A 72,089-nucleotide genomic window follows, 5' to 3' on the forward strand; every position below is an offset into this window, starting at 1 on the left:
ATTTTTCTTGCCAATAGGAATACTTGCAAATAGAGCAAAACTTATTAATATACCTAACAACCATTTCGTACCCTGTGAAACCCTAAACACAATTGAAATCAACCACAATTTCGAGAAGGAAAAATGTTGAGTGAGAGTATTTATTTGTGAAGGGTATACAAAGCAAACCAGCTCGATGGTTTTTTTCAAGATCCATGATCAATGGGGTGAAATTAGGAACCTTAATGTCACAACCACATATGTGTGACTATAAAATTAATCATGGTTAAAGTTATATATGGCCAGTCCTAGTTCAACTAACAAATGCTGATATTGCTAGGTTCGACGTCTTGTTCTGAGTTCGAAAAAAATGACCAATAACATATAATGATATAATCGACACTATCAAAATACATATACATGTATAATTGATAGAAATATATCAATCAAAATACATATACATGTATAATTCATAGAAATGTATCAATTGAACGAGGGCGTGGATAATAACATACAATGATAAAACAATTGTTTGTTTCGAATAGCAATCGACTATAAAAGGCTTTCTAGACGACGACAAGTGCAAATTATATGAAGGATGAACTTATTGCATCTCGTTTGAATTTCAGCTGATACATCTCTCCTCGTTGGAAAATAATTACAAAAACTCAACTCCATAAATAATTATAATATAATTACACATGTCATATAATTAAAGAAATAATTGCCATTACAAAAAAAAACTCAACTCCATAAATCAAGCATTTAACCACTCTTTAATGGTGGTGTCTTAGGGGGACTATGAACCATATGGTCCAACATAGCGTGTCCCTATTCTTTAATAGTTAGTTTTTAAAATAAGGTGATTTCTTCTTCCCACCCTCAATATTCTTTGGATCAATGCAAATATAATTTTTTTGTCAAAATATTTATTTCAATTAGTCAATTCAAATGTGTTATTAAGGGCTTTTGAAAATATAGAGGGTGAGAGAGAAAAAATGATCTTAATACAAAATAATGAGAAGGTTTAGATCAAATACCATTAATCTATGAATAACATTTATGGTTCACTATTTTTCAAGTTGCGCATTGACAATCTAAGATGGTATTATAATTTATTTTACTTGATATAAATGTTTGTGTAAGCATATGGTATAATCTTCAATTTTGAGTACTCCAAACTATTAGTCCACGAGTGCATGGTCGACCTAAGACCCAAACTAGTAAAGCAAGAGTTTTAGGTCTGTTTTAATTTTTATATTTAGGACTCTAAAAATTAAAATGCTTTGTACATTAAGGACCTCACAATTATAAACAAATACACCGATTGACATAATTGCAGTATTTTGTATCTAAAAAAAGTAAAATTTAAATAAAATTAATAAACTATTATTATCAACATTAAAAAGCCTTTAATTTTTTTATTTATTAAAACATTGCTTTAAACATTAAAAAGTGTTGGTTGACCTTGCCTGAATGACATTCACAATTAGGGATGACAATGGATATTCGCGGGTACACATAATATTATTCTGTTGTCCAATCCGTTGGATAAAAATGATATTTGTACCCTATCCATATTCATGTGGAGATTCTCTTATCAAATATTTGATAGATTTTTAGTATTAGCGAATATTCATGGATATCATCTTTTAAATAAAAATATATATATTTATGTACAAAAAATAATTTTTTTGTTGTTGCATTATGTAGCTATTTTCTCCCTATTTTATCATAAAAAAAATAGTAACACATAAAAACGATGATACATAAACAACATCTATATACACAAAATTTCATTGTAAAAACTATTAACACATTAGTACATAAATAAAACTATTACAACATATAAATTTTACTAATTTATTATCACAAATACAAATACCATTACATCCACATCATAGTCAAAATATTGATTTATTTTATCATCAAATATTGATTAAGCTACCCATTTCATCCACATCACAATTCATTAGTTTTCAAGTGGTGCATTCTAATATACATTCGTATTGTTTAACTATCATATTTAATTAATTCAATCTCACAAAATCATCTTTAAGTTATATCTCTTCTATTTAGGCTATATATAATTAGAGAAGATATGACACTTTGGACCAACTTCGATACCGCTCAAATTTTATGTCCTCTATTTAGGCCATATCTCTAGGTGACGTCTCATGAGAAACTTTGCTCTTAACGTTTCTCCAATACTCTTTGCCACTTCAATATAAACACTTGGATGGCGACAAACAACCATAAGCCACTTGCATGACACAACTTCAAACTACTCAACCGTTTTTTTCTTCTTTTCAACACTCTTTAGACACTCCTCAGGGCATTGCTATAGTGAGAGTGGACATATCTTCGATTTTATTTTTGTGAAAAAAGTAAATAAATCAAACATCTATTTGGTAATATAATAGTTTTTTTTATCATGCATTTGAAAAGTTTTCACATCTTTTAACATAAATATAATTTTATCGGTTTTCATATTGTATCCTATTTCATCGAATATAGTCTTTTTTATTATGTCGTAGTGATCATTTGCACTTTAATTCTCAATTTTTCTTTATCTTAGTTTAAATATAGTTTTTTTTTTATTGTTATCAAATATTCGTTTTGATATGTTATATTTTTTAATTCACTTTTTTTATTTATCTTTTATAAATGATAAATGTTACTCAATTTTATCATACATCTCTCAAACATCTATATGATTATTGAAGTATAATCTTTGATTAGTCGTAAAATTAACTTTGCAACTTTATTAAAGACAAAATAGAAATCCAGATAACTTTGATAAATATTTTTCACAAATAATTTATATATGTTTCAAAACATGCACACATAAAAACATTTAAATGCAAATCTATTATTGAGTTAAATAATTTTTTTTTGAAAATATATTATAATAGATACTTATTGTCAATTGTTAGAAGAGATTTTAATAACTTAATATTATTATAGTTTTTGTTGTGATTCTAAAATGGATTAAAATACATCACTTATAAAAAATAAATGACGAAAATTAATCAAAAAATAAAGAATCAAAACGAGTTAATTCTTAGATGTTTTATAAATGATACTCATATTTAATTTTATTATATATAATTATTATACTCTTGTGAGGAGGTCGTATAACTTTTTTAATAAACCAAAACATTTCACATGCAACTCTAAATACTAATCTAAAATCCCTTGAGGTATTTCGTACATATATTTATTTTTCTATATGCAATGTGAAATACTCAGTCAAATGGTTAAAAAAACTCAAAATCAATCACTTACATCACACTACATAAACCACATTGGTTCATTTATTTTCCGCTGCCATTGTTTCTGTAAATTAGTTTAGTGAGAAGAGTGGTTATATTTCCAAACTAATTTTCCCCCTTCATTTTTGACAGTTGAAAATGTTGTTAATTTAGTCAATTGGATACATCTCCTTCCCGTGTATCAAATAATTCCTTGCTGGCATATATCACGGATAATGTACTTTCAAAGAGACTACCATTTGATTTGGTCATTGATGTTAGCCTCCAATATTTTACTCACATGATATTAAACACATAACTGAAAATCAGCTTTCGGTAATGTATTCCACTGAAAAATACGTTACTGGAAGCTAAGAAAATGCTGTTGTTTTTTTTGGAGGGATAATTAAGACAAGAGACTTCCATTGTTAGTTGGTTGAGTGATGGGCCATGACTCACAAGCCAATCCATGCTTGCGGGGAACTTGTCGTTTTCTTCTATTTTATTGATGTATTATTTGTGCTATATATATTTTTTGTTTAAATATATTTTTTATCTATGTAAATATAATTTATTTATTTATTTTGATCTTCGTAATTTTTTTTTTATTTTTGTTTACATCTCTGTAATGTAAAAAAAAATATTTTTGATCATTAACGCGTTACAAAAACGTTAATTGATAAAGGGAAACAAATTTTGGTCCTGTAAATATAACAGTTTTCAGTTTTAGTCCCTGGAAAATATTTTTTTTAATCTCATCTATGTAATATTCAATTTTTTGTCCTTAACGTCTTTGATGAAAATGCAATAATTTGTATAGTTATTTTTATAATATACTTATAAAAATTTATAGTTAATTATTTTTTCTGTTAATTTATCTTTATAATTTTAACTAAAATCTCATTTTACGCTTTAGATTTTGTTCAGGTGATAGATTTATTTTAATCATTATTTGATATTATTATAATTATAGTTAATATTATATTAATTTTATTTTAATTATAATATTATATTATATATTTAATTTTTATTAACTATATTGTTAAAGTTACTAGAATTAATATATATCCGTTGAGTATAATTGAAAATAAGTTATCTATAAAGCTTAAATCGACTGACAAATAATAATATTATTAGATTGAATACCATTTTTCGAGTTAAAATCCTGAAACTCGATGTTGTTTGCGAATCTTTTTACTATTTGATGTATAAATAAATAAATAATTAGTTATTTTTTTGAAATAGAAAATAAAAAATAATTTAATAATAATAAATAAATAAAACAGGAGATTAATAAATTTTGAATTATTGAAGTAAAAATATTTTAAACATTAATTACTTGGCATAAGTTTATTATTAATAAAGATTAATTTGTATGTTATTTTATATTTTTAAATTAGTTGATTAAGTGACTTTACTAAACACTTGTTCCACATAAATAATTCGATTAGTGAGTTAATAAATATTAAATAGTATTGAAAAAAAAAGTCAAATTTAATATCTATTTCTAATATTTCTCGATTTCTACTTACAAACTAACCGCGAAGGTAAATAAAACAAAATAAAAACTTTACCAAACATTTTGAACTAACATTTCCATAACAAGTTATTAGATAACTATACAAATTAAGGTAACTAAAAATAATTAACTATAAATTTTTTGAAGTATCTTATGAAAATAACTATACAAATTACTACATTTCATCAAATACGTTAAGGACAACAAATAATTTTGATTGAATATTGCAGGAATGAAATTCAAAAAATTTTTTTTTAGAAACTAAAGTTGAAAAATGTTATATTTACATAGACCAAAAACTATTTCCCTTTGTCAATTAATATTTTTATAACGCTTACTTACGTTAATGACAAAAAATAATTTTTTTTGATATTACGGAAATGTAAAAAAAAAAATACGAGTGCCAAAATCAAAAAATGTTATATTTACATGGACCAAAAATATATTTAATTTTTATTTATTTATTTATTTATAAAAACAACATATCATAGTAAAATCAATAATTTGTACAAAAATAATACTAGTAAGACATTCTTTAATATATACTTTCTAACACTTTTTTTTATTTGTTGAAATTCCCATTAATGAATGATATCAAATTTAAACAAGACATACATAATTTGATAATTTGAGAGAGTTGGTATGAATCTCAACATATATGAAAAATTGGATTAAGATGTGTGTTAAAAAGAACCTTCCAAGCATTGCTCACTAACTTAACATACCTACGTCAACATGAAATTATAATTTTTAATCGTTCATTTAAACTGATTTTTTATTCATGTTTTTTTCCTTCTTTTCGCCTTATTTTATTTTCTTTGTCAACCAAATAAAATGTAATGAAGATAGGAACTAAATTGTCTCAATTTAATTTTTTGATGGATTAAGTTGTCACTAAATTGGATTTTCTCATAATCGAAATGGGTATTTATTTTTTTAGAAATATATTTTATATAGTATCAAGTATCAACATAGATAATAGTAACTTTTTTGGAAGTAGTTAGATTAAAATTAATTAGTAGATATTGAATCTGTTTGTTTAAGTTTTTTATAAAAATGATTTTTAAGGTATTTTACTTTTTTGTTATAATATTTTTAAAAATAGATTTAAAATATAAAGATTTAAATGAAAAAATGGTTTAAATATTTTATTTTAAAATATTATTTTAAATATTTAATATATTTACTACACCTTTTTTTAGATAATAAATTTTTAAAAAATGTTTGAAATGAAAAGTTATTTTAAAAAATTCTTCATAAAAATTATTTTAAAAAAATATCTTTAAAATAAATATGATTTATCATGTTAAAATATTTAATAATGAACATATGAGTTATTGAATGTCAAAATTACTTTTTTTAATTAATAAAAAATAAGTCTAAAATAATTTATACTATTTTTAAATAAATTCTATAAAAATAACTTTTAAAAACATAAAATAAAAATCATTTTTAGAAAATCTTAAACAAATAAATCAATTATATTATTATTGCAAATCAAACATAATATTTAAGTATCTTTAATTCGAAAAGGAAAAGTTATATCACGATTGTTACTTAAAAAAGTACTTTATTTATGGACAAATATATATATAGTAGTTATTAATGTGTGTTAGGTAAAATATCTGATATTTTATAATTTAATGAAAGACTAAAAACTTACATGGTAAATTCGATTTCAAATCTGGTAAAATTATAATATGGGGGATGTATATACTTTAAAAAAATTAATGTTTTCTAGTAAATTAAAAAAGTAAATATTTTTAACTCACAACAATAATTAAATATTCTTATTTGACTCACCCCTATGTTTCTAAGCTAAAATTATTTAATTTTGCCATTAATATTTTAAGCTGTCACTACTGTCGAAATCAAAGTACCATAACCTCGGAATAAAATAATGGACAAAAGAAAAAAAATCCCACATATAACTTTTGACTTTCTCAACTTTTCAAGCTTAAAAAATGAGATTGACATTTCCCTATTTTAAAGTAGAAACACAAAAAACAAACAATTGCCCTTAAACTTAGTGACATTTGTCATCACCCCTACACTTTAGTTCTTGCACTTTGACCCTACATTATATAAACACCCCACACGTCACACAACACACAAAACACGATTGAATTTGATTCAATATGTATAACCTCTCTCTCACACTTTCAACTTTCAACGCCACACACACTCGTCACAACTCGTGATTCCACCGAACCACGACTCCATATTCTTAAAAAACCGTTTACTCCTTCAATTTTAACTTATTTTTATATTTTTATATTATTAATTAATTACTCACCGTTCTGCCACCGCGCTTATCCCAATCGTATAAACGTTCTTTTCTACTACCGCCATGACTAGAATGAGAATGAGAAATATTAGCACCGTCGTCGGTGCAGCTATCGTCACCGCATACGGCGGCGCTGTGATCATTAACAGTCCTTCAATTTCCGCCAACGATTACGGAGGCGGTTCACGTCTCGAGGCTCTCCGGAAGAAGCTTCACGCTCCGGACGCTGTTGTTCCGTCGAGAGAGACGCAGCAGTCGGCGCTTATGGCCGCTACCAAGGCGAATCCTCTCGACGTTCTTGTAATCGGCGGTGGTGCCACTGGTACCGGCGCCGCACTTGATGCCGTGACTCGCGGACTCAAGGTTGGGCTTGTGGAACGGGAGGATTTCGCTTCCGGAACTTCGTCGCGATCCACGAAGCTTCTTCATGGAGGTACGTAACGATCTGAAATAATGAATGAATCGTTCATTTTTTTGATTTCGTGTCACTAATAATGCTTTGACAGTGATAGATAATAAATTTTCATGGTTTTTTTATGTGATTAATAATTTTAAACTGTGATTGCTGTTAATGATGAGGCAGTCCGGAATTTAAAATACTCAATTATATATAATTTCGGCTTAAATGATAATTTATTTTCTGATTCTAAATGTGCCTGTGTAACATGTGTCAATATATAAATGTTTGTAAATTGTAACTGACTACTACAAACTCTAGTTTATTTTGTTGTGATTGACTCGTGCTTAACAATAATGCGTTTTGATTTTAATAAAAATAAATAATGTGTTTTGATGACTGATGTATTTGAAAACGAGTCTTTCAAAGAAAATGATAAACTACACAGTGGTATATTATAGATTTGGACATTGCTTGTTATTCAACTCTTTGATTTGAGTAAAACATGCATGAGGCTCCATCTAATACTAGCATAAGCTTTTTTTAAGAGACTTGATTTTTAACATGGTAATTTTTTTTTTGCTGAATGTTTTAAACATGGTATTAGAGCTTCTATGATCAAGTGGTCCCCTTTTTTCTAAGTAAAGTTGAATTTCAGAATATGGAGAAATGAGCTTATCTGCATTGCTGAGGCTTTAAGTTCAAAGAGGAAACGTGTTAGATATAAAATCATTCATGATCTCTCATCTAATAGTTTAAGCTTTTATGAAGGTTGATGACTAGAATTATGCTGTGTTCTCAAATAACAGGCTATAGTGTAGCTGAATTTGAATAAATCGATAAGTGTTGTCAAATAGAAGTTACAGCAGCGCCATAGCACTATAGTGTAGTGGAATTTGAACAAACTGCTGTTTTCCGCGATCAACGAGCAATTGACAACATTGAAATTATGATTATTTTCTCTTTAGCCTTCAACTGAACCTGGTCAAAATGAGTTTTTAGTGCTTGAGCCCTTGTTTCCCCTTTCTTGTTGGGATTAAAAAGAAAATGGGGTTGTGACATTTCAAAATTGGAATTGGGGAGGGAAAGTGCCAAAATGATTGGCATTCCTAAAATCGTAAGTTAAACACTTAGGTCACCCTTTCTTGAATTTTATTCCTGAACTATCCTTGGTAGCCGTACTGTGCATAGGCTTCAGTTGGTGTTCTTCCACATTCTCATCTGACCTCTTGATAATTTTTCTTTAAAATTATTTATAATTATATCTGTATTCATTTTACTATCCTTATGATTTTTATGATTTTCATCGTTATCATCATTTAGAATTTAGGCGTTTATTGAAATATTTGGTTGGATAAAAGGGTATGTTGGGGAAAATACAGTAAACCTTGTGGAAATCTTTAAGGCATGCAATATTTGTTTGCATGATGAATATTAATTTGGTTCTTTGAAAGAAAGTTCAGATAAGAATATGACTATGATTAGTTTTTGCAAGTGAAAGATAAGATAATTGAAATGCGGTAAGTGAGTTTAAAATAACCGAAGCACACTTTTAGAATCTTAAATTTACAATTTCAAGTACGGAAGTCAAAGATCAATGGTTCTCTTGTCATAGAAGCTTGAGAAGCATCCTTGTATACTAGTTTTAACATAAGATTTGCAAAGGTCTGTGTGCATGTTAATAATGTAGACTCTGTAGTCTGTACTGCCTGAGTTCATTTCTGTTGGGGCAGTAGTCTACGAAATTTATGTATGCATTGTTTTTATTTTCTTTTTTAGATTAAAATTAGCATTTTAATGTACTTGATATAATCTGATATCAGTGTTTTTGTACTGTCAGGTGTTCGTTACTTGGAGAAAGCCGTCTTTAACCTTGACTATGGACAATTCAAGTTAGTACTTCATGCACTAGAGGAGCGTAAACATGTTATTGACAATGCACCACACCTATGCCACGCTTTGCCATGCATGACACCATGTTTTAACTGGTTTGAAGTAGTGTACTTCTGGATGGGCTTGAAAATGTACGATTTGGTTGCAGGAAGACAACTGCTGCACTTATCAAGATATTATTCCACAAAAGAATCTGTTGAGCTCTTTCCCACTCTAGCAAGGGAGGGAAAGGATAGAAGTCTAAGGGGCACAGTTGTTTATTATGATGGGCAGATGAATGATTCGCGGCTTAATGTTGGATTGGCTTGCACTGCTGCTTTAGCTGGTGCGTCAGTGCTGAACCATGCAGAAGTGGTATCCTTACTGAAGGATGATGCTGGAAAACGGATAATTGGAGCACGAATTCGAGACAATTTAACTGGTAACTTTTCTTTTGATCTCTACTTGTTACGACAGAGTCACCGATGATCTACAATTCCTGTGAGTGTGGGGTGTGTGGTCAAATAAATGCAGCTTCTTCATGAATGTTATATACAGTTGGGGAGCATTTCATAGTGCATAGTCTGAGTTTTAAGAATAAAAATTAGAAATTTATTATTTTTACCTTGATAGCTAATTACCTTTATTTGTTATTTTATGTACTGTAATGCAGGTGAGGAGTTTGATACATATGCAAAAGTGATTGTGAATGCAAGTGGGCCATTTTGTGACGCTTTAAGGAAAATGGTCGACAAAAATGCAAAAGAAATGATTTCTCCTAGCAGCGGTGTACATATTATACTCCCTGATTACTATTCTCCTGAGGGAATGGGCTTAATTGTTCCTAAAACTAAGGATGGCCGTGTCGTTTTCATGCTTCCATGGCTGGGACGAACCATTGCTGGAACTACAGATTCTAGTACTAACATTACATATCTTCCAGAACCACACGAAGATGAAATACAATTTATATTGGACGCAATCTCTGATTACCTTAATGTTAAGGTATGTAATACCTGCCAGTATAGATGATTTTTCAACTCATTATGTTTTCTCTTATTTTCTGAAGAGTTGGTATGGATAAAACATAATGATGTTATTTAATTCATGTAGCTAACACCACCTAGTTGGAATGGCTGCAGTTTTTGTTATGTTTTTTTTACTCTTATTTCTGATGTTAGATTAAGAGTTACAAGTTCTATTAGATATTTGCGTTGTTTGGAAATACGTTGGATTGTCCTAGCAGAAATAAAATAAAATGGAACGACTCGATTTTGCATCATATATCCCTTGGTTCATTATTAATTAATTCAATTTGTGGGATCCCCCCCCTCCTCTTTCTTGTTTAACTGTCTCTGTCTTTCCTGATTATTGATTAAATGCAAGCCAACTGATGCCGGTGAGCTGCCAAACAATGTCATTTATAAGATCTATATTGCATTTTCCGTCTTACACTGTTTGCTAATGGGGAATAATTAATGGTGGACATTTTTTAGGTCCGCCGCGTTGACGTTCTTTCTGCTTGGAGTGGCATTCGCCCATTAGCAGTGGATCCAACAGCAAAAAGTACTGAGAGTATCTCAAGAGATCATGTTGTCTGTGAGGATTACCCTGGTTTGGTCACCATCACTGGTGGCAAGTGGACTACCTATCGTAGGTAATGATTTAATGGGCAGCTTGTTGAAGTTTGTTTAGACGTGGTTTCCTAACTAGGCGTGATATATTATTGTGTTGGTATTCTAGTTACTGTAATTTACAGCACACAAAATTTCTACGCACATGAATAATGTAATGATTTCTTTGTGTTTCAGCATGGCTGAAGATGCTGTTAACGCGGCTATAAAGTCTGGACAGCTGACCCCCTCCAATGGATGTGTGACCAACAATCTCTGCATTGTCGGTGGTCAAGGGTGGGAGCCTTCTTCTTTTACAGTTCTTGCCCAACAGTATAAGCGCATGAAAAGTACACATAGTGGTAAAGTGGTTCCCGGGGAAATGGACTCTGCGGCTGCAAAGCATTTGTCACATGCATATGGAACATTAGCTGAGCGTGTGGCTGCCATTGCTCAGGTTTGCTTGCATTGCTTTATATTTCATGTTGTTAATTTCACTTTGCAACAAAACATTTACTAATGCATCTCAACATAAAATGAGCTTGGTTATTTTGCACCATCTTTGATTTGAAGTTATGCTAACACTTTTTAGCTACTACTGGGATGATCATATTTGAAAAAGAATACAATGCTCTTCTTTGTGTTTTTTCTTTCCATTTGTTTATTTTTAATGTTGTACCTTTTATCAGTTATGTTTGTCTAATTTTTTATGAATTTCAAAAATCAAGCCAGAATTTGCCTAAATGACACCATTTGTACATTTTAGGGGTATGAGGTCATGGTCAAAATCGAAAACACTTTTATTTGCAATTTGCCATATTTGATTTGGGCATCAGTGAGGAGATCATTAGAGTTGATTATTTTTACAGGATAACCAACCCCACCCAAATAGAGGAAAAAAAACCTTTGTTGTTGTTGTAGTAGTGGTATGTATAATTTTGCCAAGTTAAACGGCTTCATATTACAATCTAGTTACTTGTTGATGTGATTTTTTAGATGTTGCTATTGATTGTAAATAAAAGATCATGCAAACCATATAAGGCCAATCGTTTCAATTTTCTTGTTTTTATGTTTTTTGGGAGTGGTGGTGTTGTTGATCTGTTGATATTGCAACATCCTCTTCTGGAGGGATCTTTGTGATATGGTAATATTTATCGAGCTTCATGGATGTTATACAAGTATTAGTCAGCTTCATTGTTTCATTAAATGGTGAGATAAAATTCACTCTTAATTTTGTATTTCAGAATGAAAGTTTGGGCAAGCGACTGGCCCACGGTTACCCATATCTGGAGGCAGAGGTAGCCTACTGTGCTCGTAATGAATATTGTGAATCCGCTATCGATTTCATTGCAAGGAGGACTCGTCTTGCTTTCCTTGAAACTGATGCAGCAAGAAGGGCATTGCCTCGTGTGATTGAAATCTTGGCAAATGAGCACAAATGGGACAATTCAAGGCAGAAAGAAGAGTTGCAGAAGGCTACCGAATTTTTGAAGACATTTAAATCCTCAAATAATGCCCAGTTTCATGATGGGAAGCACAGTTAGTAAGTGCAACAAACAATACATATGAATTATATTATATACTAAATGTTGCAGTTGCTATAGCAAATTGTTCATGGTTTTTGTTTTGTTTTGAAAAAAGGGATAAATGACCAAGAATGACACTTTCTTATACATTTTTCTTTTTCTACTAATTTAATTTTGAATAATTTGTTATTGACTTTAGGACTTTAGAATAGTTTCAAAACACAGTTTATTGTCTCTGAAATTTCCCCTAAAATATTTTATATCAATTTTCTATAATGTCCCACATTTAATTGTAGGAGTGCAAAACTATATATGAATAGCACCAGAATAACTATTTATCAATGATGCTGGCAATTACATACCAAATATTTTGATAGAGTATTATACTGATTTTTCTGTAATTTTTCTCAGATTGAAGACTTGAAGGAGAAGAAAGTTTTTACGTGACAAACATTTTGGTATTCATTTCCACTGATCAATTGGTGACTATGCTCGCCATAGAGAGTGGCTACAGACATATTTAAAATCAACTTTTACACAAATTTGTCTCACATTTGCCTGCAAAAATAACGTCAACTTTTATACAAATTTGTCTTACATTTGCCTGCAAAAATAACGTTGGCAAGTTGGATAGATTGTTTTGCACAGTTACCTGCCAAAATAATTTTGTTGAGATTGATTGGATTTTGCACCTCTGCCAAAGTTGTCCATGAGATAAGGACTTGAGGGTTGTGTTTTAGTTTGCCTCTCTGATTTTGGCATCTCGTTTTCCTTTTCTCTACAATATTTGATATTTATCTATTTATGTATTGACAATGAGTTATAAAAAATCTTCTTAAGTGAAGGAGTTCTTCATGGTACTTTTTATTATGGATTGCGATTTTCTGCTGGTTATACTGGTTGACTAATAAGCTACAACTACAGATTTGCAACTGTACTTTGTGTAGCTAGTAAACCACTTGCTGCAAAATATAGTTTCTTTTATTATGGTATTTAAGGAAACAATATTAAGTAAAAAACGATCACGCTTATTGAGAAAAGACATGTTAGCTACTTTAGTTTTTTTTAAAAACTTGAGCTAAGTTACTTTAATTGTATTTTATGATATATTTCTCTGATCAAACTGCACTAATAACTGACTAATAACTGCACTAATAAATGGTTATGATATATTTTAAATTTGCCACAGAACTTCATGATGTGTTTATTGTTGATGACTAGTTTATATCATTACTAATCAAAATCACAACATTGGTAATATCACCACAAATTTATGTATAACCCCTAGTAATGTGTGAGTAATTTTATATTAACTTTGTTCCTAATAAACTCAAACAGTGGTAGCAAAAGATAATAAAACGAACATGTTTAGTTTGGTTATCCGTAATAACATATGAGATACTACGAGGCTTTCCTTTCATTGTACATATATGAAGTTCGAGAGATTATCAATAAAATATAGCAATCGTAAAAGTTGAACTGAGTTTCTTTTCTCCCATCTCTTCTCAAATGCTTTCAATTTTAGTTTAATTCAGCCAATTTAGAAGTGTATTTTTACATGTCCCTATTATAATTATTATCGAATCTTTGCAATTTATAAAATTAACAAGAGCTATTTGAGTGTGGGTAGATATTTTAAAGGTGTAACTAAAAAAAAAACTAAGTATTTAAACATAGATAATTTTCATACAACTTTATTTTTATATATATTTTTTATTAAATATCTTAAGTCTATGACATTTCTATTAGTGTATAAATTTGGGTGTTAGAGGTCGACCAAATATTTTTAGACTACTAATGAACCTCTTCTAACAAAACTCAATCAAAATGTATCTATACATAAACCCAATCGCCAACAGCCAACGGATAAGATATAAACGAGCTCCTACAATATAATACAATTGAATTCCCGTTTCTATTTTGCTGCAATTTGGAAAAACCACCGCGTAAGTAGAGCGAGCGAGTAGAAGAAATGGGTTCGGCGGCAACAATGTCAATGGCGATGACGGCACTCTGTTTCACCAAATCAAACAAACTCACTTCTTCCTTTCGCACTCTCCCTCGCTTCACTTGTTCTTCTTCTCCCTTCAAATTCAACATCTCCTTCTCTCCCTCTAAACCCAAACCCAACCCTAAGCCCGAGCCCCAAACCGAAAGTCCGAACCAGTTCCCCGACGACAACGAAGGTCAACTCATTATCCCGTGGATCGTTCGTGGCGAAGATGGCAATTTCAAGCTTCTATCGGAACCACCTCCTAGCTTTCTCAAAGCCATGGCCAACGACAAAACGGGAACAAAAAAATCAGACAAAAACCAAACTACCAAAAACAAGAAGAAGAGTGAAAATGAAACAAAGGTTCGTGCCACGGCACCGCCGCAGTATTCGAAAGCGGCACGGAGGTTCTACAATGAAAATTTTAAGGATTCCGGTACGCGCCTCAGCAAGGTTCTCGCCGCCTCTGGAGGTAACATTCTGTTACCAATTACTTTCAATTTTTATTCCAATTTCATTGTCAACTGTAAACTCTTCAAAATCATTTGATAAAATATATTTTGATTACGATGACAATTTTACTAATGGTTTTATGTAAATTGAGAAATGACATTAGAATCAAATTTGTTCAAATTTTAAATAAAAGTAGAGGCATAGTTAAATTGACACGGAAAAAAAAAATGCATTTGATGATCCAAACTACTAAACTAAAAGCGTAATTAAGCTGGTTTGTTTTCAGTTGCGTCCAGGAGAAGCTGTGAAGACCTTATTTTTGAAGGCAAGGTTACCGTTAACGGTTCTGTCTGCAATACACCTCAGGTTTGGTCCCTGTCATTATTAAATTTCTCCGGATTTGGTTTGCTAACAGCATAGTGTGGTCACTATTTGACTCCTTTAAAGTGAGAAGTTAGTAAAGTGAATAAATCAAATGTCAATATTATAACTACCTTTGATAAATCGAAGTTTGATATTATTCACTTTAGTCTCTAAAGTGAGTTGCTCACTTTAGAGAAGTCAAATCCGTTTGTTATATACCATGCCTTCATTGATCACTTAATGGATTTGAGCTTTTAGGTCCATTTTGTTTAAGCTAAAAAATAGGTATATGCTTTTATTTTTAGATTTTTTGTTTTTTTGGCATATGAGAAAAGCACTTTTCTGGTGTGTAGACTAGAGTGGATCCTGCAAAGGATGTTATCTACGTTAATGGAAGCCGCCTTCCTAAGAGGCAGCCTCACAAAGTTTATCTTGCCTTAAACAAACCAAAAGGGTATGCAATATGTTGTTGTTGCAAATGAATTCATAATTTAGTTTCATCTTCTCATGTCTCCTTATAAGTATTGCAATTACATTTCCACAGGTACATATGCTCATCTGGGGAGAAGGAGTCTAAATCTGTATTAAGTCTATTTGATGATTTTTTGAGCAGTTGGGTATGTGCCACTTTGAACTTTATTAATATTTCATAAAATATAGTGTTCCTTTATTTCTTCATTTTTTACTTGGCGGAATTATGCAAAATTGCTAAGGTATTCTAGAGATGATATGTTATTTTCCCTCTTTTTAAGATGTAGTTCTATATCGCTCACCTAAAGGAAATTTTATTTCCAGGATAAAAAGCATCCAGGAGTACCCATGCCACGACTATTTACGGTAGGGCGTCTTGATGTTGCTACTACTGGGCTACTTATTGTAACCAATGATGGTATGTGGTTTCTTGTAAAACCAATTTTATTATCATTGAATTAATAGTGGTTCTATTAATAAATTATGTTTAAATGCGAAAAGTTCCATCTAATACTTTGTCCTATGGTTCTTGGTCACAGGAGATTTCGCTCAAAGACTTTCACATCCTTCATCTAATTTTTCAAAAGAGTGAGTCATGAGTTTTGATTTGTGTATTTTTGTCCTGGATTTTTTTTTTCATTAGTTTGGATTGATATTGCAACTTTGGGAACAGAAAGAATGCTTCTCACAAGACCTTGTTGGGCTTTTTATGAATGCATCCTAATTTGATATTTATTATGTGGCAAATTACAACATTTTATGTATTGCTTAATGCTTATATTATTTTCTTTTCTGGTCTTTTTATTATTTCTAAGATGAAGAAAGTTCTCCACTCTCTTGAATTCTCATTTTTTGAAACTTCACATTTGTTATATCAGATACATTGCAACAGTTAATGGTCTAGTTCATAAGAGGCACTTAACGGCCATAAGTGAGGGAACAACAATTGAGGGTGTCCATTGTGTACCTGATAGTGTGGAGTTACTCCCAAGTATGCCAGATGCGCAAAGAGCTCGACTTCGTATTGTGGTAAATATATCTGTTTTTGATCTGCTATATCAATTCTACCACCCAATACTGGATACCGGCTATGAATTTTTAGTCATCACATTCTCTGACGATGACATGGTATCTCCCTTAAACTATAGTTTCTCGATGCATAACGTTGATGAAGTTGTCTTTTTTAATCCATATTTTAGTGTTTTAGGAATAAGGTATACCATAAGTATGAAGTTATTGATTGTGTTTCATATGATACTACTTTGGATCAATTCTAGTAGATGCTTCCACTCATTACATAAATAGATATCTCCGCATTGAAATTATAATTTTCTTTGACTGCAGTCATAAGTTGAAATGTTATAATAGTTTTATAATTTTGAGTAATTTAATTCCACCCCCCCCCTTCATTTTTGCTTCTGAATGTTCTATTTTATTCTTGAACTCTTGTGTTCAACACTAAAGCTATCTACTTGTTAGAGAATATGATTTGTTAGTTGATTAAAAAAGTTGAGCTTAGTCGGCATTTGCTTGCTTGATTTAATTTGGATTCTCATAGGTTCATGATGGAAGGAAGCATGAAGTTCGTGAACTTGTTAAAAATGCTGGACTTGAGGTTAGCTCTTTAATGACCCTCAAAATGTTCTAATGCTGTAATGACCCTCATATTGTGCAATGTCTCTGTGTTTCACATTTCTTAGAAGTTTATTTGATTATGCTAATTGCTTTTTTTCTCACATAATTCATATATTATCAAAATTGTTACTTCCATAGCATTTTTGCAAGTCATGTTTTGACCATAGATCTTGCTGGAAATAAAATAATTCCCTGATATTAGTTGAATATAATACTCTCCATGTTGTCTGAAATTATATATGTTTTATGATGTTGAGTTAAATTCTTGTTAACAACCTTAAATACATCAGAAAAATTAGACAAACTTAAAGATTTTTTGTGTGGCTCAAATATGTTGCTTATTTCCTTCCTAATCTTTATGGAATATCTATCTACTTGTGTTGATAACTTCTTTACTAGTTTCAAGATAACTTCTTTACTAGTTTCAACTTGTGTGTATTTTAGCTTTAGCAATGATTGATCATAGAAATGATTAATTTATTCATTTGGTTTCATGTTTCAGATTCATTCATTAAAGCGAGTTCGCATCGGTGGTTTTAGACTTCCACCAGACCTTGGGTAAATTTTGTGCATTTAATTGTCCTTAGTTTTCGAGGGAGTCTTTATCAGTAGAAGTAGCAGTGATATTCAAATATAATTCCAATAGTCACATTTCAATTGAGTTCTGTGGTATAAGTGAATTAACATGTTTTCATCTATTGTACTTTTATTTCTCAGGCTAGGGAAGTACATTGAGCTAAATCCAACGAAACTGAAAGCATTGGGTGGAAGAGTTAACAACAAAGTTAATTCTTAATTGTTGGAACTGTAAATCTTCCTCATGCTTATTCAGATTTCAACAGCTCTGAAGCTATTATTATGGTAGAGTTGGCCACTGCTTGTTTGATTTGAACCGTTGGATTCTGATACCTGGAACATTACCTAGGAAAGTATTTAGAAAGAGCCACGGAGCACACAACTTTCTGGAGTGTTTGACATCAAGCCAAATTGAGGCTCTCACAATCAAACATGAAACATAGCTTCATAGTTTAGAAGAACTGGGCAAACATTCTAAACTATGCTAGGAAGCGGTATGACCTTTTCCTATGATCATGAGGTTGGGGATATTGCTAGTAGTTTTATTGAATGTACGTATTGTAAATGGTGATGATGTGCCTGTATACTTAATGATGTTAGTTTAGGAACTTATAATGTATACAAGTGGTGTATCATCATACATTTTAAAATAAACTTGCAGCATAGCCTTTTAACCACCCTCACCATTTGTGACCTTCATTTCACTCTCTCTACCCAAACCAACAATGACTCCTCTCTGTACAATATCAAAATTGTTATATCCTCATAATAGTATATATAATGCTTTCAGAGGAAGTATATGTACCGAGTAAAATACACTTTTGTTACTATGTCAATACATAGTATTTTCATGATTGGTGTGTTAACCATTATTAACCTTGTTCGATGTGGCATAATTCCTCCGGTCTGAGTTGAGTATGATACTCTGCATGTTGTCTGACATTATTTATGTTTTGATATGTTTAGTGAATTCTTGTTAACAACCTTGCTTTATGTTAAAAATCAATTAGAAAAATCAGACATGCTTAAATAATGGGAATCTCACTTTGCAACGAGTTAATGAAGTTAATTCTAATTGTTGGAGTTGTATATATTACTCATGCTTATTCAGCTTAGGTCAACTTTGAGTCTATGATTGAAGAGTTGGGCAATGCTTGTTAGATCTGGGGTGTTGGATTCTTTACATGGAAAAAAATATGAAATAGTGGCAGAGCACATTGCTTAGAAGTTAGATACAAAATGATAGTGCATAGAAGGGACACAATTTCTCTAATTTAGCCTTATTTACTTACTATATCTGAAATATCAATAGTTTCCTTCAATTCTTTTTCAGGACTTAAAATAAAATCTTTTTAAGCAAAATTAAGTCTATTTTTCTTCCATTTATATATGTGAATAATATCCTAGAATAAGGATATAGAAACACACTTCAACATTTTTTTATCATTCAGAAAAAGGAAATATAACTTTTGGTTTTGATTTTAGTATTTATCCATAAATGAAAATACGTAAATAGGATTATATAGACTCTCTCGTAACAATATGTAGTTGGTCTAAATAGTAAAAAATTTACTTGAACACATGTTTAAGGATTTGATTTCTAATTTTTGTGAATGAAGAAAACTCACTTGAAAGAAGAGGATTCACTTTAAATGTACAAATACATATCTTTTGTTAATTGGACTAAATCAAATAAATATACACTTTACTTTGAGAAATGATTTTCTGCCTCTTAATTTTGTCAATCCATCCTCTAATACATCATCAGAAGGTAGGAATCGATAGTGTATTTTATACTACCGAAAAACTTTCGATAAAAATGACCATATATAAGAAGTTGAATGCACATCTACCATTTACTTTAGGAAGAGACATGGAACATAAAATTGCAACATAAACATTAAACACAAGTAATAACATAAGTTTCAGAGTTTAAAATTAAATTTCCACAGCTACTAGTGATAATAAAGGCCTTAGTTACTAGTTTTATAATTTTATTTTTATCAAAAGCAACATTTTAGTTTTTGTTAAAGTAAAAGTATTGGCAATGGAAAGTGCTTCCCTTAATAAGTATCATATTAAATAGACACTCTATCGTGGGTTTAAAAATAATGGTGTTTATAGAGAAAAGTAGTTAAAGAAGCATAATTTCTTTTCACTTTTTGTGAGTCCCATCAATAATTGTATTAATAAATTTTTCTGTGAGTTCCATCAATGGAAATGTAATTATATATAAATGTTTATAAGACTTATTTAATAAATATTTTTGAAATACTAAGTTGTAGAGAAAATTATTTATTAAATACTATAATTAAAAAATTACAAAATAAATTATGTGAATACGCGAGATCAATTAAATATTCAAAGTGAAAAGCTCTATTGTGAAATATATTAAATATAATTTCTTCTCTAATTTAATCTCTAAAGTACATAAAATTAACAAATAGTCTCTAAATATTTAAAATTTGTCATCTTAATTGTTGTTACTAAGATGTTAGAAACTGAACCAAAAAAAACTTCAAAACTTTTATATAGTTTAAGACTATAGTTATAGAGTTTATGTACTTGAAGGATTAATTAGTTTTGTATACACTTTAAAAACTAAGTTGGAAAAATAATGATTGTTTAAGAACTAAATTAGGAGTTTATTCCTTAATTTGTTTAATATATTAATATTAATTATAATAATATACATGGTATGAAATAATTTTTCATATACACAATTAAACATTTTACAACAACTCTCCCTTTTATATTATCAGAGATTAAAATTCTTCACAAAATTATAAATACTTTCTGCAATTTCATTTTCGAATATCTATTTTTTCAAGGTATTAGATATAATATTTTTTATAAATTTTCTTTTATCAGATTAAAGTTTAACATAAAACCTTCACCAACAAATTTTTTTGTTTAACATAAAACCGAACCTTAACACTGGCAGTTAGAGGTTGCAGAACTTGATGAACATGTCTTAATTATGATTTTCCATTGAATCGAAATTTGGTTTTAAATTGAATTGTGGTGTTTTAGTGTTGCAGTGCAATCTGCTTCATCAATGGCTCAGATTCCCAACCTAGATAATGCTCCCGTCAATCTCACATCCATCAGGTCAAAATCCAATCCAATCGAAATCAATTTCAATTTCAATTCCATTTTCCATTTTGTTTCTCATCTTAATTTTAACTTCAATTTCAATTTTTTTCTTTGTATTCAGGGAACAGTCTCAGAAGGAGCTCATCAACATCCTCAAGCATGTAATGGCTCCTAAACCCCGCAATTTGCAATTTTATTTTCCTATATGCGATTTTATCACATTCAAGTGTTCTTGTTGTGTTTGTTTTGTTTGATTTTTCTTGCTATTAATTTTACGGCACTGATCATTGAGTTCATAAGCGTTTGTGATTTTGTAGGTTCGAGGAAAGAAGTGTTTGATCATTGATCCCAAGCTTGGGGACTCTCTCTCCCTTATCATACAAACATCCATTCTCAAGGCATTTTTCTTACCCTTATTAAAAAAGTGTTCTTACTGTGTTTTATTTTTTGAATAGAAAGCCAATTCATAAATTTTCAATTACATTTTTTCCCCTATTTAAGCTAATGCTAGAGTTAGTTGTTTTTATTGAGTTTTAATATAATATAGCATAACAAAGAAGAATGACATTTGTTTTATCATTATACTGTTGTTTTGAACTTTTGATGATGTTGAGAGTTCATCAATTAACTCATAAACAGGAGCAAGGAGTTGAGTTGCGGCATCTTTCAGCTGACCCAATTCAAAGCGACTGCAACAAAGTGGTTTACCTTGTGCGCTCTCAGCCTGATTTGATGAGGTTCATATGCTCCAATATTCACAATGACACATCAAAAGGACTACAGAGAGAATATCATGTTTATTTTGTCCCCCGCCGCACTGTTGTTTGTGAGAAAGTAAGCTTCCCTTGGAAATGAATTGATTTCAATTAACTTGAGTTGAGCATAATGTTTTTCTTTTTTAAACATGGGATCTCGATGTCAATAATGTAAATGATTTTTGTTCATGTGCAGGTTCTTGAAGACGAGAAATTACATCATATGATTACGATAGGGGAATGTCCCTTGTATATTGTGCCAATGGATGAGGATGTACTATCGTTTGAACTTGATCTATCTTACAAAGTATGTTGCATATTACTACTTTGCTCATGCTGATTTACTTTTTGCGTTTCTTTTGGTGTTATATTTTTAACTTTTCGAGTTTCTTGCGTTTAGTATTTGCTTTGGTTAATTACTTATCCTTGCTTGCCTTTTCTACGTGGTAGGAATGTCAAGTTGATGGTGATGCTAGCTCACTTTGGCATATTGCGAAGGCCATTCACAAACTTGAGGTTGTAGTTTGAATCCATCATGCTGTTGATTTTTCTCAACACAGAAGCTTTAGCTTTGTAACATGTAGCATCAAACAAAAAGGAGACAATACAATAGAATTGTTCCTTGATGTAATATCAACATCAATTCATCATCATGAATGTGAAGTCTAACATGATTCTGATGTGTTTTATTAATTATAGTTGTTTCATTTGATTTTATCTTTTAGTTTTCTTTTGGACTGATACCACATGTGAGGGCAAAAGGAAAAGCATCTGTGCGCATTGCAGACATCCTAAATCGAATGCAAGCTGAGGAACCGGTTAACTCATCTGATGTAATCACCACTTTGTTTTTCTCTTATAGCACACGACTAAACAAAAGCAAAGTTATTGGATTTTACTAATTTAAAAAAACACCGTAATCCTCTTATTATTTTCTCTTTGTACAGATGGCTGTGCCCGAGATAAATACAGTAATCCTCTTAGATAGAGAGGTACTTTATCTTTTTCAATTTTATGTCTGTTATTCATAATTCATAATCTGTAGTGTCTTTGGGGATTTTCTACTACTTTCTCTTGTGCTGTTTAATCTTATATATTTATTATGTTACTGCTTAAGGAAGGCATGTCCTGTCCTGTACAGCTCTCTTTTATTACTTCATAAAAAATTGTTACTTGAATATTTTTCTCCAAAAATGAGGATGGAAATTGGAACTTAAATGAATCATTACTTGTCACAATTGTTCTTAATTTCTATTTGCAATTTAAGTTGTATGTCTTTTTGAGATCTTGCTATTCCATTTGTTTGGATTCAAATGATCACCACATTGAATGATGGTCATTGAAATCTAGTATGGTTTGAATGCAGGTGGACATGGTTACTCCTTTGTGTTCCCAGTTAACGTACGAGGGGCTACTTGACGAGGCAAGTTAATGCAAAAACAGCCTACACCTCTGTGAATGAATATTTATTGCATTTAAGTTTTGTTCAGTCTGTTATTTTATCAGGCTTTTCTCTTGAGAATATTCCCTAAACAAGTTTTGTCAACTTAATAAACTCTTTCCTTTTGTTCCTTTTTGATATTGTAATTTTGAATATGGGAAATTTCATAATGCATGTTTTGGTGTTTCAGTCAAGGAGTTTTAGAGTTGTATATTGGGTTCATGGATTATTGTACAGCCATGAGAAAATTATTCTTATACTACATGCAAATAGGTTTGAAAACATGGCTATTCTTACTTCTATTTACTAAATTTGTACCGTTGCAGTTTCTGCACATCAACAATGGTTCTGTTGAGATTGATGCATCTATTTTGGGTCTTCAACAAGAAGGGAAAAAAACCAAAGTCCCTCTTAATTCAAGGTGGGTTACTTTTTTCACTTGCTCTTACTTTTTTCATAATGATTATCTGCATAATTATTTGAAAGCACCAGAACTCATGCATATACATGTTTCAGAAGCTAACTCTAGCAAACAAAGGGATTACAACTACATGTTGCATTCTCTTTTTAGTGTCCAATGGCATCAATGAATCTATGTTGAACAACCCCACTTGTGGTTTGGTTTTGGGTTAATGTTATTGTTGTTATAAAAATGATCTAACTTCTAGAACCTTTCCCTTCTATCATCCTTTACTTTTTTAGTTTGATTAAAGGAAATCCATATTTACTCCTACATCATGATATTTAGTAAATACAAGATACAATGGGCCAAATTATATTGAATATATTTGAGGTTTATTGGTACGATGGTATCCGAACTCTTGTAAAATGGGCATGCTGCCTTGAATATCAGTTTGCAATCAAGGTATAAAAGGATTTTAATTTTTGACCTTTAATTATGCTTCCATTACTATCAGTCTTTGTTATGTTACGGTATATGTATATCAAAAAGAAATATCTGTGTTTTCAGATGACCTTTTTTTTTTCTCTGAGACCTCTTTTAAATGGTAGTTCAAAAACCGTTTTGTTTCTTTACATCATTTATTTTTCATTTTCTTTTTGCTTGTAATGCTCCTTAAAATAAAATTTACTTGCCTGGTCTGTGTTATTGACATGCTCTTTTCAGATGACTTCTTTTGCTAATTGTCTCTATATCCTCTTTTTAGTCACAGTCAGACATCCATTTTCTATTTCTTTACACTTTTTTTTTTTCGTTTACCTTTTGCTGTTAATATTTCTTAAAATAACATTTACTTGCATTGTCTGTGTTAGTGACAAGCTTTTTAAGGAGATACGGGACCTCAACTTTGAAGTAGTTGTCCAGGTTGATTCATTTTTACCTCATATATCATAGTCTTCTCTTAATTTCTCTCTCTCTCTCTCTCTCTCTCTCTCTCTCTCATGCACACACATGCACAAGAACAGGGAGAAGGGTATTTAGATAAATATCTTTGGCTCCCTTGTAGTTCTATTTTCTTAGTTGTTGTCTGCAGTATTTCAGATTTTGCGCCAAAAAGCAACATCCATGAAACAAGACTACACAGAGATGACAACAACAGTGAGTACATGATCTTACACTTGGGCATTGATTTTATTTTATTCTTGATTTCGTAAAAAATAAAAAAGAGTAGTCTGAAACCAACTTTTTATGTGAAGTAATCGTGGTGAATCCACTCAAATCAGGTGTTTCCTTTTCTTCTTTAGAGATCTAATACATCAAGTATTCTAATATTTTACCGCTATACTATATCTTTACAGCAAAGTGGCTAACTATACAGTTGTATACTTGTCTGATAATTGCAATATTTAGAAAAATTACTGTTTGAATAAGGTGTCTGTGCATCAAAATTTTCATTGACATTTAAATAAGTTTTAACTACTTTTTGGAAATTAAATTAAATTTGTCTTTGTAAAAAGAAAATTAAAACCAATTTGTAAAAATTTTATAATATATTGCTTTTCGTGATATCTAGACGCAGTCAGTTTCAGAGTTGAAGGACTTTGTGAAAAAGCTGAACTCATTGCCAGAGATGACTGTAAGACAATTTTCATCATATTATTTAAATTTCATTAGAAGGATCGTCATAATGAGAATGAAATCATAATATTGTTTACGTTTTTCACCAGAGGCACATAAATCTCGCTCAGCATCTATCAACGTTCACGTCAAAGCCTTCTTTTCTTGGGCAGCTTGATATGGAACATACAATAATTGAGGCCCAGAGTTATGACATGTGAGTTAATTTTGCATGCAGAGTACGTAAATTTTAATTGGTACTATATTTTAATATTTTAATTTAATATAATATAAACACTTATATATGATACGAGCAGCCTATGGCTATTTGATATCCTGTTCTGGAGGTGCTGATGCAAAAAGTTATGGTGGGTTAATATGTTTTAGGTATAGCCACTTGTTTTTTACTTGCTAGCCTCAAAATTATGTTAGAGTAAAGCATAAATTTCTTACCATGTTTGGTAACTAGTATCGTGGCTTTTATTGACATCCCAAGGTGGGAATTAGTAGTTTAATACCATTGTTTGGAACATATAACTTTGGAGCTTCTTCTGAAACATTTGTGTTACTGTTTGAGGTATACATTCTGTTCCTTGTTCACCATGAGAGTTTGATGAATTTTCCGCAGATGTCAACAATTGCTTCTCGGAATTTAATTGGATATCAACTTTCACTGTTTAAAACCAAGTTGAAATGAACTTTGTGCTCTAAGCTCTACATGCCATTAAAAGCTGAGAATCTGAGATGTTGCCTGGGTATTGTACTTTTAGAGAATCAGACATATATTGAAACATTGCCTTTGGATGCAGAAAACCAACCTTAGTTTTACTGACTGCGCTAGTTTAATAATAATAATATGTTAATTCTTAACTGCTAACTAAGAGTAAGATAAAATAATAGAGAATAAGATTTTCATTTATAAAACCAAAATAAAATTATATTAAAAATTGTCCTTGTGTTTTTTTATTAATATTAACTTGTTTCAATTAATAAAATAAGAATAAAACAGTGCCTATAAATGAACGTTGTCAACTTGTCATATTATAGTCTTGGATAAATAAACAATTACACTCTGTTTTCTGTTGATAATACTTGAATTTATTTAATTTCTAGCCTATAACTTATGTAGATCAATCAGCTTATACTTTAAGGGTGGATTTTAAATTACATAGAGTGGACTAAGAATATGAATGGTTTGACAAAACCAATTAATGCGACATTGTTATTTAGGTCAGTGTCTGTAGTTGTCTACCCTGTGATGCATTATTGTCCTCAGATATATCTGCATGTACCTAAGTTTCTACAGTATGAACTTATATCATTCATATATGCAGATGCTTTGAGTATATTGAAGAATTGATCCATAAGCAGGAGCCTTTAATAACAGTCCTACGTCTTCTAATCCTATTTTCTATCACTAATGCTGGGTTGCCGAAGAAGCATTTTGACTACTTCAGGCATGTTTGCATTCTTTGTTGATGCTTTATTCCATTCCTTATTCATACTGTTACTCTTCTAGGTCCTTGGGATGACTAACTTATGATTGAATTCTCATTTTATCTTTAGTACAATATACTGTCACATTTTATATTTGTAACTTCCAATTTAGGAGAGAGCTACTGCACAGCTATGGATTTGAGCACATAGCAACGCTAAATAATTTAGAGAAAGCGGGACTCTTTAAGAAGCAGGTACAATACACTAGTTGTTTACTTGCAAAGGCAAATTGATTTATGTACTTGTTCAATAACTAACCTTATTCTGTGTGTGATCTTTTAGGAGTCAAAAAGCAATTGGCTTACCATAAAACGTGCCTTGCAGCTTGTGGTTGAAGACACTGATACAGCCAAGTAATATCTTCTAGATGATGTGATCCTTAGATGCTTTTTATGTTCATAAATTTTGCATTAAGTTCATGACCTCAATTTAGATCTTATATAGAAACATGGAAATGGATATGTATGCAGCACAAGTAAAATATGGTACACATATTTGTACATTGTGAATAATAGAAAGTTCAGGATTTAGCATCCCAAACCTTTCTGTATATCCATCTCCGTTAAAATTTACTATGCTTATTGCACTTGTTTTTTTAAAAATTGTCTGGGTTTATATAGTGCACGGTTCATGTCCAGACCTAGTGATCTATACGCAAAATTCCTTTGAAGTTGGGTCTCTTGAATTGTCATGTTTGATATACTTCTGTGATGCAATGTTCTACTTATTATTTTACTAACTCTTACAATGATTTTCTACTGGACAGCCCCAATGACATTGCTTACGTCTTCTCTGGATATGCACCACTTAGCATTCGTCTTATCCAGCATGCCACTCGATCTGGATGGTAATGATGGATTTGTAATTGAAGATCTTTCTAGTTATTGTTATGCATGACATTTAACTTTCTTAATTCAATCTTTACCTACAAACATAAATGTATGTAAATTTCTATAGAACTTGAGCTCATGGAACTGTAAATTTTGTTAAATGCTTTACTGCTAGAAATCTTAGGTCGCAATGGATCAATTATAGTAAGAAATTAGTTATTTGGTGAAAATATATAAACAATCATATCTCAATACCTGATACAAACTGCTGTATATTTTACGAGCTTTGAATTAGGTATGTTACACCTGAATTCCAATGTTTACTCTGGTGTATATCATTGTTGCTCAGCTCCTTAGCTCATTAAGATATTGAAGTCTACCGGATTTTTTTGATAGAAAGCCTTTTTTGTAAAGGACGAAAAGAAAATTATAGTGATTGACGATAATACATCTTCACAATAAAACACAAAAGAAACATCTAGAAACTAAGAGATCGTGAATCGTGCAACAAGGCATGCCAAAATCTCTCTGCATGACTGTATGTCTAACAGAGAAGCACCTCTAAACAGTCTGATGAAACTGGAGACTGGCTAATAATAAACAGCTAATTATACATAATTAGAGCATACTATCTTTTAATAATCTAAAGCTTCACATTTCCCTTTTGGTGTACAGTACTTCAAATATATTTGCTTTTGCCTTGCTACCTATTGATTAGTTCATTAATTGCATTAAATTTTGAAGTGGATTTCTATGTTTGGGTGATGAAACCGATGTAAGACTGTATATGATAATTGATCTTTTAGGCGCCCTGTTGAAGAAATTTTGAAACTACTGCCTGGACCTCATTTGGAAATTAGAAGGGTTAGTACTCGTTCATTTTTTCTGCTGAAAAACTTGTTACTTATCAAATGTGTTTTCTAATGTTATATTTGAAAAAGTTTATTTGAATCAAGGTCACATCATGGCTATCATTCCATTTCCTCTTTCTAGTTATATTTCATGTTTGCTTGCTTTTTGGTTTTGAACAGGGTGGATTCTTAAACAGCCCATCATCTGACACTTTATCTGGGGTTTCAACCAGTATAGCCAAGTATGTTTAAACAGTGCCAGTTTTTTGAGATTTTGTATCTCTTCCTTAACCATTAATGAAATGTTACTAATATAACTATCAGAAAAATGTTATTAATACTTGGAAATTCAATGTTTACTAATTTGTGCAAACGTCTCTGTCAAATCTCAAAGATTAACGTTTCAAAATTATAGCTGTTAATGGGGTTCATATAGATCCTGCTATGCATACTATATATTTTACCCAAAACTTTTTACTTGTGATTGTTGAGGATATCATTAGCACCATAGGTGAGATTTATTGTTTGGCAAAATCTCCCAAATGCAGGAATGATTTCTATCATGTTTCATTTGCTCTCAGTGTTTGGTGAAAGGTTGTTCAAAAGAATTGGTATTAGACATGGATGATTTATTTTGACTGTGTCAAAATTTGGCATCTTAAAGGACAGAATTTTATTATTTTGTCAAGCGCCTTTTTTTTTCCTGACACCACACATATTACAGAGTACCTGATGGAAGGCGTGCCCTGGTGCTTGTTGTTTTTGTTGGGGGTGTTACATTTGCGGAGATTTCTGCACTTCGATTCCTCAGTGCTCAGGTGTGTTTACTGTTGCCCTTTTTTGTCTTCAAGACACTGTTAACTAATACATTGTTCCTTTGATTGATTTACATTTAAAAAAAAACGGCTATTGGTCCATATTTCATAATAATATATCAGATATACAGACCTCCCTGCTAAGTGCATTTGTGTGGCCTAGCCTGTATTTTTATGATATGTGGTACAAGTGATATGTTTCTGAAGCGGATATTACTAAACCTTGGTGAAATGGTGATTGGTGTGTGGGTGATCATCTTTTTCTTCTGGGAGAGGGATTGTTCTTTCAACTTAGGAAGTTTGTGGCTTTCATCTCTTCTGTGAGAAGCACAAGAGTATAGTGGGAGAAATATAAAGATAACCTTATCCAGCACCTCACATGACCCTAATAATGGTAAAACAATAAGGGAAAAATCTCATTTCAAATAATGAAAACAAAATTAAGGTCAAGTCCAACCTAGGTAGATTTTTTATTTCTGAATACACAACCTGTATGGATCACACTTTTTCCAAAATTGTCTGTGCTTTGGGTGTATATTCTCTTGTTTTCATCTCCTAATGCTTGACCTGGTTTGTCTTGCAGGAAAGCATGGCGTATGATTTGGTTATTGCTTCAACAAAAATAGTCAATGGGCAAACCTTGGTTGAAACATTCATGGAAAAGCTAGGTTGATTAATGCATGAGTTTTTCTTTGACTTCATCATTTTGAGGCTTTTCTTGGTTCAGGAAGGCGAGTTAATCTTGATGACGCTCTATGCCTAAGAGACTTCTTCTAGTCTAGGATGATGCACTGAGCTCTGTGATGAAAGCTTTATTGGTGATACAAAATCTTCCTCTGTTGATTTTGTAAGATGGATAATTGGAAAGATAGAATCTTGTTCTTCCAGGAGACCATCTAGAATGATTAGTTATGAGGACTATTTTCTGCTGTGCTCTATTTCAATTTGTGGCAAAAGATTGGGCATTGTATCCAAGTGTGTTATTATTGATTTTGATTGTATATACTAAGTGACACAATTATTTTTTCACTCACCGTGGAGATTTAAATGGCGGAATTGTTCATTCCAGACCTTGAAATCCTCCTTTAGAATATATATATATATATATATACTAATTATTATACTCTTAGTATGAGAGCTAATGGGGGGATTGAGGAAATTGTTCATTCCAGACCTTGAAATCCTCCTTTGATTTTTTGTAGTTTTTTACCTCTGTTCTTAGCTTTTGTTTTTTTATATTTTACTTGAAAATTTTAATGATGGAGAGATTCTCTTTTTCATTCGTTTGGTCTTGGAGTGAAGTCCCTAAATTGAAGGTATCAAAGGGCCTAGGCTCCACGTGGTAAACATTTTTTGTGTGTAAACAAAGTATTATCTGCATGCAAATGAGGAGACTAATCTTCAAATATTGTGGGATTCAAATACAGTAAATCATATCTAAGTTTTAATGCAGCTGCATGTTCTAATTATTTTTTTTGAACTGAACCATGTACTACTAAAATGGTCTACGACAAATTAATGATTTTAAAAGAAAATAAATTGCCTAAAACATATTAATCGACTTTATACAATTGCATTTCTTTAGGATATGTTTGGATGAATGATTTTGGAAGGGAGGAGTTCATGAACATCTATAAATAAGTTATGATTGAAATATTAGATGAACTTCTATTATATTATTTTTTCAATTTTTCCCCTTAAAATCATACTGTGTATGTGGATTTTTTTTTTTTATAGAGGGGGAGTTGCTTTGCTTACACTATGCGTCTACTGGTGTGCTCCAGTGAGCATAGTTTTCCCTTTTGATGTTCCCTTCAGACGTGTGGATTGTTCCCACCAAAAATTTGAACATTGTTATTTCGAACTTTTTGTGTGTTAGCTTAATTCACATATGCATATACAGTATTACGAGTGTAACTTATAAATAACACTTCTCTTAAAATTATCAAAGCTTGGACTCGATTTCATGCTGATTTATTTTGATAGAGCAGGCTTAAACTACTGCAGTACCATTTAGATTCCTCATATAACATTTTCAAAAGCGAATTTACAAAAACTTAATACATTTACAATCCTCACGTAACATTTATTAAAAAATAATTTACAACATTTCCCTTTAAGACACTCCAAACATAATATGAATTACCACGAAGTTTCTGCACAGTTTTCTGACCATCATCTATCTTTGAATTGAACTATATATATATAATAAAGTTACATCTGAAGCTAGGAATTTTGCAAACCATCTTCCCCTTCCATTCTCTGTAAGAGTTCTAATATACTTCCAGCTTTTCTCTTAGCTCTATCAGTTCCATTTTCTGATAATCCCTGAAGTGCTTCTTCAGCTCCATGTTCCTTTGCTAGTTTCAATTGCATTAGATCTCCCGTGCATACAGACCACAAAACAGCAGCAGCGTTCTCCCGGTTGCGTGGTGATCCAGTTCGTATAACCTCAACCAAAACAGGGATTGGCTCGGCCTGACTGATTGATATCCTACCTTCATGATGGCTTGCAAGGATTGCCATTATGGCTAGCGCTTCGTCAACCATCCCTCCCCCTGCATCCTTCATAAACCGTATCAGCGAAACAACTATCCCGGCTTTTACAGCTCTAGCTTTGTTTCCCTGATAAATACATAGATTAAATATAGCAGTAGCTGCATCTTTTTTGCCTCTTGGAGTACCTTCACAAAGTAACTTTATAAGAGCCGGGATAGCTCCTGCTGCACCTATTGCAACTTTGTTCTCGTCTAGAACGGATAAACTAAAGAGAGTCGCAGCTGCGTTTTCTCTAGCCTCCATGCTGCCATTTTTCAGTACGTCTACGATATCCGGTATAGCTCCTGCATTTACTATACTTCCTTTGTTACTCTCGTTGATGGAAAGATTGAGAAGCGCTGTAACAGCGTGTTCCTGAGTTCGAGGGTCTGCAGAGGACAGCAGCTCGACGAGAAGCGGTATTGCTCCTGCCTCAGCAATACATACTCGATTATCTGCATTCCTCTTGGCCAACAACCGGAGCTCACCAGCAGCCGCTCTTTGCTGTTCGATATCATTACTTGTAAGTTTATCCAATAAAGCTTTGATAGCAGTTCTGTCACAATCTGAATGACTGCTTCCGGATTTCTTTGTTCTACAGTTACCTTGCTTCTTTGGAAGTTCAACACCATTGCTTTCGCACCATAAACCAATCAGACTCTTCAAAACATAGTTTGGAGTAAGAGCTGTATGCAAAAGTGTCTGCTGTGTCTTGGGGCAGGTTCTGTGACCAGCATCAAGCCATTTTTGAATGCAGGATCTTTCATATGTCTACAAAAGAAAGCAGAAAAAGTTCATAAATAATCATAACTGACGACACTGTTTGAACAATATCTCGCACAAAAACAGTATTGGATAATACCTGACCGGTAGAGACAATTACAGGATCTTTCATTAGTTCAAGAGATATAGGACATCGAAAATCGTCTGGGATTACAGGAGACCGGTGCCTAATTGACAATTTCTCGCTCTCATAGGTATCAACCTCTGGATTTTCAGTGAGCACGCAGTCTTTCAGTTTCCTAAGAAGGGACGAGACCGTTTCAAAACTGTCCCCGAGTTCTCCATCGCTTGTTATGACTAATTCATGCAATTCACTAGACTCTTTCTTTAGATCATTGATAGTCCTCAGATGCAACTTCTCAGAAAGTCTTTTGAGTATAGCAGGATCAGGGTCTTTTTCTTTCTGTGCTACTGCTATATCCAATTCTAGTTGTAAATCAGCAAATTCTGTTTGAGCTTTGGCTCTTTTGAACTGAGCATGCACCAGTTCAATCTGATAGAAATTTAAACAGTTGAAAAAAATATGGAAAATAATTATCAGTAAATTGATGCTCCCCCTTATCTTTGCTAAAAACAATGCTTTGTAGAAATTCAAAATCACACCAAGGGAATATTGTTGTAGAAATCACATGAAAAGTTCAATAAAATTACCTGTTCTTGAACTTCCTCTGATATCTGAAGTTTGTTGTATGAAATTTCACTCAATGCAGCTTCAATTTTTTCAGTTATTTGTTGGAACTTATCTGCTATTTCATTCCTCCGCAAAGCCTGTGGCGTGTAAAGCAACAATTAATTAGGTCAAATTTAACAGTCTTAATCGACTAATATAACATGTTTGGAAAACCAAACTGAACCAAAAAGCATAGAATCTCTCACTCTAATCTTATTAAACATCTTTATTTCCAATGAAATTTGAAATATTCAGCTAGTGCATATATGGAAGAAAAAAACTTGCAGGGTTAGGCCTGATTTCAGACATACACTACTATTCGGAAATTAAACTTGAAGCATCTGTTCTGTCCAGTTCATATGTTTTCCTATGCATTATGCAGAATAGAGAAAAGAAAAATTGATGACCACATTGGTCATGCATGAAGAAAAATAATGCGAAAGAGTGCGTTTAGATTTATGAAGAGCAATTTCACAATGAAAAGCAAACAAGACCTTTCATAATTTCTGAGTTTCAAAATCCTCGCCATATCCATATGTCTGATATTTCAAAGCCATGTGAATAAAGGATTATTTAGACAGAATTGAAGGGTATATCTCGTATGCGAAAATATTTTGTATTTTCATTACAAAAATATCACTTTTTTTATAGCTAAAAACAATTTTTTTTGGTTTCCACTATTTTCTATAAAATAATTGAAAACATAAAACAAACTATAAACATAGCATTTTTTATGATTAAACTGAGAGCAGAAATAATTTTTTTCAAAGCAATCCAACCTTATCTGTTTTCCTTTTCAATCGCAAGATAAAAACTAAAAACTAAAAAAGTGATCTAAAAACATATACTACATGAACACAGGCTTCAGATTCAGGAAACAACACCAACTTAAGAAATTGGATATTTGTACAATTAAACTTGAAAGTTTGTTTAAAATTGATCGAAAAAGACATTCTATCACATGCAGTGACATGCTCTTCAAATACAGGAAACAACACTGGCACAAGCAATTGAGTAATCCTGCAGCAACTGAACTTGAAAATTTTGCATACATACTTGATCAAAGAATGAAGAGTAACATGAAGTTTATTGGCAGTGTTAGGAGCTACAAGCAAATTATAAAACAGAATTTAATTTTGCATCAATTTCCTCGGAAAGACAAACATCCCAAAAACAATAAATTTGCATCTCTTAATAGAACATATATAGACCCTGTTTGAATAAACAGCTTAATTAAGTGTTTATAGCATAAACGTTTTTCATATACTACTAATAGTATAAGTATGTGTTATTTCTATAACAAAAGATAATATAAAGTCATTATACTTTCATATAAGCTATTCTAGAGAGCTTACTTTGGACATGTTATAGTTGTATCCAAAACTTTCTCAAACACAGTCACGAATGTTTATGCTAGCCGATAAACTCAAATAAGCAAATCCAAACTAGCTCATAGCTTATCATGATCATGAAGAAGAAAAAAAATTACACGACCCTTAACAATTTGAGAAGAAAATCAATCACCTACGAAACTAAGCAAAATTTTCTAACAAAAACCAAAAGGGAGAAAAAACCAATACCTGATAAAGCTTACTCCCTTGATTCACAGACTTTAGAAGGGTGATAGCCAAATCCAAAGCAACCCTTAGAGATTCAAAAGCTTGAAGCTGTTGATCACAAAGGGATTCATCAGAGTCTTTCAATTCCTCAAACAAAGGGCTTAAAAGCTTCACCCTGCGAATCAAATTCCCATACATCCTCTTGCAAACGTTTTGACATTCAGGTAACCCAGAAATATCTCTGATGGAATCAGCCAGACGATTCACAACCATAGCCTTCGAGTTCTCGCTACCACCCATTTTGGGATACACAGAGAAAAAGTCAAAGGTGCAAACTTTGACAAAATGATCGAGCTTGGTTGAGAACAGAAGAAGAAGATTGTGTTACTTGTGAAAGACAATTTGGGAAAGATAATGAAATTGGAAAATTGAAATGAATTGAATAGTAACAAACAAATATTTATTTATGTTAGAACATAGACATAGTAGTTGTTGTAGTTCTTGACCCTTTGGAAAAGGTCTTTGTCTCGTGTCTTATGGCAAGAGAACCCATTGAATTTGTGGCTCATTACATTAGCTTCATATTTGTGTTTCTTTCTTTCTTTTTTTTTTTTTTTATATATATATAACTTTATTTGATTGTTTTAATTATCTTAGTTCTATTTAGTGGAAATGTATTATTTGTAACTTATATCCCGATGAGATAGGAACTATGTCTTTTATTTGTGTTCATGAATGATTTTTTTGGATATGGTTTCTGATGTTTTATGTATGTTCTTTATTCATTAAAAAACTATTAAGGAAAAATAACAGGATATATATATATATATATTCTTATTTATTTGTAAAAATATTATATTAATATAAATATATGAATACTAATGTATAAAAAATTAACTTTATATAGAATAAAACATTATTTAATTAATTTTTTTATGTTCTTGTATAAAATAAAATAGATATTTCTGTTTTAATTAATTGATTAATAAAAGACTATCTTATAACCAAATACAAATAAAAAATATTTATGCAGTGTAAATTATAACTAATATATTATAATATTTTTTAAATTTTTATCTAAAAAACATTTTAAAAACACATTAATAAAAAAATATATATTTATATTTAAATAAACTACTATTTTCGTTCTTAAAAGTGTAGAACATTGTTAATCTTTGATTTAATTATAATTTTAAATTAATCTTTAAATCATTAAAATAATCTGCGATCATTATGGCTTAAAGAATTAAATTAATGATATTTTGATAATTCAATAATTAATTTGAATTTTCGATTGAATTAAAATGACAACTTTTTGAACTTTTAATCACTAAAATGATGATATACTCGTCTATATTTTAAGCAATTGATCCGTGAAATATGTCCTTTTAACATTCTCTAGATTTGATTGTTCTTGTAGCTCTGATAAGAATTCATGAGTAGGTTGAATTAGAGAGTGAGTAATGAGAAATTTGACATGGTATTAGGAGGTGCAAACCTGCAAAACTCCGTGATACTGTCTGATTTTTTTTCAAGAGATTGGGTCCAAAGGCAAAAGCCCCAAAAGAAATGGACCAACAAAAGGACTGTTTGGAACGTTAAAAGAAGAGGAATGCTCTTAAACTCCAAAAATGGTAGATAAAAAATTGGATAAAAATACTATTATAAAGTGTGATTTTTGTAGTGTTTTTGCATTGGTAATAAAATTGACGGTTGGATGAACAATCATCTTAAAATAAAGTCTAAGGTTCCAAAAGTTCAATTTAAATTCTTTATTAAATAATATTTGGATGATGCTTTCTCCGTTTTCAAGAGTTTTTTTTTATGAAATCTGATGATGATAGTGAAAACTTTGATCCAATAATAAAAAAAATCAAATTGATAAATTTATCAAAAGCTTCAATTTAATAGTATTATTTTACACATTTTGAATAAGTATTATGGGTGGATTAACGACCACCAAAATATATTTTTGACAAATGGAGTAAGAGTATAGTTTACAAATTCCCCAACAATAGGTTTGTTTGAAATTTATGTTTAAAATAAAACTAGCTAAAAAATTGGATATCTGCACCTTTTGCCAAATAGATGATAAAAATTTGCTCCTAGAATGGATTTTCCTTTCAACGTCTATGTTTGAGAACGAAGAGTCATACATATATAAAGAAATTGGTAATACATAAGCCAAAAAATATGATAAATCTTAAACAAAAATTATGCAATTATTTGAGGTATGCATCTGGAACGTTTATTAAAGTATGAACCGAAAATTTAGTTATCTCCTATTCTTCTGTGAGAACGCAAGGAATATCCATTTCAAAATAAATTGAATATGAAAAAGGAACAAGTAATGGATTCCTAATATTTGTCTTTAGTTCATTTCCAATATTTAATATGTTAACAAGAAATTATCATTATTTTCAAGACCTGCTTATTATTCAAGTAAATATTACTTTTTGGTCCATCGTGAAACTTTTAGTATAACGCAATAACATTTAAATATAGTTCTTCTACACATAGTTTAAGCTATGAGTATTGGCATATCTTGGACATGTCAAGAGACCTGCAACTTCACATAACTTGAACATGAACAAAATACTAAAATGTTGATAAAGTGCTAGAATGATAAATAAAGAAGTTGAAATAAAATGCTTGAATAATAAAGAACTTGAACAATAAAATATGTGAGGGATAAATAGAATAATGGTAACAAAAGACAATATGGGTGAAAAATAATAATGTTCTACACCATGCACAACACTTAATTTTTTGACCAAGACAAAGGAAAGGGATGAAGAAACTCACCACAACTGTCTCTCAAAATATGTATATATATATATATATATATATTCTAAGTGTTTAACATGAACATGAAATAGTGAAGGAATATTTATAGAGAGAGGGATGGAGTTGGCCGTGAACTCACTTTAAAAGTGAGATGGGTCTTGGTTTTTTTGCAAATTGGGTCCTTAATAGGGGTAGATTGGTCATTTTCCCCTTTTGTTTAGATTAGGTTGATCATTTAACCCTTATTTCCTTATTTGGAACTATTCTAATAAATTTTGCGAACAAAGAATCATGGACAAGTACATAAGTTTGGAAAGAGAAATTGCACAAATATTATCTCGATTGAAAATCTTAATTCCAACCTAATTCTAACAATGAATATTATACAAACTATGGTTTTTTTATCAAATTTTGAAACCATTTGAATTTCACACGTAAGATAAAAATTATCGAACAATTTTAAACACGACAAAACTTCATTAGAGATTTTCAACGAAATTTCACCCATAACTTTATAAAACATAATAATTAATAATATAATTTTATTTGTTTTAAGCAATAATTAAAGTGTAAAACATGACATAAAGGTTATTAGAATGAGGAATGTTTTTTTAAAAAATTAATCTCATTAGATGTGATCGACATATATATATATATATATAGACACACAAATGGGGAGAGTCCCCTTCAAATAAAATAACAAAATAGATAGTTCAATGAAAATTTAAAACTAATCAGTCAGAATTGACGTTCTTTAATAAATAGAGTAGTAAACCAACAAGTTTTTGAAAGTAATTACTTCAAGTATGACTGTCCCTCAAGTAAAACAAAAGATAGTGCGTCAAAAATAACGTTTTTTAAGGATAGTCTCGATAATCCCAAACATCTTGTCAATATGAAACATTAGGGATGATCACAAAGCATGGTGTCTAATATCGCATCCTAAATTGAATATATGAAATCATAATAGACAAGACTCATACTTGTGGATATCATATCATCTGCGTGACAAGGTGTCCATAATAATAATATTACAAGTTAATATAAGATCAGAGATGTTATCTAACCAAAATATACATAAAACATAAACTCATACATTACAACTTCATAGGATCCAAAGCAAGTGAACAACTGCATTAAGTAATTACTGGGCGAGGCAGTCTTTTGGCAATTTCCTGTGAATACAAACATGTCATCAATCATTACCCCTTAAACGGGAATGTTCAAACTAAGCACTGCGAATGAAATCCTTAAGCAATATAGCAGATTCATATGGATATATCATATTGAGATGAAAAGAAAAAATGAACTGCTTATAACTTAAACAACACCAGTCAAATTCAACCCAACATGTAGAATTATTGCAATATTTGAATAAACTAGCTGACAAATCAAGCACGGTGACATGAATAACAATTTAAATAAAGAGAAGATATACACTCCCTTGTGAACATGTATTGTTCTATACTATTGTTAGATTAAATCAACCACTAACTAGAGCAGTTGAGAAACCTTGCAAGTCCCCAACCTTGTCTTTTCGCCATTCTCTGCCGTGTATAGTAGTTCAACCACTCATAGCAAAGCTCTAGAGACATCTCGGATTACAACAATGATAGATGTGTGGACTTTTTCTGATTTTGGCAATATATTCTTAACAGGGCGATTCATGTAGCAAAAATATATACCTAATGTCACAATTTGTTTTGAGAACTTGATGGCATGAATATAAAGAACGCATTTTTGTCCTTAACTAATCTGTAGCTAATTTCTGAATAATAAAGTGGTGTTACGTTCATAGCAAGGTTGTGTTTTCTTTTGTATCCTCAATGAATAAGCAGAAGGCAACCAATGGTAGCAATTCTCTAGGGGCTTGGTCTTTTTCAGATGTAGGGTATAACTGGTAGTTGGTGTTTTCTTCCATGCTTGTTTAACTTCTCTACATGTACAAATCTTGCATGGCCTTAAAATTTGATCAAGGGCATTCTAATTCTCTTTTTCTGACCTCAAATATTGTTTTATTGGTTAAACTCCCTACATCCTTATGCATTCCATGACCAAGATATTAACTTTGTTTGGGAAAGATTCAATTTTTGGATTTTCGTAAAATCGGATACCTATCTCCAGATCATGTTTAGTTCCTCAAATAGGTATATGAGTTTGCTACAATTATCTTCAGACAGCAAAAACATCATGGGGAAGCTTGCTAGTAGCGTAGTCAACAATGTCCTAAGAGACCAAAGACCGGAGTTAAAACTGAAAATTTACTACTACCATAGCCTCTGGAAAGTCCCAAAGATCTGCAACTCAATATAAAAGGGTGTTCCGACAGTTCCTAAAACTTGAGCATGTTTTGATGTAAGCTTCATATAGTCTGTGTTTAGAGGTTACTGTTAAACAGACCGAGCTTCATACCACATGATCAGCTTCAAAACCAGATCATGTAGTCAGTAGCAGATAGCGTGTCGGCTGATTCCCAAAACGCTATAGCGGGTAGCGGTATGACCGCTTCGTTGAAGTCTAGGAAAACATTACAAGCAATTTATACCATAAATGTATAGAGGCTAAAAAATACTAACACTAAAGACATATTCATAAGTCATAACATCAAAGTTCATTGCTGCTAATATTTCAAACATAATATAAAACAAAATAGAGGATTGTCAACAACAACAACAACAACAACAACAAAAAACAGAGCACAATAATGGTGTACGATGAGAAAGCTCTGTTGGTAGGGACGAGAACAGAGCAGGGACAAGTTGAAATCTCTGCTTTGAAGGCTTTGAAAAGAAAGCTACGTTGGTAGGAGAAGGGTCGAGAAGAAGCTACAGAACATAGCTTTCAAATAGGAGAAGAAAGGTCATGTACGATCACTGTACATCTATAGCCTTTATTATTTTTATTTTTATACTTCTAAATTATGCTTAAAAATAACCTAGAAAGGAAAAGGCAAAAAGAAAATAAAAAACCCTAAAACGGTTTAAAAGTTGAGGGTATTCCTGACTTTCCATTCTTAAATTACTGTAGCATTTCTTCCCTGCGTGAATTCGTCTTCTCCCACCCACGAAGAACACCACTACGACCGCAACACTGTTTTGCGTAGCACACTGCCGCCGCAACTGACTACAGAGATCAAATGTAACTTTGATTCTCACATCGTTATATGATACTTGTTTCATATATAGAAGATAGAACTGTGATTCATAGATATTTAATTTAACATGGTTCAAACAATCGTAGAAAGATCTGATCAATGTTCTTGCCAAATTTCCATAACAATCAGAATAACCGATTATTTTCTATGTTCATTCATTCTCGTTGTAGTCAAATACAAAATCCCATGATTAATTTAAAATTTAATAACTGGAAGGATGTAAACAGCAAAAGTACCTCAAACAGTTCATTTATATTATCCGCTGTCTTTGCAGATGTCTCTATGAAAAACATTCCATTCTTCTCTGCATAGTCCATGCCATCCTTCATGGGAGCAAAAAGCATACCATATAAGGAAAACGAGTGATTGTGTTGTTTATCAAATAGTTATATAACTAATGTTAATAGGATTATTGCACCACCTGAACAGCCACTTCCCGCTTCTCGTGAAGGTCAGCTTTATTACCAACTAATGCCATCACTATATCAGGGCTTCCATGTTTTTGTAGCTCCTAAAAGTTTAAATATATTTCAGCTGCTAAAAAGAAACTGACAGAAAATGTAGATATATATGCATGCATGCATGTATTTGTACGTGTGTGTCTGTGCAAGTGTGAGCAATGAATGACAGTACATTAAAAGACATATGCCACTTATGAATTTGCCACACAGAATTATTAGCTATATTTTTTCATTCTTTTGATAGTGTTTTCAAAAACTTATCCTGTAACGAGAACGATAAGATTTCTTCCAAGTCTAACAGAAGCCAACAAATGCAATCTCACATGCATAAGGAGTGATGAAGGAAAACAGTTTATTATAGGAGCAGAGAGTTTATTTGTTAACATAGAAGTGCACAGAACAGACAAAAATTGGTGTGGCTTCATTGTGATTAATTAAACGGATTTTGTGACCAATTCTAATAACTAGTAACAACATACATATTTATTCCCACCAAACATGCACGTATTATCAACTAGGTGTTGTCTGCTATAAAATCAAAAGAGCATCATTGTGGTCTATCGAACACAGGGACCCTTTTATCTTGGGTTTCCTGCACATTTATTGAGCTATTCTCTGATCAACTCTTCTTACTATTGGTCTTCTAGACATGATTCTACCATCTTTTCGCTACATATGATGCCTACTTTTCCTCTGAACAGGCAGGTCTCTAACTTCCTTATACCCATTATGAGGTAGGATGTTGCCAATGAGCCACAAGGATACACATCCATCTAGTAACTTACTTAAAGTTACTGAATTACAATGATCATAAATGAAGTAGATTAAAATATGATCATGTTCTATTCATCACTATTGGTAGTTCACATCATTCAAGTAACTATATCAAACAAAAATCGACAAGATAGAACCACGCGGCAAATATACCTTAACCCAGTACTGTGCTTTGCTGAAAGATTCTGGGCTTGTTATATCGTAGACAATAACTGCAACCGCTGCACCACGATAATACAGTGGTGCCAATGCAGCATACCTGAAACAGATAATTGCCAATAAAATTTAACTTCAGAATGTACATCTTGTTGACATAAGAAAAGAACGAATCTTAAGAGAATCAAAATATACAGTGGAGCTCTCTTAATGGTTTGTACAGTAACTTATGTGCAAACTGGAAAGATAAAAAATGGAAGTTACCTCTCTTGACCAGCGGTATCCCATATTTCAAACTTGACTGTTGTAGAGTCTTGAAGAGCGATTGTTTGTGACAAGAAAGAAGCTCCAACAGTTACCTTACATTACAAAGTCTAAAAATTATAAGAACTCTACTTTGGAATAATTACCACATCTAGTAGGCAACAAGTTTATTTCATAGGCTAAATTAGGAAAATTTACACTAAAAAAATGGAAGTGATCAAAGCATCATATTCTTACCTTCGATGTCGGGTCAAACTGACCACGAACAAATCTCAGAACAATACAGCTCTTACCAACACCAGAATCGCCTAAGAGGACAAGCTGTGTTCAGTGCATTTAAAGATTAGTTATCGTGTCGTATGACAGTTAAACAAATAAAAGATTTGTGGTAGAAAAATAATATTTTTATTAATAACTTCAATAAATCCTGTCATTCTTCCAAAGTAAAAAACCAGCACAATAAACAGAAATTCCTGTGCCTAAACAATCATCCAGATTGAAAGCAATAGCATATTGTATATAATGTATGGCTCCATGTGGTGCAATAAGTTTTACAAAAAAACTATTTGTGTGTGAAAACAATCATCATTGAGATTAACACACGTGGTTTTTGATGTACTCCTTTTGTGGATGTGGTTGCAGGTTTGACAAAAGAAAGTAAGCTAGTTAATTTATATTTCTCTGGCATGACATAAAATGCATGATACAGAAACTCCATCGTGATTCTTTTACGTACTCCAGACAAATATATATAGCAGATCTTATAGAACGGTTCACTGAAAATAAAATAAATGTACTAAATAACTCACTTCATTCCAAAGGAACAAAATAAACAGAATTATACGGTGCTTTAAACTTTCAGCGCTTATATTTTAATAAAAATGTATTACGTCCTATGTCTTTTTCTTTTAAGAAGCCGGTTACTCAATCTGAGCAAAAACTGAACTCATTACTATTTATTTAAATACAAAATCTGCTGTACAGAGGAAAGGTTTGAAACAAAATTTGAACAAAGCTATTCAACAAAACACCAGTCCAATGTAATACACCAAAGAATCACAATCATTCAAAAGTGTTCAAAACAGGGGGAAACATAAATCCAAAATGAATGATTTGCAACAAAAATTAGACACCTCCTACAACAAACAATATTTACTTCCTTAGTCAACAACAAACACAAAATCTACAACAAACAAGGAAAAGAACAAAACCATGTTGAAGACAAGGTATAACAAAAAAAATATGATTTTCAAAATTAAAGAATTTATTTAGCATAAAAATACCTTGACGCGAAGATTCTTAGCGTCTTGACCTCCACCATTCTCTGAATTGGGTCGACCTAGCTGCCTTGAATCCCTATCTGAAAAAACACAAAATCAATTTAACCTAAAACCCTATTAAAGCCTAAACTCGATAATTTCTTCTAAATTAATGACAGAACCCATTAAACTACAAACCCAAAATCACAAATCAAAACCCCCAAAAAAAGGTATAATTTTTTCAAACCCCTTTTCAGCTGCAGGTGAAAATTAACAATAAAATATGAGAATTTGAACAAAATTTCAAAACTTTAACCATGAATAGGAACCAAAAGAAGTAGAATTTTATTACCTGGAAGGGAGTAGCCGCAACCCATGGCGAGAGAAGAAGTTTTCTATATAAGGAAAAATGGGTTATTTTGCACAGCACAACACTGATAAATCGAAAATTGGATTTTATTTTTTTATTTTTGGTTCTGAGAGAAATTGGTGGGTTTACAACGAAGCACGAAATATCTGGGAAAGTTGTGCGTTGGTTGATGGAAGCTTGTTGGATTGAATTGAATGAATGAGAGTCGAATATCGTGCTTTCCGTGAGGACGAGGATTTCCACTTCCACTTCTCGTTAAAATATTTGTCTCTCAATTTATATTCTCACTTCACTTTTTGCTCCTAATTAATTTCGTATTTTTCCCTTAATTATAGTTCTGTTACGTAGACTTGGTATGTACACTTAATTTAAGGATTTGTTTTGAAAATTGATGGGAATGAGCGAGTTAAATGACCGGTTTGAATAACAAAATTATACTTACAGAGATAAATGAGAAATGAAAACTAAGAGGAATTAAAGTGAAACTGAAAATAAGTTATTAGACCAAATGAGTAATTTAGAACGAAAAAATGAGTGATATTTGTTTTGAGATTTATACTCGGTTTAGTAAAATTAAGTTATAAACTAACTGATAACTGAAGAGTTGATTAATAGCTAACTGATGGTTAATATTTGATGACTTATATTTAAAAAATTAATTAATTAAAATGAAAGTGTTTTGTAAATTTAGTTTTTAACAATATAAAATAACATAAAATGTGACATTTTTATTCGATTGTCTTGTCCGTTGTTTTACTAGATTTTTTGTTTTGTACTTGATTCATTTTCCTACTTCAATTTATTTTTTATGTTTTCTTCTTCTTCTCCATATTCATATCTCTACAATTGAAACATCACTCATTATATTATGAATTCTCCTCCTCTCAATGAGATTGTCCATTTCATCTCATATGTCTTTCATGTTTCATCATCTCTCTATCTTTGATTATATTTCTGTCATTTATGATTTTGTGGTAGAAAATCCAAAAAAATATAACAAAGTCATGAAATAAAAAAACCATGCAATTCATTTATTTATTTTTTAGTACATCATTGACTTTTTTTATTACAATATAAGTACCATAAATTTAAATAGTTCTCTAAAAGTTTAGCAAACCTCATGTATATAAATAATAATCATTTACGGTTTACAGTTTGGCATCAAAAGTAAATTTAACTTTATAAATTTCTTGTAAGATGAATAAAATGGAAGAAAAAAAATTGAGTTATTTCATGCATGCATTTGTCAATTATGTAATTTATGTGACAGAGATTATTGTCGTGCATGAAGTTCTGTGAATTTTTTTGGCAATGATTGAAAGAATTGATGTGTTATGTAGAAATAATAGTACCACTCTTTAGAAAGAAAACAAAAACAGAAGTAATAGCATCGAGAAGAAGATACTAAAGATAGTGGATTAATAGTAAATTAGTGAAACAATTACATTTTATATAAAACAAATAATAAAAATATATTAATGAGATTATAAATGGAATAAATTGTAAAAAGCTATATGTTATAAGTTCAAACACTCATTTTAATAACATGTCAAAATAAATTATAAGTTTGTGAGAAAAACTTATTTATCAAACACATCTCACTTAATCCAACAAATTTATTAGCTAGTTTAATAAGCTATAAACTAGCTTATTGACGTTACCAAACAGTGCTTTAAATGTAAGTTTTGTATGTGTATGTCTTTTTGTCAAATATCCGTTTTGCTCTTTTATCTTTTTTAAGTTATTTTCATCCTTTACTTTTTTTAAACAAATGTTGGTATTTTGGTCTTTTTGACAAAAGTTAATAAAACTTGATTATATAGTAGTAGTTACAATGGTCATATTAATTCACGTGGCTCATGCGGCTCCAAAACGACATTATTTTATATTAAGACTAATTTGAATCAGACGAAAATATATATTGATTAAAATGTAAAAAATGAAGTAGTTTTATAAGGTTTGAGAAAACAAAGAAGTTGAAACGAAACCATTGAAAAAAACACATGAATGAAGGGATTCACAATTGTCAATTGTGACACCATTGAAGGAAAAGAAAGGAAGAATATAAAGTCGAAGGTAGAAGTTATTTATGGTTTCTGTAGTTAATTTTTTCCCTTTATTTTCATTGATATGGTGCTATGTCTTGCTTCCCATTTTAGAGATTTCAAATAAATATGTCTATTATGGGTTGTTTAATTTTATTTAGTTGATAAAGTGATTTTGTCATTTTGTGTGTGTGTGTGTAGAATCTCATGTAATTAATAGGTTTAGGGTTGAGATCTTTAATGATGAGTGTTTTGTGATAATTGGAGATACGATGGAGTGTAAGTCAAGGGATATTATTTATTTTGAAATTCAAAATAAAAATCTTGTTAATTTTAATTACTAATAGGTCAAACAATTATCACATTAGATCGTTATTAAAGTAGACATATTAATTACATGATCACATTTATAGATTATTAAAATAATCTAACATAAATATGTTTTGGTTTAACTTTTTTTACTTTAAATTTTTTTAAATTTTTTTATTGGTCCATTAGTTGCTTCATTTAGTAGTAATGGTCCATTAATTGTTTTATTTAGTATGGATCTATTTGGTTGAGCCCCATCACGGGTATGTTGATCAACCACAAAATATGATTTTCGATACTTTTTAGATAAATGAGGAGAAACGATGATAATTTGAGAGATAAATATGAGAGGAGCTCTGTAATTTTCAACAAATGCAAAATCAGTTTTCTTATTCATCTCAATATAATTATCAATATGAGTAGAAGCCACCACCACTACAGTATAATTATCAACAACAAATGGTTCCACTGCATACTTGTTCATCGAGATCTTCTCAATATTAAAAGCAAAGTTATTATTGATCATATATGTGAACGTCGTCGTATGGTAATAACCGACCTGATTTAAATCAATCATCTATGCATCAATATTCTTTTCATCCTTCTATCTATTTTGCTATTGGTGGTATCAACCCCTTAGTCTTGATAAGGATAGTTTAATATTTAATGATATGTTAAATTTTACCAACAATCAAAATGTTCAGAGGCATGGATCAGACTACTATGAGGATAATTAGGTTTTTTTTTTGCTAAATTATTTTTTATTCGGATATTAATGGATGAATGTTTTGTTGTAAATTTTTTTTCAAATTTATTTATATCTTATTAATCATTTTAAAATATTTAATTTATATTTAAATAATATTGCAAATAATTTATATAATTAAAAAAATATTTTTAATGAAAATGAAGATATTTAAAATATAATAATAATGAAAATAATATTTTTAATTTAATATAATATTTAATAAAATTATTTAATTATATATAATTAAATCTATACCAATATATATATATATATATAATTAAATTTAAATGAACTTTAATCATTATTTTTAATAAATAAATAAAAATATATAATTATTTTAATACGAATTTACATTATAAATATTTGGAAGAGTTAACGAGGGCGAAAGCCCTGCAAAATAGTGTCATAATTGATATCATTGATGGCTTAAGCCCTAGATATGTCACCACAAGTTTCATTTGTGAGGACCATTACTCTGAAAAGATTTCACTATTTGTTGTTTGTGAGGGCCTAAGCCATAAGGATCATTAAATGACATTGCGTTTCTAAGGGCCCCAATCCTAAGTAATTTGCAAGGGCCTCAACCCTATAACATTTCTCAGGACTTTGGCCCTAGGAAATCTCACATTTTTCCTTATTCTAAAAACAACTTTGCGAGAGCTTTTGTTATCGGTATTAGTTTTCAACGACTGTTTTACCTAAAGTTATTTGGCTCTCAGTAATGCATGATTTCCTAGGTTTTTTTAGTGTTTACTAGGGTTTTTGGCCTTGACAAATTTAAATAATTAATGTAGTGGTCTATTAGCTAAAATTGAATTGTTTGATATTTGAAATTATAACTTATAAGTCATATTAAAATTAATTAGCTAAGATTGAACTGTTGGATCATCAAAATTAATTTTTCTATATCATAGTTAATCTAATTTGGTTAAATTGAATTTATATTATAATTTATAATTATGATTAATTTAATTAGTTTAGATTGAACCGTTGAATTTATCGACATTTGAATTTATAAGTCATTTCTCGTCTAGTTCGTTAAAATTGAACCGTTAGATCATAAATATTATAATTTTTAAGTCATTGATAGTGTATTTAATTTAGATTAAACTATTGGATCATCGCATTATAATTTGACTGTAATAGTTTATCTAATTAGTTAATATTGAACTTTTAGATCATTGAATTTTGAATTTATAAGTTGTAGATAATCTAATTAGGTTAAATTGAACTGTTTGATTATCGAAATTAAATTTTGATAGTCACAATTAGTCTAATTAGTTAACATTTAACTGTTGAATCATCAAAGCAATAATTATAAGTCATTGTTAGTCTAATTAGTTAAGAAATAACTTTTGGATCATCGAATTATAATTTATAAGTCATAGTTAGTCTAATTAGTTAAGAAATAGTAGTTGAATCAATATAAATAGAATTTTGAAGTCGTTGTTAGTCTAATTACATTGGACTGAACTGTTGAATTATCAATATTTGTTAACGTGTGTTTCTGCGGTTTTTATGCTTAAATCTGTAGGTAAAAAGCAAATTTCTAGTAGTGATATTTCTTTTGTAAAACTATATATTAAACTTTTTTTTTCTTACTTAGTTAAAAGTTGTCATTAGTAAAACAATTTTTTAAAGATTTTGTTTTTAATTAGAAAAACCATCTTTTATAAAAACGAACTTTTTAAATTTATTTTTAAAAAAAGTTAAACAAAAAAATATGTAATTCATTCATTAAAAACAACAATAAAATTTTAGAAAAATTATGTAGATAGGCAAAAGTTGTCTGTAATATTTGAATAATATTTTCGAGTATAATCAGTTAACCGACATAATTCGCATTTTCTTGACATTTTTTCTCTGACGTTCATTTTAATTCTAATACAAGTATTATTTAAATAATTTTTTTAAATTATCCACATTTCATAATTGTGATACATTGTTTCATATTCATACGTGGACCAATATCTTTCATTGAGTATAGGTGAAAAGTCTTATGTGTAGATGTTGAACACACTAAAAACTTTGTACATATAAGAAAAATACGAACTATGTAAGTTAAATGATCATACTCGAAAATATTGTCCAAATATTATGGACAATTCTAATTAATCTATGTAATTTTAAAAAAAAAATTATTATTGTTTTTTATAAATAAATTTTAATGAATTATATATATATATATATATATATATATATATATATATATATATATATCGTTAATTTAAAAAAAAAGACGTGAAACGTTTTTTTTTTCAAAAGATGATTTATTTAATTGAAAAAGAAAATTGCATTTTTTTTTTGGACTCAGTCCTCTTAATTTGTTGGCCAAAATATTAATAGACCATGACAACATACGTTGAATTATTATATTAATCATAATATTAATGAAAAAATAATTTTGAACACCCATACATTTTATGATTAATGAAAAATTAATTATGAACATTCATGTATTTAATATATATTTTGAGTGAGAAAGAAATAAAAAAAAGTAGTGTGATAGATGTAAGATTAATAATACGATAGAGAGAGACATAAAGAAAAATAACTAAAATGTTGAACAAATATAAAAAAATAAATGGTGTTCAAATATCATTCATGAATATTAATCCACCATATGTATATACATCATTTGTTGATAATGTGTGTTCGTTTTTTCAATTTTCTTGTTGTTTGGTTTAAAAATACCAAACCCAAATTCAAGAAACGTTTTTTCAAAATTTATTTGGAGTGTTTCGATTACCATTGTGCAAAAAGCATATTAAAGAATTACACAACCTTGTTCAACGGTTAATGATAATTCTGAGTTTGAAATTCTGTTTTTTATTTATTTATTATGAAAACCCTAATTTGACCAGCTTTCCCTCAATTAATAGTGAAATTAGTATTTTATTTTTATTAATAATTCTATTAGAGAGAGTATATGAGGAACACTAATCCTTGCATCTACTAACCAAATTCAGATTCAAAGTGATAATACAATTAAGTATTATCTAAAGAGTTGTATTGCTCTTTTTTAATGTATGATTTTTTTTCTAACTTTTAATAACAATTTAAAATGCCTTAAAATCGTTGCTCACGTTAACTATAGAAAAAAACTAAAATGAACTAAACTAAAATTATTAAATTTCGTTCAAAATAACAACTCTGAGATACTGTTTTCCCACGCAAATAAAAAGACAAATGAACTAAAATTCTATTCTTGTAAATTTTTTAATAGTAAAACTCAGTAAATAGAAACTGAAATTGGTTTCTAACAATCAAAGAAAATGCTAGAGGATCGATTTCACTCCCGATCTCACAAGAGATTGTAATCCAGATGATTTATCTACTTATCTCTTAATTTAATCGTAAAAGTTCATTAATTATTGTCTTTAGTTCATATATTGCTTGGGTAAAAAAATTGAATAGTTAAAAAGAAAAGTTGTCTTTTGTATCTTCAATTAACCCTGTACTTCCGTTAATTTTTTTTTTGTTTGAAATGTCTAAAATATCCTTAATAAAATAATAAAAATCAAAAAGTTCTCTCAAACCCCCACAAATTGTATTTTCTGGAAAAGTGAATGATACTGAAATTTTTTTTGTTCCGAAAATTTTCGGGATGTTCATCGGAAGTTTTTCAATTGTCTCGATCTAAGTTTAAACGGACAACAACACATTTTAATTGAAGTACCTGTGTTACTTTTATTTGATATATATTTTTCACCTCTATCACAACTAAGAATTAATTTTGACTTCATTCATCTCTTTCTGGTCTCTACGTCAGATCGAGTAATGATAACTACTACTCGATTTTGTCGACCGACCTCTCTTCTTCATGATATCACAGTTTCTCGTGACTCAAAAATTTAATAAGTTGTGAATGTTTCAGTTAAATCTATACATATTGATTGTGTTTTTTCCATCTCTATTTCAAAAAAAATATATATAAACTAACATACCAGATTTTTTAAATTTTCGGTTAATTATAATAACTACCGAAAATTTCAAAAATTTGAAATTTCGGAATTTCAAAAATTTGAAATTTCCAGTAAAGAAAATATAACTATATTTCAAAAATTTAAAATTTCCGGTAAATGAAATGTGGCTACCGAAAATTTCAAATTTCCAATACCATTCACTGAATGAAATTTTTAAGGATAATTTTGTGTTTTTAACAAATTGGAGGGTACAATTTTAATTGGGGGTACAAAAACTAACTTTCGTTAAAAAGTTTCAAAAAAAGAAAGGCCCAACACTAAAAAAAACCTTAAAATTTTGTAGGTTTAATGGAGGTTATGAGCCCACTTTTTTTTAAAAAAATGAAATTTTAACAATTTTTATTTTATTTTTTTCGATAAATTTAATTTTTCAAATAAAAGATAATTTATAATTTTAAAAAAATATTTTTGAATTATTTTAATAGGAGTCTAATATTAGAAACTTAGTAATAAAATTTTTAAATGAAACTTTAGAGCTTGATTCTTTATTGACAACTCTATTCCAGCAGTTGATAATTATTTCTATTAAATTATTACTTTTAACATATCAAAATCTAAAAGGAGCGTTAAGATCTTATTCACACAAAGTGTCTAGTGGATAATACTAATAAAGTAGTTTTTGAAATTAGTTTAAAAGTTTATTTGATTAAATTAGACATTTTTAGTTAATAATTTTTTCACATACGTTTATGATTTTTTTAAGATATTATTTTAACTAGCGTCTAAGTTTATACTTTATAGTTTTTTTTTTTGAATTTTATTTATTTATAATTTTATTACTTTTTTTAATTATTTTTGTAAAATATTATATAATTATCTCACACACCACTCACTCCATTATTTGCTACGTTCTACATATCCTCTCTAACATTTTTGCAGAAATCCATTTTTATTTCAGAAAGATATTTTAATTTGATTAAGATTATTGTCATCTTTTTTTTCAATAAGATTTTATGCCCTTTGACCGACCACGCCCAATTATTTGTAATTGAAAATTTATTTTAGAGTTTGGAATTGTAATATTTTTTTTTACTTAAGTTTTGAATTGTATTTGTTATAAGATTTGATTTTCTGTTTTTGTTTTTTTCTTTAAAATTTATAAATGTGAAATATCTAAAGAGTAATAAATGGTGAGAGAGAGATGACAAACATGAGAGAAAGATAATTTGCTCAAAAATTCAGATTTTATTTTTAAAATATTTTTGATACATTCAAAATAAAATATATTTAAAATTAAATAATTATATGCTTTTTGTTATTTTATATTTATAAAAATTAAATTTATCAAACACTTTACTTTCAATCTTTTAGCTTTTCAATTATAAGTTATCAATTATCTGTTATTAGCTATAACATAATTTTTCAGCTATCAAGTATCTTATAATTTAATTTTATCAAACAATGTCGTGTCTGTTTGATAACATTAATAAGCTAGCTTATAACCTATTTAATTAATTTATAAGTTTGTTTGATCAAATTAGATTGATCAAATTAGATGTGCTTGGTTAATAATTTTTTTACATTGATATATAACTTTTTTGAAGTGCTATTTTATCAAACTGAGCTTATAGATTTTTATATTATGTCTTATTTGTAATTTTATTATTTTAATTTTTTTTTACTATTTTATCCTTATATAAAACAAAACAGTCATCCTACTAACTACTCACTCACCCATTCTCTCATTTGAAATTTCTTCCTCTGTTATTATCTCATCCATTATCTCTTTTTATCAGTTTAATAAATAATATGATGTTCAATTTTTTTTGAGTCTGTCGATGATGAAAGAATTATATTGTAGAAGATTAATCATGTTCAATCATACAAAATAACACTATCTACCAAAATTTGAGAATTTCAAAACAAAACAATGAAATGATTGTATATCACATGCAAGGGACCTAGGCAAATCAAAATAAAACTAAAGAATTATATCATAATCAAGTAAGAAAAAGAAAACAATGCAATTATTAATTTTACAATTATAAAATCACTCATTAAATGTTACCATATCTAAACAATTTTTTTATATATATTATTGTTTCTCATGTAAGGATAAACTGACCTTGCTATGAAAGAAATAGAGGGGTTGGATATGTTGACATTTTTACTATGTGATGTCAATTGTGACATTTTTACGCTGTATATTTTGTTAAAAAAAAATTAAGAAATAAAAATGGTAAATAGAGGGGTTGGATAATCCTTCAACACGAACTTAACTTCCCAGCCTCAGCCTCTACGTCACTGCCTCTGTGTAGTCTGAACCTCTCCTTTTATTTCCTTCATTTTTGAATGGAATATCAATTAATACAAAACCACTCACAATAACCTTTGGCTACTCCAGATTGGGCCATTCTTTCATTTTTCAACTTTGACATTTAAAAATAATATAAAATGAAAGAAAATAATTACTAATTTTAAACGAAACAAAATTAAAAGAAACTGATAAAATAAAATAAAACTTATTATTATCAAATTACTAATCGAAATAATAAAAAGAAACAAAAATACGCTAAAAAACTAACGTAAAAATATAAACAAAATCAAGATTAATCAATTATGCCATAAGAGGATGGATATGTTAACGTTGGCCGTGGAAACAAACAAATTAAGGCTAGATAAAAACTCCAAATTGATATCTTATAATTGATTTTGATGTAACACTCATATCCTCCAAAAAGTGGTTACAAATACAGAAGAATGCCTACACAAATCCAAAACATTGTCAATCAATATAGGAGGTCGTATATTAATTGTTAAAATAGGAAGAGAAATCTAATTAATTGGTAATAATATAAAGGTCAAAACTGCAATTAAATCTTTATATTATTAGTGCACTTCTATTAATTTTTTTTAATATTTTATTGTTTTTAAATTTTGTTAAATTAATCAAAATGCCACTAAAAATGCTAGCAGGAATTACATAGGTGACGTGGCATGACGTGTAATATATCCGTTATTTCGAAGAACAAAAATTTAATAGCGAATAATATTTGTCCAAATGGCCAAAATAATAATAGATATTTAGTCCACGTTATTTTGACTATTGGGACAATGGAATTTGCTAATATATGAGATTATATAACAATCGCATGAATGGTTATCGGATAATAATGTATTGTTAGTGTACTTTTGTTAAACTTTTATAATATTTATATATATTTTTTTTAATTTAATCAAATATCACTTAGGATGCCAACTTGGATTAAATGGGTGAAGTGGCATGATGCGTGGTTACTTATGTTATCCTAGTTAGCAAAAATTTGATAGCAAGGCTTGTTTTTACAATGAAGACTATAAATATTTATCAAAATCTAAGTAAGGACTAATTTTGAAACGGATTGTATTTAAATGTAACGGTGTAATTTGATATTTGAGAATTAGGGACAAATTTTATTATGTCTCAATTTTTTTTTGCTAGTTCCTTTTGTTTTGTAAATTTAACTTATCACTTTGGATATTAAATTAGGATTGATCATGATTGTTATGGTTAATTAATTAATTAGAGATTAAATTCTGAAACAGAGGAAATCATTCAAAGACGAACGTAGAAATATATATAAAAAGAAACATATATAAATTGCTTGATATTTCTAATACGTAGATCATATTGTAATTATCATTTATCTGAAGTAGCCTCCAACAACATAACTGAATAGTCTATAATCTATTATACACAAATAGAAACATTAAGTACGATTATACGTATACATTAATTGACGAAAGCTTAAAATTGTATATTCGTGAATAACATGAAGAACATTTTGGCAAGAGGCTAAAGATCAAGGAGCATTCACTACTTTGTTGGTTGAGGAACATGCGGATTCAAGAGGCTGATAATTAATATACTTTTGGTAAACAACCTTCCACATTTCTACCTTGGAAAACTCTTCCTCCAATATTGTCTTTCTTAGGCTTCAAGTTTATGAATTTATCAACATTTTCTTCCAAGGGTCTTGTAGCATCTACACAAAGGGGTGTAATATTTGAAGGAGGATTCAAAAGTAAAATGAAAAGAAGCATAAATTTGGATATTGCAATTATGGACATTTTGGTAGCTATAGTGTTTGAAATGATTATATAGGATTATGAAAGGTTATTGAAGTTTGTGTATTGGTTTGGATGTAAGGAGGTCTTAAATAGGGTCATGAGATGTGTAGATATGACCAACTCATTGCTAGCAAGGCATTGTTGCTGGCAATTGAACTTGTTGAGACAGAAATGTGACTTTTGCATTCACTTTTTTGAAGATATGGAAGTAAGACTGCTCGTGCCTTCTTTAATTTCCTTTGAATCTTTGACAATATCCTATAATATTCTTGTATACTAATACGACTTTATCCTTTCTTATTTAATATTTGACTTAACTCATGATATTTTATGTCATTTAAAAAAAAACTGTGAAGACATCAAATAGTAAAATTGACATTTACAACTTAATTGATTTAAATTGTAGACAAAATGCTTCCACTTTTTAAACTATTTTTTATTATATTTAATTCCGAAAATAAATAAGTAACTATCATATTAATTTTAAAAAGTATGTAGTCGATTGAATCAATAATAAATTAATATTATGGAAGAACGGTCAAATATAAAATTATAAAATTCAATTAAGTAAAATTTGTATCTTGACAAATAGATATTTATTAAATATAAATTATATATTTTTGTTGAAAAAGTATAAAAATTATCAAATTCTTCATTTTAATTTATAATTAATTTTAATGATTTTATTTTATTGTTAATTGAAAAAATTAGATTATGAGAGACATGTTAACAACATACTCTCTAACAAATATTTTTTAATATATTTTTTTATTAATCAAAATCTACACAAGTCTCACAAAATTACGTGAATTTCTATGAAGTTAATAAGACTCAACAGAAAGTGTGTTAAATAATAGACTAAATTATACATGTGGCCCTTTAACTTAATTTTTCATGTAATATTTTAATCTTTTTTTTTTTTTTTCATTTCAGTATTTTATCTTTTTAAATAATTTCAATTTTACCCTTTAAGTGAATTTTCGTTAAGGCAACGTTAACAAACTCTCTCATCTATTTGCTTATCAGTTTTGTTCTCTTTCACATTTCCAAATTCCTTGTTTGGTCCTCTCTTTCACATTTTCAAATCCATTGTTTGGTTCTTTCTCAGTTTGAATATTGATTCACTTCACAGAGATAGAGAGAGAGAGAGAGAGAGAAGCAACTCTCACGATTCCAACTGCATTGCAATCATTCATATTATCTTTCTATTAATGCTGCTTCACGTTTTCAATCAACTCAAGGTTTGACCAATAACAACAACAACAAAATCAAATCTCTTTTTAATTTTATTTTTGCTTGATCTCTATCTTAATCCCCTTATCCACATCTTTTTAGGGTTAGAGTTTCGAGATTGCTAGGGTTTATCTCTTTTCTAACATCCCGTTTTTTTTTCTCTTCTGATTTATCAATATTCAACCAAAAGTGTATTTGGGGTTTGTTGTTGTTTTTATCAATTAATTAACGATGCAATATAGGCAGACCCACTACCGTCTCGATTTGAGTCTCGACCCATTTCAGAGAAATCGTTGTGATTGATTGGATCGGTCGCCAGTGAAGTAGAGGAACTCGAGTCTTTTGAAGGTGGATGAGGTGAGATTTGGAAATGTGAAAGAGAAGAAAACGAATGAGAGAATTTGTTAACGTTGCCTGAACAGAAACCCACTTAAAGGGTAAAATTGAAACTATTTAAAAAGATAAAATACTAAAATGGAAAGAAAAAAAAAAAAGAAAGATAAAAAACTAAAACGTTATCTGAAATTAAGTTAAGGGACCACAAATGTAATTTAGTCTAAATAATTTAAATAAAAGATATATGCATAATTTTTTTAACGGAGAATTTCATATAATCCAACCATTAAATCAACTAATATGTGATATTATGTATAACTTATCAAATGAAATGAATTTAATGGTTGTACACTGTCAATATAAACAATTTTATGCTGACAGTCAAAATGAATTATTGATTATTTGATTATTTGATTATTGAAAGATGAAAATTACAATTATATAATATAAACATACAATCAACGACACATATTAACTAATATTAACTAAGAATGTAAAATTGATTTACACTTTTACCACATAATCTTTTTCCTATTGTCAAATTACAAAAAGAATATTTTTTTTACGTAAATTTTGAAATACATGTAAGGTGCGGTTGATTTTTGCCTCATTTTAAATTTACTTATGAAAATTATGTCACGGAGAGATTTTTATAAGCCATGAGTTATGGTGCATTACAAAGAGTTGAATTCTAATCCAAGTTTATATCTCGAAGCAAAAAAGTAAACAATAATGCAAAAGAAAGAGGGAGGAAGGAAGAAAGATAAAGGAATTACTAATCAGGGAAACTGAAGTGAAGGAAATCTTAGACCAGTTGGTTGATTTTCCACAACATCATATATTGTCACACATGGGTGCCTCTTATTGGTCCATGTATTGTTGTAGTAGCTTACATATTTATTAAATTATTATTTTGGCCGGTTCTTTACACGTCTTGTATGATCTTACGTGTTTTGATTGTATTTCTGCCACGTGTTTTAGACGTTTATATCACCATATATCTGAGGATCTTAGAATTCACCAACCTCCGCTACTCGATTTTAAGCATTTTATCCTATGATATTTTGAATATCTGAAAATTGAGAAGGTGAAGAATATAAGGAAGGGTGTAAAAAAATAAATGGGATGAAAAGATCCTAGTTACACAATCATTTTTACCGAGTGAAACTAATTTCAATCGGGGCAAGGGCAACCGAAATTGTATAACGTAATTACAACAAAAAATTCGATACTAAAAAATAAGTCAGTTGCTATCTAATTTATTTATAATTAAATATAAATAAAAAAATATATGTATTTAATCTAAATTTAAATTAAATATATATATATATATATATATATATATTTTATATATTTCATTTAAGAGAGTATCATCAATCATATATTAATTTGTATAAAATTAGTTTAAAAAATTTTAAAAAACAAATGCAAGAAAATAGAAGTATTTAAGGGTCGGGTGAATAATTTAATTAATTTGAATTAGAAATTGAAGAAGCTCAATCAAACTGGAGTTCGTATTTAGGTAAAGAAGATAACATTAAGATAATAGTTAATATATTTTTTAAAAAAATAATAATGATCAATATACTAAAATTTATTTGTAAAAAAATAAGAGGATATAGGTATTTTGAAAATATGCGGTGTCTTTTGCAAAACAAATGGAGTGTAGGTAGCATTTTTCACTTGAAAATTGGACCAACTTACTTATTATACACCGGCTCATTCCATGCGTATGTTAAAGGAAAATAATAATAGTTGACAAAAAATAAAAGGAAAATAATATACTAATAATTTAGGATTTTGTTTAAAATATTTTTTTTAACTAAAATGCCACACAATGAACAAATATTACGCAATTGTTCTACTTTTTCAACTCAATAAAAGGTTGCTGGCCCGGGAAGCGACCAATGGAAAGCATTTTTTTAATTCGTAATATGAGGTCGCTGCCTTTGGGAGTGACCTGTTACTAGCATTTAGTTTTTATTTTTATCATTTTAACAATTGTTATTAATTATTTAATAAATAAAAAATAATTAAATTATTTTAAAAATAAAAATAATTGTAATAAAGTAAAATAAAATATATTAATAAATAATAATAATAATAATAATAATAAATAATTATAATTATAATTAAAAATGTTTATAATTAAATATAGTAAATTATATTATAAATTAAAAAAACATTAAAATTGAAATATAACAAAAAAAATAATTAAAAAAATATTAATAACATAAAATGAAATCAAATACATTAAATTAACGAAAATATATATATCACAATTGTCAGATGATTCATCGAAGTATGTTTCATACTCTTCACTATAATCACCTAATTCTTCCTCATTGATATTATATAAGACACTAAGGGGAAAACCGTATTGTGGACTTGTTGGAGAAGATTCATGATGAAGTTAAAAACTTTTCGGATGAGTTTGTTCTAATTGGGTAGAACATAGTTCGTAGTGTTGTGATAGAGAATATAAGTCTGATTGATAAGGTTTGCTTTGATCAAAACATGGGATTTAGTCTGGATTAGGTATGTTTGAGGTCGATGTTTGATTAATGTTTGTTGATGGAGGACCAGACTCAAATGTAATATATAATTCGATGGTGCCGAGTTGTGACCAATGTGTATAAATATCAAACATCAACTCAACATCTTCGTCGTCACAAACCTTCATATTCGATTTGGCAAATGTGATGTATTTTTTTCGTTAATTTAATGTATTTGGTTTCATTTTCATGTTATTAATATAATTTTTTTAAATTATTTTTATTATATTTTGATGTATTTTTTTAATTTTAATTTATTTTCTTTGAAATTTATAATAAAATTTATTATTTTTAATTATAATTTATCTATTTATTATTATTTATTAATATATTTTATTTTACTTTATTATTAGTATTTTTATTTTTTTAAATAATTTAATAATTTTAAATTTATTAAATAATTAATAAAAATTGTTAAAATGAGATAAAAAAACCAAATGCTAGTAGTAGGTCGCTCCTGGACTAGCGACCTCCTATTACAAATAAAAAACCAAATGCTAATTTAATGTATTTGGTTTCATTTTCATGTTATTAATATAATTTTTTTAAATTATTTTTATTATTTTTATTATATTTTGATGTATTTTTTTTTATTTTACTTTATTTTCTTTGAAATTTATAATAAAATTTATTATTTTTAATTATAATTTATTTATTTATTATTATTTATTAATATATTTTATTTTACTTTATTATTAGTATTTTTTATTTTTTTAAATAATTTAATTATTTTTAATTTATTAAATAATCAATAAAAATTGTTAAAATGAGATAAAAAAAAAACCAAACGCTAGTAGCAGGTTGTTCCTGGGCTAGCGACCTCCTATTACGAATTAAAAAAATGTCATGCAGCTGGTCCCTTCTTGAGCCAGTGACCTCCTGAGTTGAAAAAATAAGAAAAATGCGTAATATTTTTTCGTTGTGTAGCATTTTGGTTAAAAAAAGATATTTAAAAAAATCCAATAATTTAAGATTTGTTTTTATAAATTAATAATTTAAGATTATTAAAACAATAACATTTCTCTCTTTTTGAAAAGATAAACAATAATACTTCTGATAGTCTAGGTTTGTTTTTGTAAAAGAATCTCTCTTTATTTTTTGTTCTGTATAAACAAGTTTTATTTAATACAACTTAAAAAACACACGATTGGTGCTACCCTACACTAGTTTCTCACTTTCTCAACTATACAAAAGTTTTGTTTGATATTATAGTTTATAAGTGGATAATAAATAAAATAGTTGATAGATGATATCAATTAAGGTAGCATATTGAATTTATAGTTGTTGATAACTTTAATTTAGAACTTTGTTCAATTTATAGTTTTGTTTGACATATATAGAACATTGTTTAATTAGTACCAAGAACAACTTTTTTATGAATTAAAATGAAAATTCAAGGAATAAAGGTATTTCCACTCCAAAGTCATGGCACGCTAAGAGAGGAGGGAAGGATCCTTTTCTTCAATGCTTCATCACGAGCCTTTGCCCGTTTGGGAGTTTAAGAGAGGAGAGAAGGACTTCCAAGTAAAAAAAGAAAAAAATAGTCCCCCAATTTGAATGAGGTTTCATTTTTCTCATGCAAAAACTTTTTTTCTTTAAAAAAAATTGAGAAAGATAAAATTTTTATTAATCGAAGCAATAGACAATTTGCAAACGTCTCCTATTTAATACTATAAAGTTGTAAGAATAAACTCTTATCACTAATACTATAATGCTAAATTTATTTATGTTTTGGAACACCAATCTATTTTTGGAAAACATTTTTGAATTTTGTGAAATACTCTTACGTTTCAATAAACTTAAATTGAACTAGGAAAACATAAAAGATAACTTTTCAAAATTCAAATTAAATTTGATAAACTTAAATTGAACTAGGAAAATATAAAAGATAACTTTTCAAAATTTAAATTAAATTTGGTTAGGTAGAAAAAGAAAAAAAAAATATATATATATATATATATATATTTAAAAAAGAATAAAATAAATAGTTTAAGTCAAATGTGAGAATAGGGATATAATTTGGTGGACATCTATCTCTTTATATTTTTCTCCTACAAGGAAATTTGATATCTGTTTTATAAATAAACTTACTAAATTAGTAGAGTTTATGTAAATTTTTTTAATTTGAATCTAAGAACTCCGACATATATATAATCCATTAACTGAGTTATATATATACCATTGTTAAATCTCAAAGCTAATAAAATTTTGAGACTAACGGCTGTCATTATCCTTTTATGTTGTATTCGAACAGTTAATTTTTCTGTATTTAATGTCTTTCTTTCACAATTCTTTTTAGTTAATAAAATAAAATTATTTTTTGTAAATGTAAGTAAGCTTAACCATGTGCCATTTTTTCAGCATAGAATTCTCATATGTTATTTTTATCTAAAATTTGTTGGTTAAGGTTAATGTTGGATATTTAAGTTTAAAATTGAAATTTAATTAGTAAATATTTGAAAGATTTTTAAGGACACACGATTAGGATTTTAAAACAATATTATTTTAGAATATCTTAATTTTGAGTATAGTATTGCAATAATACTAGTGTAGATCATCTCAATCTATAATCTCCTTTAATTATTTCTATTTCTTTTAATTTTTTTAAAAATATTTTTTGTTGGATTGAAATTTTTTATCATTTAAATCGTGCAGATAAAATTTACACAAATATAAAATTATCTAATATGCTATTGAGACTTATGAATATTAACAAAATTTAATAAAAATGCATAAGACATTAATTTTAATATACATCAATAATATATATATTAAATAATTTTAAATTTGTTTAAAATTTTATATGTATGATCTATATAATTTAAACTTCAATCCAAATTGAAAAAAAAATAATAATAATAAAATTAAGAGAAATAAAAATTATTGAAAGAAATTGAAGGAAGTTTGGATTGAGATTATCCAAATTCATAGAAATATTCCCTCCAATTATAATCATAAATAAACAAATATATTTTAACTGTTATTAAGAAATTCAGTTAAGTACAATTAACTTTTTAAAATTTTATATGAACATAAATTAAATTTATTAAATTGATAATTTTTAATAATAAGTATTAAACTATTTGCATTAAATATTTATGAATCATCAAATATATTATGAATAATATGATGAAATAATCCAAATATAGTTAATACTTTTTTATAAATGCATTAACTAAAATTTAATGCATTTTGCGTTTTTATTAGTGACCAAAATAGTAAAGTTATAATCCATACATTAATTGAGCTAAATCCAACTCATTAGTGGATTGAATTTGTAGAAAGTACTATGTTTACAATTTATTTTTTAAGTCAAGAAGATTGACCGCATGTTTTGGAAACGTCGTAGGCATAATATATGGGTATCAATGCTCATTGATTCGAAGATAGTGTTTAGACATTAAACATAAATATATTTAATAATAGAGATTCAAACTTCGTTAAGTACGCTGTGGGAGTCTCGGTAGATTCTACCTTTGTTAGTAACTTCATCAAATGTTTCTATTATTAAAGTTTGTGAATATAAATATAATAATGTCATATTTAATGTGTTCAAATATATTTTTTCACTCTAAAATATTTCAAAACTATAGTATTAAAAATGGAAAAATGAAGAGAATCTTAACTCTAGAATAGAATAAAGAAATAAACTTTGGTTATGTGTAGTCAATTTATTTACATATTACTTTACTCATCACTTCTATTATTAAATACAATCTCTCTCTTAAATAAGTTTAAGAATTAAAAAAATTTGATATTAATAATTTTAAATTTGTACTATTTATTTTTTCAAATTTAGCTTTAATGGAAAATTAATTACCAACATTATATTGCTTTGTAACTAAATTTAAATATCTATAAGTAAAGTCTTGCATTCAAGCTATGTAGATGGAAAATTGTGGTTGAGAGAGAGGACAACCAATTAAAGGTAATCAATCAAAATTTTCAGCAAAAATTAGTCTCATCGATAAGTCAATTGATATTTCATACTAATAAAATAAGATTATCAAAAAGGGAAGATTTATTTATTTATTAGTATTCATTGTTGTTACAGGGAAATAAATACAATGATTATAAATATATATTTTGTTTAAGAAATAATCAAACGCAATTAAAAATTTAAAAGAAACTTATATAGGAAAAAAACAAAAATCAAAGGTCAATGACTCAATATTCAGAAAAAGATGTGTATGAATACTTTAATCGGTCAAATTAAGCACATTTTTTAATGGCTGAAACCGCCCACTGTTTCAAGCCGAAAGCCCAAAACCACGCTAAAATGTTGGATTAATTTTCCTTAAGCATGTTATCAAAATAAGGTTGAACTGTTGAAGCATGTTTGATCAATCACTCTCGGATCATTAGTTTAGATTCCTTAATTAATTAATGTTCCCTATTTTATTTAGTTTAATTTAATAACAATACATAACATGATCTCACCATAGAAGTGAATAAAATACTAACTTACATATAAATAATTATAATTATGAGATTGATTAATTATGCCATGCCATGTGAAATCGCTTGTTGAAAACTAATCTGCTTTGGATTTACCTGCTTTGTTTCAATACATGAAAAAGAGATAAACTTTTTTTTTAATTTTTTTTTTATATCAAGTGTTAAAAAGATGTAATTCTTTTTGTAAGAGTTGCGTCCGAATAGTTTTTCTATTTTTGATTGAGTTATCATTTCTTTGACACTAATTTTTTTAGTAGAAAACAAAATATATTTTTTCAAAACATGGTGATACAAAACCAACATCAACATACAGTAAAAATAAAAGTATGAATTTAGCTTCTAATAGGAAGAAAATAGGTCAAATGAAAGGGGAAATTTGTTTAAATAAATAAACTCAATGGACAACTTAATCCTTTGATTATTAGGAGAAGTAGAGCAAATTGTGAATAGAATCCCAAATTATTCAAAGACGAATTATTTAATAAAATTGAATTTTAATTTGAATTTTAACAATTTTAATAAGATTTTTTTTATTATTTGATCAAATTTTAAATTATTAAAGTTGATTTTCCTAAAAATTGGATATTTAAAAAAAATCACATTATATACATGTAACAATCTCTTTTTAAATATAAATATAACTTTTTATAAAAATTAAAAAATGTGTCAAAATCATATACTGATTTTCTTTATCAAAATTTGAGCGTAACGACATACAATAAAACATAATGTATAATTTATTTAGTTGTGAACTTATGATCTACTTTTTTCAAACAAAGTTTATTAAATTTAGTATAAATGGTACTGAAAGCTCATTACTTTAAAACACTATTATATCATATTACATTTAAAAAGTATAGGCCATACATTAAAATAATACTTGTACTGGATAAACAATACAACCACTGGCCGTCTTATAAATAATTCTTTTTTTTTTTTTTAGATGTAGCGTATAAACAAGGTTTTCGTGTAATGTTTTCTTAAAACGTACTTCAACCGGATGACATAAAATATAACTACATTTTTTTTACTAAATAACATATAACTACATAAGGTATTGTAATATTTTTTAATAGTACAGTAAAAAAAAAGTTATTTTTAAATAAATAAATAAATTACTTTAGAGAGCTAACAAAGATTGCTTCAGTTAATAAGAAATTAACTCGCATCTTACAAGATCGTAGATTCAACTTTACAGTTAATGGAAGAACTTTTAAAAATAAATTCCACTAAATACTATCTCACCTTTAACGAGTACTCCAAAATGAATGTTGCAATCCAAAGACAAAACATCGTCCACCTTCACCCATCTAAGACCAAACTCTAAACCTCTGAAAATATTTGACACTAAAAAAATACATAATTTCCAAAATAATATCTTAACTAATGGATTAAGATTTCTTCTTTCTTTTTCTCCTATTTTCCTCGTGTTATGAGAGTCATATATTTCAAAATAATTTTTATGAACTTATATATCAAAAATAAAATTGAGTAAAAACAATATTTTGTACTTATGACTTCCAAAACATAAAGAAAAAAGAGAGGATCTAAAATCTATATATGAGTAAATTTTAACTTTTAAAAAAAAATGAGTAAATCTTATTTGAACACAAACTCAAATAAAAAATGTTTAAACATATAGTCACAAATAAAAAAAATAATTGAGAACTAATTTAATCATATCACTTACTCATTAATTATTATTTATGTGTGGACCCAAATATTGTAAAGCAAATATTTCTCTGTATCTTAACACCCACGAGCTTACCCTTAATAATATACAAACATATATAAATGCAGCTTTCAATCTAAATAACGGGAATCTTGTATCTCCCCCTTTTAAAATATTTAAAGTTGGACCTTAGTATGAAAGGCACCATAGAATAAAATAAAGTAGTACTAGGTTGTTCGCCATCGGTGAGGCACCTTTAATTTCTTTTTTTATCTTTTCGGCAGCACTAGATTGTACAGTCGACTTTTTTTTTCAATCGCTGATTAATATTTTGTTGATGGTAAAGATTAAATATGTGACTACTTTATTACTTAATTATTTAATTCCTTTACTCTAATCATCATATTATTCTTACATCTCTTTAACTTACACAATAAGTAATTGATAGAGTGAGAAAAAATCTCTTTCATTGAAAAAGTTCAAAACTTACAAATCGAATCCGCAAACTTAAATAAAAAATTTATAAAATAATATAAAGTTAATTTCACGATTGAAATAAGAGTTATAGAATATAACGATAATAATATTGTAGATTTAATTCTCACACTCAACAAAATACTAATAAAGATATACAATATTAATTATTAATACACTAAAAAAACAAAAAAAATTAATTAACAGATAGTTTAAAGACATTAATATTATTCAGACAATATTTGAATCTCGTGAGAACAAGTAATGCCATGAACTCGAAAAAAATCAAATTTAAATTAATTTTGTACATATAAAAAAGTTTTATAATTTAGTTTGAATTTATTGTGAAAAGCTTTTATCCTATTAACTGTATTTTTCTTTCTAACCACAACCACAAATCTAATCCTATTAAGTTTATCGATCTCACCATATATCTATGAAACCAATGTCCTTATTCTTGTTCCATTAGGTTGGACTCTAAAATTCTGCATTAAACATGTTCTTTTTTTTTTTTTTTTAGCATATTCTTCCATCCATTTCATTGTTTGAGATGCCAACATTAATCTTATCTCCCTAATTATAATTTACAAAATATGAATAAGAAGGTAAGAAACTTGTATTTCTAATGTAAACGTAGGAGTTTAGCAAAGATTAATAATGTATTAATAGTTTAGTTACAAAACATATATCTTAAAATCAAAAAATGATCATTTCAATATGTTCTTGATGGTATCAAATGATCATGCCATTTTTTTTGGCTCTGTTTTGATGGTGGCGGTTAATATTTATTAGGGAAAATATGGAATAATAAACGGTAGGTTGCAGTGGTTATGAAGTGAAGACTTTTTCATATATGGTTGAATGTTAGAAGCATAAAAACAAAATATAAATAGAAAATGTGGACAGAAATGGTAAAATAATCTTAAAATGAAGAAGAAATGAGTATAAAAAATGGTGTAACTATTCAACCATGGTCCCCTTGAAATTTATAGAAGAAAAAGTCAATCCTTAAACTGTTAAAACCCATTGAAGAAAAATAGACCCTTAATATAACCGATTATAATTTGAAATTGTATTATCATTACGCGAAAAATTGTATTTTACAACGCTTTTTTTAAGTCATTTACAGCGCTTTTCCAAAAAATTAAGCGCTGTAGTATCCAGCGCTGTAAAAAGATACAACAACGCTCTTTAAAATAAAAAAAAAAAGCGCTGTAAATCTCTTCTAAAAATGCGCTACTTGTTGTATTAGTTTTACGGCGCTTTTTAAAAAAAGTGTTGTAATATGCATTCCTTTATTTCAATTAGATCTCTTTCTGGGATTATAACAACAATCTCCTTCATAAATCATAATATACAGTATCCGCAGTCTATGTTGTTAGTTTGACGAGAGCACTATAAAATAAAACATATAAGTCAATAAATATTTGTGGATTGATTGTTAATGAAATTTTAAAGCCATACCTTTCAAACCTTGATTGGAATCCATGTGATTTATTTGATTTTTGCTTCGACACTGTAGCACCCATTTGAGCTCGAAAAACTTGTAAAACACTATCAAATAAATGTGATTATTAGCATTAACAGACACATTATATATATATATATATATATATATATAAGAAATAAATGAATAAATGAATACAATACCTGAAGAGTGCGAAGAAATACATAGAGTTCAAAGGGTTACAGTTTCGTTTAAGAAGAAAAGCGAGAATGTGCAGAAATACGAACGGTTCGTAGGACAGAGTAGGGTTCTCATTGAGAAGAGTACGTAATAATGTTTGTAGGGATAGTAACAAATATGGAGATGATTTGCAATGGAGATGGTTAACAATATGGTTCGTAGGGACATTAGGGTTCGCAATGAGAAGGATAATGAAGAGGAGAAGAACACTGAAGTGTAGTGAAGTTTATGTAATAAAGAGGAAACTGAAGCGATTTAATGTTATATTTCATTTTTTAAAAGCCTATTACAGTGCTTTTTTAAAAAGCGCTGTAAAAGACCTCCTTATTTTACTTTTAAAAGCCTATTACAGCGCTTTTTTAAAGAGCGCTGTAAAAGACCTCCTTATTTTATTTTTTTAAAGCCTATTACAACACTTTTTTTAAAGAGTGCTGTAAAAGACCTCCTTATTTTACTTTTAAAAGCCTATTACAGCGCTTTTTTTAAAGAGCGCTGTAAAAGACCTCCTTATTTTACTTTTAGAAGCCTATTACAACACTTTTTTAAAGAGTGCTGTAAAAGACCTCTTTATTTTACTTTTTAAAAGCCTATTACAGCGCTGTAAAAGACCTTCTTATTTTATTTTTGAAAAGCCTATTACAGCGCTTTTTTTAAAGAGCGCTGTAAAAGACCTCCTTATTTTACTTTTAAAAGCCTATTACAGCGCTTTCTTAAAGAGCGCTGTAAAAGACCTCCTTATTTTATTTTTTTAAAGCCTATTACAACGCTTTTTTTAAAGAGCGCTGTAAAAGACCTCCTTATTTTACTTTTAAAAGCCTATTACAGCGCTTTCTTAAAGAGCGCTGTAAAAGACTTCGTTATTTTACTTTTAAAAGCCTATTACAGCGCTTTCTTAAAGAGCGCTGTAAAAGACTTCGTTATTTTACTTTTAAAAGCCTATTACAGCGCTTTCTTAAAGAGCGCTGTAAAAGACTTCGTTATTTTACTTTTAAAAGCCTATTACAGCGCTTTCTTAAAGAGCGCTGTAAAAGACCTCCTTATTTTTTTTTAAAAACCTTTTTACAGCGTTTTTCCAAAAAGCGCTCTAATAGGTCCTTTAATTATGTGAAATCAAAGTCTTTTACAGCGCTTTTTTTACAGCGCTTGTCAAAAAAACGCTGTTGTATCCTCCGTTATTTTTAAAATATCATATAACAGAGATTGTATTTAATAAGCGCTATAAAAGACATGCTATAAAATGTCATTTTTGGAGTAGTGTATTTTGGAATAAGCTTATATGTTCATTTATACCCATAATATTCTCATATGCAATCAATTCAACGAGTAAATAACTAAATGATTGATAACACATATCTATCATTAAATATAATAGAATGTTTTAATCTGTCACAATTCACAATTAACAAAACTCAGACACATAATTGATCATATAATTAATGCTTAATAATTTTTTTTGAAACAATCAATATTAGTATGTTAATATTATGTTAATATTTTGTTGATGTATTAAATGATTAATCTAAGAAGAAAAAACTACATCAAAAGTACCTTAAACTTAATTTAAGTGTTCAGTTCTGCCCTTTTTTTTTTTAAATAAAAAAAATGTAATTTATCTTTCAAAACACAACACTGAACCATAATAATTCTTTTATTCATTCAATATTAGTCAAAATGGCATCTTAGTTTTAAAGTAAGGCTAAAATGAGACAAAATTTTTGAAGTCAGTAAATGGAAAATTACATTTCAAAAGAAGGTCAAAATAATATTATTTTTCACGATTTTGGATGAAAAATTACTAGATCTAGTGTTGTTGGTCAAATAAATAAAAGGTTTTTTATTTTTTATTTATTTTTTATCTAAAAGAAGAATAAAATATCTTAAAGACCTTTAGCATTATACCCAAAAAGTTATTTGAAACAAATATAATATAAAAGCAATTTGACTTTGAAATATGTTATTAATGTAATTTTTTTGCACTACTATACAATTGTTATAAAAGTTTAACAAAAATAATTAATATGTAAGAATTCTAAATATTTTATTTTATTAATATGCAATACAATAGGAGATAAAATTATACATATTAACTATTGAATAATTTTACAGAAACATATAATCAAATTTCAATGTTGAAATATGTAATAATATTATTTCTTAAAATACCTATGCTAATATCTAAATAAGAAAATATAATTAGATGTATATGTAATTTTACTTCGTTGATGCTCCATAGAAATTAAAATTTGTCGATGATGTGTCAGAATCAAACTTTTGAAAAAATAGCATATACAAACCCGTCTCATCACACAAGGGCATATTTCTCTTTATTTTAATTTGTGAATGTGATTGTTTCATTTTGGTGGTTGGTTGCTTTTGTTTTCCGTTTGTTATCGTATATTTTTTAAAGCATTTTCCGTACCTTATTCACGTGGCCAACGGGCCAGGTTTTTTAAAAGGAGAGCAACAACATTTCCAACAAAAACACCTCGGGTGAAATAGATTTTTTTTTTTTATTAACTATTTGTTTTATCAGTTATCAATATTTTTCAATTTATTTTTACTTATTTATACTTTAAAGTGTATTACTCGTTTTACATGAATTAATTTTTTTTATGACAAAAAGTCAAAATTTTATTTCTAATATATATATAATTATATTAATTGATATTGCGGTGTTAAAGTTTATAATACGAAAAACTATTATTTTATATATCATGTTTATTAAATCGTTCGATATATCAAATTAATATTTCATAAATTTATAGTAATCTAGTTAATTTTGATATATCTAATATAAGAAATAGTAACTTAATGGTAAAGTTTATAAAACTATATACAGTTAAAAATTATCAAAGATATTATGATAGCAAGTTTAAAACCATTCATTTCATTGTGTGAAATGATTTTATCCCATATGTGTCGGAAGTCCCACGAAGAGATAAGATAGGGCTGTAATTATTGGGAAATATTTATATCACACCATGATCAAATTAAGTTAGTTATTATAAATAAATAAATAAATAAATAAATATGATAATTTAGTATATAAATATATGGTGCACACACCACCAAAGGTTCATCCCTAGCTAAATTGTTCATAGTTTGTGTTTGGCTTGGTAGATTCTCTTTCTCTCTTTCTCTCTCTACATATATAATATTAGAATGTGGAAAGAGTATATTCTGTTAGGGTTTCCCTAAGTTTTTCAGTTATAAATAGCAAAGTGTGAATGAGGGTTTGGTCATGACAATTATATACATATTTAGTTCATTTCATTGAATCAATTGGACTCAAAATTTAATATAATTAGGAGATTTGCTAGCTATACATATATATAGTCGTTGTTTGCAGGTGCAGCAGCATCAAGATTCACATACAAATTCTTTAACATCTTTAATTAATTGGTGTTATTAACTACACTAATTAAGGAGAGTGTTTTGGTATATTGAGAATCTTGATGATGCTGCATCAGCAATAAATGATTTCAACCTCAGATCTTGGATCCCTTAATATGGTTCTTTTTCATGTTCAAGTCAGAATCTCTGAGGGGTAAGATTTTATATATATTCATTGTTTTCATAATTATTTTTTTTTATTCTGTTAGCAGGATCCTGATATTTATTTATATCTTTAAATCAAATCAAGTAATTAATTAAAGTGATCTTTTGAAATTTAGAGTAACTGGTTAATTTCTTTCTGGTTCCATTCTTAGGGTTTTTATAAGTTGATTTATTTGTATATTCTTGCCATCATAAGAAAACAAATTAAATTATGTAGTTCATGGTATAGTTAATTTTTGTTTGAGGTAGGGTTAAAATTTAACCTCAGATTTAGTTTTATATAAAACCATATGGTGATGATGATGTGGAGGCTTAATATATATATATATGTTCCCTGCAAAGTTCATCTTTATGTCTCTGACAAATTAATGAATATATAAGTACTCTTTGAGATTCAGATTTTATCCCAAATTGAACATACACACATATGCAAACTAGTTCCATGGCATTAATTCTTGAAATGAAAAAAAAAGTAGTCATATATAAATAGTCCATGAGTTAACCTTTCTTGACTACTTCACCATGATTATGAAAGATATTCAGTTTCATATTTTCTTGTTTTACAGGTCAGACATTATATGATATCTAGACAGATTAAATTATGTTATGTCTTGTTCTATCTCTGCTCGCTCTCTGGCATCAGTAATCATTCTAGCTGGATGATAGTCCGGGTGCGGGAGCAACTATACTGTTGAAAATATTTTAGATACAAAAATTCAACACTAAGATCTACTTCCGTTGTTCTTCTATTAAGCCAAATCAAAATTCTAATATCACTTGCAGAGGAATACAGAATTACGAGAGCAACAACATATCAAGAGTTCTAAGCTTCGAAGAGATTTTGACAGTACATATTTATCAAAAACTTTAATGTATTAAGTATATAAATTACTTTTATTATATATTCAACTCATTATCATTTATAGGTGATGTGAGACTTATTCATTCATAATTGAGTTCAAC

At 28.9% G+C, this 72,089-nt stretch overlaps 5 protein-coding genes and 1 long non-coding RNA gene across 9 annotated transcripts in view; 4 read left to right on the forward strand and 2 right to left on the reverse strand.

Annotated features, from left to right (window-relative positions):
• The first annotated feature begins 6,950 nt into the window (after positions 1-6,950).
• Positions 6,951-13,314, forward strand: LOC101503612 (glycerol-3-phosphate dehydrogenase SDP6, mitochondrial). Of its 2 annotated transcripts, XM_004496179.4 has the most exons (7): positions 6,951-7,472; positions 9,277-9,750; positions 9,982-10,313; positions 10,805-10,965; positions 11,120-11,378; positions 12,166-12,464; positions 12,859-13,314. In XM_004496179.4, coding segments are annotated over exons 1-7 (1,896 nt in total). In that variant the 5' UTR covers positions 6,951-7,102; the 3' UTR covers positions 12,860-13,314. The 2 variants fall into 2 exon arrangements, with proteins under 2 accessions (XP_004496236.1, XP_012570026.1); XM_012714572.3 differs by lacking the exon at positions 12,859-13,314 and having other exon boundaries at positions 12,166-12,465.
• A 970-nt stretch (positions 13,315-14,284) lies between these two features.
• Positions 14,285-18,789, forward strand: LOC101503937 (putative ribosomal large subunit pseudouridine synthase SVR1, chloroplastic). Of its 2 annotated transcripts, XM_004496180.4 has the most exons (10): positions 14,285-14,912; positions 15,180-15,259; positions 15,610-15,710; positions 15,801-15,873; positions 16,052-16,145; positions 16,267-16,315; positions 16,606-16,756; positions 17,286-17,342; positions 17,865-17,920; positions 18,080-18,789. In XM_004496180.4, exons 1-10 carry the CDS (start codon positions 14,420-14,422, stop codon positions 18,156-18,158), a joined length of 1,233 nt encoding a protein of 410 aa, XP_004496237.1. In that variant the 5' UTR covers positions 14,285-14,419; the 3' UTR covers positions 18,159-18,789. The 2 variants fall into 2 exon arrangements, with proteins under 2 accessions (XP_004496237.1, XP_012570076.1); XM_012714622.3 differs by lacking the exon at positions 18,080-18,789 and having other exon boundaries at positions 17,865-17,924.
• A 2,061-nt stretch (positions 18,790-20,850) lies between these two features.
• On the forward strand, positions 20,851-30,369 carry LOC101504257 (vacuolar protein-sorting-associated protein 33 homolog). 2 transcript variants are annotated; one of them, XM_012714604.3, is made up of 23 exons: positions 20,851-20,888; positions 20,972-21,049; positions 21,156-21,195; positions 21,352-21,432; positions 21,674-21,868; positions 21,986-22,096; positions 22,240-22,305; positions 22,515-22,622; positions 22,737-22,781; positions 23,156-23,212; positions 23,557-23,651; positions 24,503-24,554; positions 24,732-24,788; positions 25,204-25,266; positions 25,358-25,464; positions 26,582-26,704; positions 26,857-26,938; positions 27,027-27,097; positions 27,511-27,591; positions 28,381-28,438; positions 28,606-28,667; positions 29,150-29,243; positions 29,824-30,369. In XM_012714604.3, exons 2-23 carry the CDS (start codon positions 20,997-20,999, stop codon positions 29,911-29,913), a joined length of 1,791 nt encoding a protein of 596 aa, XP_012570058.1. In that variant the 5' UTR covers positions 20,851-20,888; positions 20,972-20,996; the 3' UTR covers positions 29,914-30,369. The 2 variants fall into 2 exon arrangements, with proteins under 2 accessions (XP_012570058.1, XP_073223051.1); XM_073366950.1 differs by having other exon boundaries at positions 20,863-20,888; positions 20,980-21,049.
• An 898-nt stretch (positions 30,370-31,267) lies between these two features.
• On the reverse strand, positions 31,268-35,160 carry LOC101504591 (U-box domain-containing protein 14). Its single transcript, XM_004496182.4, has 4 exons — positions 34,812-35,160; positions 33,213-33,329; positions 32,641-33,054; positions 31,268-32,549 (listed from the first exon to the last, which is right to left on the reverse strand). The coding sequence occupies exons 1-4, from the start codon at positions 35,088-35,090 to the stop codon at positions 31,467-31,469; spliced, it is 1,893 nt and encodes a 630-aa protein (XP_004496239.1). The 5' UTR covers positions 35,091-35,160; the 3' UTR covers positions 31,268-31,466.
• Positions 35,161-38,500: 3,340 nt separating this feature from the next.
• Positions 38,501-44,318, reverse strand: LOC101504907 (ras-related protein RABF1). Its single transcript, XM_004496184.4, has 8 exons — positions 43,998-44,318; positions 43,670-43,746; positions 42,624-42,707; positions 42,387-42,481; positions 42,120-42,225; positions 41,153-41,242; positions 40,968-41,054; positions 38,501-38,752 (listed from the first exon to the last, which is right to left on the reverse strand). The coding sequence occupies exons 1-8, from the start codon at positions 44,020-44,022 to the stop codon at positions 38,714-38,716; spliced, it is 603 nt and encodes a 200-aa protein (XP_004496241.1). The 5' UTR covers positions 44,023-44,318; the 3' UTR covers positions 38,501-38,713.
• Positions 44,319-70,618: 26,300 nt separating this feature from the next.
• The window catches only part of LOC113786209 (uncharacterized), a 1,552-nt gene continuing 81 nt past the window's right edge, over positions 70,619-72,089 (forward strand). The window contains exons 1-2 of the long non-coding RNA XR_003472377.2: positions 70,619-71,115; positions 71,693-72,089. The exon at positions 71,693-72,089 is cut by the window's right edge and continues 81 nt beyond it. This is a non-coding gene — a long non-coding RNA (uncharacterized lncRNA). The remainder of the gene's footprint in view (positions 71,116-71,692) is intronic.

This window comes from Cicer arietinum, chromosome 4, assembly GCF_000331145.2.
Source record: "Cicer arietinum cultivar CDC Frontier isolate Library 1 chromosome 4, Cicar.CDCFrontier_v2.0, whole genome shotgun sequence".
Classification (NCBI taxonomy): domain Eukaryota; kingdom Viridiplantae; phylum Streptophyta; class Magnoliopsida; order Fabales; family Fabaceae; genus Cicer; species Cicer arietinum.

Coding starts and splice junctions, on each gene's coding strand:
- LOC101504907 (XM_004496184.4), bottom strand. CDS start 44,022: ATGGGTTGCGGCTACTCCCTTCCAG. Junction 43,747..43,997: donor TTGCGGCTACTCCCTTCCAG/GTAATAAAATTC, acceptor GTGTTTTTTCAG/ATAGGGATTCAAGGCAGCTA. Junction 42,226..42,386: donor GATACCGCTGGTCAAGAGAG/GTAACTTCCATT, acceptor TATCTGTTTCAG/GTATGCTGCATTGGCACCAC.
- LOC101503937 (XM_004496180.4), top strand. CDS start 14,420: ATGGGTTCGGCGGCAACAATGTCAATGGCGATGACGGCACTCTGTTTC. Junction 16,146..16,266: donor ACTTATTGTAACCAATGATG/GTATGTGGTTTC, acceptor TCTTGGTCACAG/GAGATTTCGCTCAAAGACTT. Junction 16,757..17,285: donor GAGCTCGACTTCGTATTGTG/GTAAATATATCT, acceptor GGATTCTCATAG/GTTCATGATGGAAGGAAGCA.
- LOC101503612 (XM_004496179.4), top strand. CDS start 7,103: ATGACTAGAATGAGAATGAGAAATATTAGCACCGTCGTCGGTGCAGCT. Junction 9,751..9,981: donor AATTCGAGACAATTTAACTG/GTAACTTTTCTT, acceptor ACTGTAATGCAG/GTGAGGAGTTTGATACATAT. Junction 10,966..11,119: donor AAGTGGACTACCTATCGTAG/GTAATGATTTAA, acceptor TTTGTGTTTCAG/CATGGCTGAAGATGCTGTTA.
- LOC101504257 (XM_012714604.3), top strand. CDS start 20,997: ATGGCTCAGATTCCCAACCTAGATAATGCTCCCGTCAATCTCACATCC. Junction 22,306..22,514: donor AGGCCATTCACAAACTTGAG/GTTGTAGTTTGA, acceptor TTTATCTTTTAG/TTTTCTTTTGGACTGATACC. Junction 28,668..29,149: donor GTTTCAACCAGTATAGCCAA/GTATGTTTAAAC, acceptor CACATATTACAG/AGTACCTGATGGAAGGCGTG.
- LOC101504591 (XM_004496182.4), bottom strand. CDS start 35,090: ATGGGTGGTAGCGAGAACTCGAAGGCTATGGTTGTGAATCGTCTGGCT. Junction 33,330..34,811: donor AAGGGAGTAAGCTTTATCAG/GTATTGGTTTTT, acceptor TACACGCCACAG/GCTTTGCGGAGGAATGAAAT. Junction 33,055..33,212: donor CAGAGGAAGTTCAAGAACAG/GTAATTTTATTG, acceptor AATTTCTATCAG/ATTGAACTGGTGCATGCTCA.